The 72,089-nt window shown below is 44.8% G+C and overlaps 1 long non-coding RNA gene across 1 annotated transcript; it reads left to right on the forward strand.

The window, feature by feature from the left end:
• The first annotated feature begins 4,316 nt into the window (after positions 1-4,316).
• Positions 4,317-56,761, forward strand: LOC115080856. The gene is made up of 3 exons (XR_003853686.1): positions 4,317-4,439; positions 54,512-54,646; positions 56,654-56,761. It is a non-coding gene; the product is annotated as an uncharacterized LOC115080856 (long non-coding RNA).
• Positions 56,762-72,089: the final 15,328 nt, after the last annotated feature.

Raw genomic sequence — 72,089 nt, forward strand, 5'->3', positions numbered from 1 at the left:
TGAGAGGCTGATGGGTTTGAGGATCTCTTGTGAACCTGCCTGCCTAGTAAAAAGGTAGCAGACCTCAAGCATCATCTAAATAAGATTTTAGAGAGTATTGGAGAGGAGCTGGATGTTGTGGTACATATGAGTATCAAAGATATAAGAAAGTTCAGTAAGCAGTTTATGGAGACTAAATGTAGGCTTTTAGGTAGGAAATTATAATACAGAACCTTCAGGTTTTCATTCTTAGAAATGTTTCTGATTCAATGCACAGAACCCCAGAGGCAGGCTGAGCTCCTGGGTCTGAATATGAAAATAAGAAAATGGTATAGTGAAGAGGGTATTCAATTTTTTATGAACTGTGGAACTTTCTGAGGAAAGGGTTGAACCTGGTTGCTGGTGCTAATATTGAAAAAAGAGATATATCAGTTTTAAATGATCATGGGTTAAATCCAAGTCACTAAAATGCACATGGTTCAGAGAAAGGTATTTTCCAAAGACATTTGCAAAACAGGAATATCCCAGTAGAGGGCCTACCTTGAGGTACCAACAGAGAATAAAAACTTAAGAGGATGACTATAAGACCATCAAATATCTAAACGGTTGAGAGGGAAAGGGAAGGATCGGTTGTTTGGGGAAGATTGCTGATTGGACTAAAAAGTTATTTGAAATCTACAACTGTATGATATGTAACAGAACACATTATGTATCATATGTCAACTTTGTGATTGGTCGTTGAAAAACTGAATAAAAAATAATTAACATTAAAAAAAAAATTCCAGTAGAGAGATTGTGATTAAGGTTGAGTATCCCAGATAGATGTACATAAATGGCCCGATTTTAAAAGGCCTATGTGTGCCTATACCGAGAGATACGTGCGTAGCAGGCTGAATGTGCACCACAGGCATTTTCAAAGGCCCACGACCATGTGTGTATCTCCTGGTATGCCCCAAGGAACAGCAAAAAAGGGGCGGATCGGGGGCAGGGTCTGACCTGGTCATGGGCGGGGTATGTGAAAGCTAGGACAGTGCCTTTAGGCGTTGTCCCACTGAAGTGGCACCGGGATTGGACTGACATGCGCAAACCTGCTGCTGCACGGCAGAGCAGCTAAGCTGTGAATCAAAAAAATGTAGCTTAGTTGGGGGGGGGGGGGGGTTAAGGGTCAGAGTTAGTAGGGGGAAAGGCAGGTAGGGTAGGTAGGAGGTTTAGGAAGTTTAGGGACCTGGAAATAGGGCCTATCATGTTGCCGTGCACATATTATAAAATCCCCCTATTACGCACACAATTTGGTACTGGCACGCACATGCGTGTGCCGATATAAAATCTGTGCATCCATATGCACATGCCGGGAACCGCGCGCCCATGGACACTTGCACACGGGTATTAAAATGTATCTTAAAAAGCACATAGATTTGAATGGCTATATGCTGAATGTAACATTTCCAATAAGCAAATTGTGAATACAAATTGAAAAAAAGTACAAATAAAAAACATACGTTAAAATTCCTTTATGGGAATGCAAGAAGTCTGAATATTAAAATTGAACAGTTAGGGGAGAATTTTAAATGCTCTATGAGCTCCAAAGCCAGGAGATATACTCAGCAGTTGGGCCGATGTGTGCCGTGCAGCTTTTAAACAGTGTGTGAGTACACACAGATATCCCGGTACATGTTCAAAAATGTTTTGGCAAAAAATGGGTGGGGCGGGGCATGAGCATTCCTTGAGTTCTCAATAAAATCTGTGTGTCAGTATTTACGCACACAAGCGCATGCCGGAGTCACCTACCACGTAACTTTACTTCTGCTATGGATATGTATAAGTCCATGAACAAAAAAAAATAGGCTAGTCAGCGGGTTTTTATGGGTAGGGGCTAACAGGGTAAAAAGGAGGCTAATTAACTAGGGGGGTTAGGAAGATCTTTCCTTTACCTGGGCAAACTGGGAATAAACTGTGGAACTGGCAATTGCATCATTGCGTGTGTCTACTAAAGCTCTCTTGCTTATGCAGTACAGGCGGCATTTACTTGCACATGCGCACATCCATATAAAATTGTGTGCTCATGTATGTGCGTACAGCCTACTTTATACCATGCCATGCATGCATATATGCATGCATATATATGCATGCATATATCCACCTTCTCTCCACCTTCTCCCCCGGTACTCCTCCCTCCCTTTTCACCCCCAGCTTCCCGTTAAATAATCTATATCCTAGTGAACACCGTCGCCCAACTAACATGGCCGGTTTTCCAACTCCACCGTAGTACTACTTTAGTTAATAGTACCTGTACATTTTTCTACTGTACATAGTCTCCCTCTAATCTATGTTATCTTTTGGCTTTTATGTTATACTTCATCTAGATATGCCTTTTCCCCTCTCGCACCCCATCCCCCTCCCATTCCCCCTACTCCTACCCTCCCTCCCTCCCCTTGACCCGCCCTCCCCTACCTCCCCATCCTCCCTCCTTCCCCTCTTCTATTATTCCTCTTTTGTTATTGCTCCTTTTTTGGTTCATTTTGTACTCTGAATTTTGATTCTGTTATTAATGTTATATTGTTATATTGTTATATTGTTTTATTGTATTTTCCGCCTGAGTTCTTTGTAAACTGGTATGATGTGTTTCACGAATGTCGGTAAATAAAAGTTAATAAATAAATAAATAAATAAATATATATATATATATGGCCTCACCCTGTAATACCAGGTTATAAATTAGATTGATGTGACAGGGCAGGTCGAACAGGCACATGGGTGGTACTGTGTCAAGGATGGCATAAAGTCAAGTATGATAAAAATCCTGCAGAAAATAAAATGCACTGTGGAATTTTTTATGGATAGAAATTATTTGAGGTAGGAGTATAGCAGTAAGTACATGCTATTATCTTTCTGGCCAAGATGAAGAAAGACTGTGAAATGCTAGCTGAAATTAAAAAGGCAAATAAAAATGTCAACATACTAATAAAAATAGGATTTTTCAGTTTCCTAGTATTTATTGGGTCAATGTCTCATTGGGACATGCTAGAAAGGTTAAGTTTTTAGTTGCCATGGAGCAACTGCACCTAGAACTGATGATAGGGCAGCTACTTTAGATCTAGTCCTCAGTGGAATGCATGCCCTAGTGCAAGGTGCTACTGTGGTGGCACTGCTAAGCAATAATGATCATAATGCAATCAAATTTGACAATATCTGAAGAGAAGAAAAACTATATCAATAGCATATAATAAAGAGAGAGACTATGAAAGAATGAAGAAATTAGAAAAAGCTAAAAGGAGCGGTTGCATAGGTTAAAAGCATGAGCATGGACATTTTAAAAAATACAGTTTTGAAAGCTCCGATAAAATGTATTCATAGAAACATAGAAACATAGAAATGACGGCAGAAGAAGACCGAATGGCCCATCCAGTCTGCCCAGCAAGCCTCACACATTTTTTCTCTCATTCTTATCTGTTACTCTTAGCTCCTTGTTCTATTCCCCTTCCACCCCCACCATTAATGTAGAGAGCAGTGATGGAGCTGCATGCAAGTGAAATATCTAGCTTGATTAGTTAGGGGTAGTAGGGGCAGTAACCGCTGCGATAAGCAAGCTACACTTGCTTCCATTATATTAAGCAAGCTACACTTGCTTCCATTATATTAAAAGGCTGAAGGAAGATAAGTGACTGCCAGCACGGTTTATCGGAAAGGTCAAAGACGCAGAAAAAGCCAAAAGGTCATTGTTCCAAAAATGGAAAGGAGATCTAAATGAAGAAAATAGGCAAGAGCATAATTAAGAACTGCAAAGTTCGATGTTAAACAGATGAACATAAGAACATAAGAAATTGCCATGCTGGATCAGACTACTGTGATGATAAAACTTAAAATCCCATCATGGATGAAATGGATGAAAAAATGCTTCAACAATTATTGGCTGTTACTATGCCTTACGTGTAACAATGCCCTTATGCCTATCTTTTCTAATCTAGACTTTGAGCATCCAATATCATTGTGTCTGGTGAAAAAAAACTGACAAGGGGAAGAAAAACATTGAAATGAAAGCTATTCTATTAAGAAAATCAAATGTTTATTTATAGGCTGTAGAATAGCTTTTTCCTCTCCTCTATTGTGATTTTCCTATCTTCCAAACCGGGATGAGATTATCTTGTCTTCACCTACCTCTAGTCTTCACCTCTTCTGTTCTCTGCTTAGTTGACAAGAAATATTCCAAATGTGCTATGTGTATCAAGCCCTGGCTAATCACTTGCAAACAGGTTGTGAAGGGGTATAAAGGATAAGATAGGTGAACACTTTAAGGACTGACTTCAGAAATCTGGCCTGGTCCACCTTAAACCCTATAACAGCAGGGTGCTTCCCTAGGGAAGGTGAATAACTAAACAGACCTCAGGGAAGAGAAGGAGTCCTGGGAAGGCCAGTACTGATGAGCTGTGAACTGCATTGCTGTGATTTTGACAACTGCTAAGGTGAGCAGAGCTGCTTCTGTTTGTTTTCTTGTAATTATTACAAGTTTATGAAAGATGTGACAGAGTCTAGCTTGAATCTATTCTCTGGCCAGCCACGGACTGCTTAAGGTGCCACATATGGTGTCAATTTGGGGATTATTGCACTAAGGTTGGCACAGGCAGAGAGCCATGTCAAAAAAAAGAGGTGGAAATCTTTTCTTTCCTTTTCCTGAGGCCAGGCTGCTGCAGCAGCAAAGAGTTTGATTCATAGCAGGTTAAGAATGATATATATATATATATAGAGAGAGAGAGAGAGAGTAATATATATATATATATATATATATATATATATAAAGGCAGGGGAAGACATATGTATGTATATATATATATATATATATATATATATATATATATATACATACATATGTCTTCCCCTGCCTTTATCTTAAATGAAACAAGAGACAAGGGGCTTGTCTGTGTCATTGAGTCTTGCATTACCTGGGGCCATTTGTATTAGTGTGGTTTGTTGCTGGTTCAGTACACCTAGATACTGGTCAAACTAAGTAGGGTTTAAATCCATCTCTGGAGTTGCTGCTACCTTTCAGTAAGGACCTGTATTACTCGCACCATGTTACCTTACTGGCTCCAGTAGCATAAAAGTTTCTTTACAGGGCTTTGACTTGTTCTGGAATACCCAGACAACATTTCCTTTATCCTCAGAAAAAGAAAAAACTGCTGGATGTATTCTTCAGAAATTTTGAAAGAACCACCTGCATGACTGGCTGGCCAAAAGTCACCTGAACCATGTACCTGGCAAATCTACTTACCAGCAAGAGTCAATCGGCCTTTCAAGCTGCCAATCCTGATGGGCGATCTAGCTATTCTGATGTTAAAATTGCCATCCTAGAAAGAACGGATTATACAAAGGAGTCTTACTGGTAGCAGTTCCAAAGGAGTAGACTTCAAGCCACAGAAACCCCACAAATCCTTTTTCATTGGCTAAAAGATGCTAGTTGGAAATGGCTACAGCCCAAGGTAAAGCCAGGCCGTGAGGTAGCCAATAAGGTCCTCCTGAAGCAGTTCCTAGACAGGCTGGATCAGTCCATGCAGAACTGGGTGTGTTCACACCCAGGGCTCACCTTGAAGAAAGCCTTAGACACCTTCCACCAGGCTCAGTTGATGCCAGTTTATGCAGAAGCTGGAAAAACAACCCACACACATTTGCTGTCATGGCAGTGGAAGTGCAGGATGCCAGCAATGGTCCTTGGAGCAGGATAGCTCTGGTTTCATACTCAGATCATAGCCGTCAGGCTCCCCAGCTTGTTTCAACTGTGGAAGGAGAGGTCATTTGGCCAGAGATTGTTGATACCATGGAAAAGAAGCCTATTCCATTTGGTGGCTCGTGGGATGGTCCCGTGACTTGCCTCACTCACCACCGATGCTGGCAGCTCAGTGCCGTTGAGAGGACACCACCTCGGAGGTCACAAGCTGCCAGTGTAGGCCTTGTCAGTTTGCCTATGAAACTGCATCAACTACGTTTATTTATTTATTTATTTAAAATCTTTTCTATACCGTCGTTAAGCGGGTGCCATCACAACGGTTCACAATAAGGCACAAAAACTATGCTTGGTGCTATGTTGCAGCACCAAGGGCTCACACCTATGCTCCCTTGTACAAAGCCATGAATGTCAAGCTGTTAGCTAGGCAGGATTTTACACTGACAAAGGAGGACCGTCGAAGCAGGGACAACCATGGAGTCGGAGGGGAAATGAAGACCCGGGGATACCTGCACAGTCAAGTAGAAAATCTTTTCCTTTTGCTCACTTTATGCAGGAAATAAACATGAGGAGGACTTTTGCTCTTATGCAAAAGAAGAGAACAACAAGTCCTTTGTGGAAAATGTATACGCTAAAGTGGAACAAGTCCCGCAGGCGTGCTCCCATTGTAGAGGGAAAGAGCATGGTGTCAAAGAGTACTTCTGGCTCAAGGCTGAAAAGTGGGAGTACAAATTTATGACACCTTGCATTTGTAACTATATTGATTCCATATTCATGGATTATTAAAGTTTGTGATCCCAGTTAAGCTCAATGACTTCCTACATGTGCTTTGGTAGATTCGGCAAGACACTCATTAGCAAGGAGACACCTAAGAGATTATGTGAACTATAAGAAGAAAGTGACCCTCACTTGTACACATGGAGATCAGCAATAGTACTCTACATGTCAGGTAGTACTGACATTTACGACATGTCAAACCAGTATAGAGCTAGGAGTGCTTCCCAAGCTCACCTACCCAGATGTTCTGGGGCATGATTATTCCCAGTTTGAGATGCTATGAGTCCAGCTTAATGCTGCGTTCACCAATTGAATGGAAGACCCATTTCAAGAGATGTAACTGTGAGGGAACCCAGAACTAAATGGGAAGAATTTCAAGACACACAAAAAAAAAAAAAACCAGACAGCAGTGCCACCAGAGAAAGTTGGGGAATTCCAGGTATCTGAAGTCAAAGTAGGGCACTTACTTCAACAAAGGAGGAACAGCAGGAAACCCACAAACCCTTGATTTGTTCCCTAGAATGGGTAGGTAAGAGAAAACCTAGAAGGGTTAGATAGCCACAGCATAACATGTGGAAGGAAAATAGGAATGCCTGCTTTCTCAGGAGGATATCATTAGTAAGGGCAAGTGCTCAACCTGAAAAGTTTGATCTGAGGGGAAGGGTATGTGAAGGGGTATACAGGAGAAAACCCCAGAACATCTTAAAAGACTATCTCCAAAGATTTATTTATTTATTTATTTATTTATTTATTTAATTTTATATACCGGCAACCGTTTGCACATCGTGCCGGTTTACAGATAACTTACAACAATGGATATATAGGCAAAGCCTTTACAAGGAACAGTGTCTAACATGCGCTCAGAAACAGAGCAAGTAACTAGCAAACTTGTGGAGGGAGGGGTAGGGGTGGTCGAGACGGGGGAGGGGGGGCGGGGGGAGGGTGAGCACAAGTACAAAAGGAGTAATATGTACAAGGGTCGAGAGATTATTGATATATACATAGGTTATATTATTGACAAATACATAGGTTATATACTAAATTGTATAAGCATGTAGTAAATCAGTATTTGAGGTGAGAAGATGGGTACGGTAGAGCTATGTGTCGTATGTTATGTGCTAGAGGTTAGGTGTGGGTTTGTAAGTCCTTATAGGGTGTGGGAGTAGGTCCAGTGGAGGGGGTGTTAGTACGGGAAGGTGGTAGGGTTAAGGTGTTAGTAGGTAAAGATGATGATTGGGGGTAAGCTTGGAGGAAGAGCCAGGTTTTGAGTTTCTTTTTGAAGGTGGGTGTGGAGGTTTCAATGCGTAGGTCAAGAGGCATGGAGTTCCAGAGGGAAGGGCCTGCGAGGGAGAGGGCTCTGTTGGTGGTGGAGATGAGTCTGGTGGATTTTGTGGAGGGAGGGATAAGGGTTCCACGGAGAGAGGAGCGGGTAGGTCTTGAGGAGGTACGAAGGGTGAAGGGTGGGTTTAGCCAGTTGTAGTGTTCGTTAATTATACTTTTGTGGATGAGGGTAAGTGTTTTGTATAAAATTCGTGAGTGGATAGGAAGCCAGTGGAGGTTAAAGAGGGTGGGAGTGATGTGGTCTTTCTTTTTGGCATTGGTGAGGATGCGTGCAGTAGCGTTTTGAAGGAGTTGTAGAGGCTTGATGTAGGTAGCAGGGAGTCCCAGTAGGAGTGCATTACAGTAATCAATTTTTGAGAAAATTATAGATTGGAGTACTGTGCGGAAGTCAGAGAAGTAGAGGAGGGGTTTGAGTTTTTTGAGGGTTTGTAGTTTAAAGTAGCAGCTGCTAAGGATGGATTTGATATATGGTTTGAAGGTTAGTTGGTTGTCAAGTATGACACCTAGGTTTCTTGTATCGGAGAGAAAGTTAGAGGGTTGGAGGGTGGAGGGGGAGGGTGTGGGGGCATGTCTAGAGGAGATGAGGAGGAGCTCAGTTTTTTGCGGGTTGAGGGCTAGGTGCATGTCGGTGAGGAGTTGGTTTATGGAGGCGAGAATAGTGTTCCATTTTTGGAGAGCAGTGAGAGCAGAATTAGTGAAAGGAATGAGGATCTGCACATCATCTGCGTAGATGAAGTGTGTAATCCCAAGGTTGGAGAGGAGGTTTGTAAGGGGGAGCATGTATATGTTGAACAGGGTGGAAGAGAGGGAGGATCCTTGGGGGACGCCACAGTTGAGATTAATAGGGGGGGAGGTGAAGTTGTCGGTGAGGACTGTGTAGGTGCGGTTTTGGAGGAAGGATTTTATCCAGGAGAGAGCAGTATCTGAAATGCCTATACCGATGAGTGTGTTGATGAGGATGTTGTGATCTACAGTGTCAAAGGCGGCGGATATATCTAGCATAGCGATGAGATAGGAGTTGCCAGCATCCAATCCTTTGATGATTGTGTCGGTAAGGGAGAGGAGTAGGGATTCAGTGCTGAGGAGCTTTCGGAAGCCATATTGTGTGGGTGGGAGTATGTTGGATTGTTCTAGGTAGTCGGAGAGACGGGAGTTTACTAGTTTTTCAATGATTTTGGAGAGGAAGGGGAGGTTGGAGATGGGACGGAGATTGGAAAGGTTGGAGGGGTCAAGGGAGGGTTTTTTTAAGATGGGTTTGACCACGGCTTGTTTCAGGGAGATAGGTACTAGGCCGTGTTCCAGGGAGCAGTTAACGATTTTGGAGAGTGAAGAGGCTATAGTTTTGGGAATAGTGAGGAGGAGTTTAGTGGGGATGGTTTCTGAAGGGTGGGAGGAGGGTCTCATCTTCTTTAGAATGTTTTCTATTTCTAGAGATGAGGAGGGTTCAAAAGAGAAGAGGGTGGTGGGTGTGGGTGTGAGAGGGTTGGGGGGGGTGATGTAACTGGTGAGGAGGGAGTTTTTGGTGTTAGGGGTAAATTTAGCGGTGATGTTGGAAATTTTGTCCTTAAAGAACATGGCAATTTCGTTGCATCGAGTTTGTGTGGAGGGGACTTGGGCTGTGGACACATTGGGTTTGGTAAGATTTGAAACTAGAGTGAATAATGCTTTAGGGTTGAATTGGAGGTGGTGAATTTTCTTGGCATAGTATTCTTTTTTTGTTGTTTGAATGGCGTTTCTATAAGTATGCATGAGTTGGTAATAGATGGTTTTTGTGGCGGTAGTGGGATATTTGCGCCAGTGTCTTTCTGCTGCTCTAAGCTGGATTTTTTGGGTTTTGAGTGTCTGGGTGTACCAAGGTTTTTTGGATGATTTGGTTTGTGTGATTGTTTTGTGAATGATTGGGCATAGATTGTTGGCGATTTTCTGTGTTGTTTCTGTCCAGGAGGATATAGCCCGGTCTGCTGTCTCCAGGTCAAGTTGATTTGGGATGTTGGAGCAGGCGGTAGTGAGGGTATCTATCGAGCAGGTTTTACGGTATTGGAAGGATTTAGGCTGGGAAGGAGAGGAGGTCGGTGAGGTTTGTAGAGAGAGGGTAGTGTTAATGATGGAGTGGTCAGACCAGGGGACAGGGAGGCATGTGGGGGAGCGGATGACGTTGATGAGTGCGTTGGTGAAAATGAGGTCAAGGGTATGACCTGCTTTGTGGGTAGGGGAGTGGATAAGTTGGGTAAAGCCCATGGCGTCTAACGATGAAATGAAAGCTTCGCATGATGGGGATTGTGGGGTGGAGTCGACATGCAGGTTAAAGTCGCCAAGGAGAATCGTGGGGATGTCGGGAGAGAGGGAGATGGTGAGGAATTCAATAAGGGGGGAGGGGTCTTTTTCTAGTAGACCAGGTGGGGTATATATAAGGCAGATTTGTAGTGATTGCGACTTGAAAAGGCCTACTTCGTATTGGTTGGGAATATTGCAGGTATGTGAGGTGAGCTTGAGTTCTTTTTTTGCTAGGAGGAGTAAGCCCCCTCCTCTTTTCTTTTTTCGTGGGATGGAGAAAATGTCGTAGGTTTCAGAGGGTAGTTGGTTGATGAGGGGGGTGTCGCAGGGTTTGAACCAGGTTTCAGTTACTGCAAAGATTTCTGGTTTGGAGTCAGTTAGAATATCATGGAAAAGGTGTGTTTTTTGTTTTAGGGATTGGGCGTTAATGAGTAGCAGAGAAATGAGAGAAATGGTGAGGGCTTGCGAGGTGGGAGATATGGGAATAGAGGTCAGCCGCCTTTTTTGAGGGTTATGATGGTTGTAGGGGGGGAAGATTAGTTTAAGGGGGTGTCCGGGCGGGTAATTGGGGGGACAGCAGTAAGTGTGTGGGGGCATTATTGTACGGGGGGCTAGTGGAGGTGTATTAGGGAGAGTGACAGGTTGTGAGATGCAGGCACCGTAGTGCGGTTAGACAGATTAAAGCAATGGTAGCAGATCAATGTAGGAGCATGCACTGTGAGTACAGATGAACAGATTAATGTGGTTTAACAAGGTAAGAATTTGACCGGATTAATGCAATTTGAACAGATGAAAAGCAACATCACATTTCAAAGCAATCGATTGGAGTAATGCAGTGTAACAAAGTACTTACAGTTAGACATAGTAGGCAGGCATTGGGATGCGGTAGGTTAGGAAATGCAGATACTGTACATTAAGTTGCCATATAGTCCAGACGGGGACACATTTACATCTGATAAGCTTGCTGTGAAAGGTCTTTGGTCTGTCTTTGGTGAAGGTGTTCACTTGGAACAGATTGTTGTCTCCAGGTGATAGGCGGCGGCTTCTGTCAGGGAGTTCTTGGCTGTGGTGAGACTTCTGGGCACAAATTGGGAGCAGAAGTGGGGTGGAGCTCGGGCTTAGCACAGGGCGACACGAAGGGGCAAAACAAAGGGGCAGGCCCCTTTGTCGCGCTCCTTCGTGCGCGCGACGCCCGGCGCGCGACGCCAGGGAGCGTGTCGATTTAACAAACCGGGCCGGTCGCACCTCTGACGTCACCGACGCGACGTATTCTGTGGGCGGTTTGGGGCCTGCTGGCAGCGAGGACTCGTGGATCGGGTCGGGGCCGGCGAGAGGCGAGGGTTCGCAGGTCCAATCGAGGCCGGCTGGAGGCGGAGGATCGTGGCCTTTCAGGTAGGTCGGCAGTTGGAGAGAAGGCCGGCGATCCGCGAGGGAGCCCGATCGGGGTGAGCGGAACAAGAGGCCTTACCCCGGCGGGCTTCAGCGCCGATTGCGCAGGCCAAGTTCACCGCTGGAGCCTCGTGGAATGAAGAGGAGGATGAAGAGCAGAGCGGCGATTTAAAAACCGCGCCGGTCGCACCTCTGACGTCACCGCCGCGACGTATTCTGTGGGCGGTTCGGGGCCTGCTGGCAGCGAGGACTCGTGGATCGGGTCGGGGCCGGCGAGAGGCGAGGGTTCGCAGGTCCAATCGAGGCCGGCTGGAGGCGGAGGATCGTGGCCTTTCAGGTAGGTCGGCAGTTGGAGAGAAGGCCGGCGATCGGCGAGGGAGCCCGATCGGGGTGAGCGGAACAAGAGGCCTCCTGATCCACCTTAAACCCTATAGCAGAAGGGAATTCTAGTCCTAGGGCATTTCCCTAGGGAAGAGGAATAACTAGCTGGGCCCAGGAGGGAAGAAAGAGTCCTAGGGAAGAAAAAGAGCCTAGGGAAGTCCAATACTGATGAGCTATGAACTGCATTGCTGGGTTTTTTTTTAGAACTGATAAGGTTTGTTTTCTTGAAATTAATAAAAGTTTATGAAAGACCTGCCAGAGATAGCTTAAATCTATTCACTGGCCAGCTTCAGACTGCTCAAGGTGCCACATAGGCCTTATAAAAATGCCTCTGTCTAAACTCTAGTTTCTAGTTTATTCAGAATTAGAGGAAAACTTGTTTCTGCTAATACTGGTGAAAATCTCTTACTAATTTCAAGTTTTCAAATAACATGAGTCTTATACAAAGCCATCTCACAAAAGACCAGGGATGTGCAGAGCAAAATTTTATGTTCATATTTCTTATGTCCGAAAGGGGGTCCCACTTGCGGCCAATATGGACATAAAAAAAATCCAATGAGTTGGGTATATGTACATATGTGCAAAAAAAAAATTTAAACCCCCTCACCCTCCTTAATCCCCCCCCCCCAGACTTACCACAACTCCCTGGTGATCGAGCGAGGAGTGAGGACGTCATTTCTGCAATCCTTGGCGAGAAGCATGTGACGTCGGCGGCACGTCGAGTGACGCCGGCGTCACGTGATTCCCGGCGAGTTCGCGCCGGACGGCTCGTTCGGCCCAAAAAGAACTTTTGGCCAGCTTGGGGGGGTCAGGAGGCCCCCCCAAGCTGGCCAAAAAGAACTTTTGGCCAGCTTGGGGGGGTCAGTTTGGCCAAGCTGGCCAAAAAGAACTTTTGGCCAGCTTGGGGGGGGTCAGGAGGCCCCCCCAAGCTGGCCAAAAGTTCTTTTTGGGCCGAACGAGCCGTCCGGCGCGAACTCGCCGGGAATCACGTGACGCCGGCGTCACTCGACGTGCCGCCGACGTCACATGCTTCTCGCCAAGGATTGCAGAAATGGCGTCCTCGCTCCATCACCAGGGAGTTGTGGTAAGTCGGGGGGGGGGGGGGGGATTAAGGAGGGTGAGGGGGTTTATATTTTTATTTTGGCTCAACAATCGCGATTTCCCACATATCCAACATATCTATGTTGGATATGTGGGAAATCCGATCGTTTATGTCGAATCAATTTTTTAAGTTAAAAAAAAATATGAGTAGCGTTTTACTAATGCGGTCAATCCGAATGCACACCCCTACAAAAGACTGTGGCTCAATATGTTTCAAATTCTCAATTTGGAATTTAGAGAAGCATTCTAGAAACACTGAGATTTTCTGGCTGAGATTTAGTTGACTTTAGTCTGATGGTTTTCAACACAATCTCTGCCAGTCTGATTTTCAGGATGTTCACAATGAATATGCAAGAGATATTTTTGCATAAGATGGAGGCAATGCATGCAAATTGAATGTGAGGGCAAATAATTATCATTTTCTTTTTTTGTTTTGTTGTATTGCCTTTTTTTTAGTTTGTTTTTTGGTTTATTAAATGCTTATTTCAGTTTAATTCATTTGTCAAACTGAAATAAGCATAAAAAAAAAAGAATGTGAAATGGGCCCAAACTGGTCCTGCAGCACGCTGCTGATTCAGGTCCCAAGGGCATTGCCACATGCACTCTCAATAAGCCATGATTTCCCCAGACTCCCTCACATGCCAATAAGCCGGGGCCTACCCGGCTGGGCTAAACCATGCAGCCAGGGCTTCCCCGAGCCCCTTTGACGCCACTACCCCCTGCAAAAAAGTTGGGGCTGAGAACCTCCTTGGCCACAACTTACCCCTTCGTGGGGGTCTTCAGCAAAGAAAGATTCATGAGCAAGGTAGTTTCCCAGTATGTTGCTAGTTGTCTATGGAGTTGGTTTTATGAGGTTAAGCGATGTTGTCCATGAGGCAGCCATGTCAGTGAGTGATGAGTGGCTTCCAGTTTTGTTGTTGTTGTTGTTTTCTTAACTGATTATTATGAATGCTTTTATGGCACCCAGTCGAGCCGTGGAGAGTGGGAAAATGAATCATGAAATATTTTAAATAAATAAATACTTATATAAATTATGGACATCCTGAACAGCAGACTGATTAGTAGGTACTCCAGGAGCAGCTTGAGAAGCACTGCATTAGACAATCTCTGAAGAAGGTGGCCCACTTAGCCAGAGGTTCCTAACTTTGGCCATAAGGATTGAAAGAAAGAGGAACTAAGGGCAAAAATATGTTTATGCGTCTGGACCACTATTTCCAGCCTCATAGTATGCTAACCCTACTTTTATATGAAAGAAAAAAATCCTGGTCCTCTTACAGTGCAGTCACTAGAAGTATTACATCATATGCTAATCAAACAGGAATAAAACACATTTTTTATTTCATTACTGAACAGTACCTGAGACCCAGTACTGATGTATACCTCTACAAAATGACAGAAAAATCCACCAAATGTCAGAAGTGAAATATGATTGAAATCTAATGTGTACTATTGCTCAGATAATCCCAAATCTTTTTTTTTTCTGGAAAGACTTATCAAAGGGTAGAGTGTGCTCCAAATGTAAGACTGATGCTTTAGCACAAAAGAAATAAAGAAAATGATTCTATTAAAGGATGTTGCCAAGTAGAGATGTGAATTGTGTGCCAGATCGTCTTAACGATCAGATTCGGCTGGGGGAGGGGGGGAAATCTGATCGTTAAGATATGTGAATTGGAATCGTTTCCGATTCCAATTCACATCGCTAATTTTTTTTTTTAGGGAGGCCCGCGCCGCTAAAAAAAAAAACCCACCCGACCCTTTAAATCGACCCCCCCTCCCGACCCCCCCCCCAAAACCTTTTAAAATTACCTGGTGGTCCAGGGGGGCCTCGGGGGGCCTCAGGGAGAGATCCATGGGGGCCTCGGGGAAAGATTTCCCGTTCCCAGGCATCAGCTGTTCTAAAAAAAAAATGGCCATCCAGTGCTCCTACCATGTGACAGGGGCCGGCCAATGGCACGGATACCCTGTCACATGGTAAGGGCAAAGGGGCATCGGTGCCATTTTTTTTTTAGAACAGCTGATGCCTGGGAACGGGAAATCTTTCCCCGAGGCCCCCCTGGATCTCTCCTCTCACCCCGAGGCCCCCCTGGATCTCTCCCCGAGGCCCCCCGAGGCCCCCCTGGACCACCAGGTAATTTTAAAAGGTTTTGGGGGGGTTGGGAGGGGGGGGTCAATTTAAAGGGTCGGGTGGGTTGGTTTTTTTTTAGCGGCGCTAGCCTCCCTAAAAAAAAAGGGTCGGGAGGGTGGGGGAGGCTAAGGGGGGTCAATTTAAAGGGTCGGGTGGGTTTTTTTTTTTATCGGGCCATCGGCGCCATTTTAATTAGTGGCAGCCAAAATGGCGCCGATGGCCCGAGAGCGGGAGATCGTGGCGGGACCCCCCCCCCCCACTGGACCACCAGGTAACTTAACATTTTGGGGGGGTTTGGGAGGGTGGGGGAGGGTAAGGAATTGGTTTTAAAGGGTCGGGGTGGGTTTAGGGGTTGTTTTGGTGTGCCGGTTTTCCCGCCCTCCCCCAAATAATTCCCGTGCCCTATTTAACGATACAATACAAATGCCCCTGACGATAAATCGGGGGCATTTGTATTGTATCATGCACTCTAACGATTTAGAACGATTTTAAAATTATCTGACGATAATTTTAATCGGTTAAAAACGATTCACATCCCTATTGCCAAGAACTGAATATGTAATTATGAAGAACAAAATAGTGAGTTTATGACCTACTTGTTGTCATAGAGCTACATAGAGAAAGATGTTTATAATTCTTTCTGGATTAAGAAATATTCAATTATTTTAATAATATATTGGGTCACAATTGTATTTCATAAACAAATCATTTCTCCTCAATAGTCATTTTCAATGTCCCTGATTTTTTTCATGCAACCTTTTCCATGCCCTTATAAGCCTGACATTTCAAGTATATAAAATAGAGAGTGTTTTATATAATATTAATTTAACTCTTGGTGACATCTGTAAAAGGGATGTGTGTGGTTCCTAAATTTCCTTATGTAACATCATGGGGTAACTTTTAAGTTAGTCTAATGTGGCATTATGACCTATAAATACTTTGATTTAATTTAATTTTTGATAATTCAATTTTTTCATTGGCCAACAAAACAACTTGAACTCTGTACTAATTAATATTGGGAAATTTAGTTAAATTCATAATCATCACTGAACAACTTTCCCTAGGGGCTAATTTACTGTCATACCCCCAGAGATAATATTTGCAAAACAAGGTTTAAGATTCTAACCTGAGATAGTAAGCAAAAGTTTTCACTGCAAACAGGGATGTACATAAGGAAAAAATTATTTCATTTAGACCATTCATTTCATGGGAACCTAAATTCATTTAATTAGTTTCAAAATGAAAAAAAAAATATGTGTTCATTTTATTTGTTTTTTCGTTTGTCATAAAGTCAATGGAGGAAGCATTGTAGCTTATTTTGGGCTCCAAAATTGGGGTTTTCGTATGAATTTTCATGGAACTTGTAAGAAATCATCAGAAGGGGGGTGAGAGAGTCTATAGGAAATGGCCTCAAACAACCTTAAAGGAGTGGGCCAACTTTCTCATCCTGTCCTCCTTAAGATCCAGACCCACAAGGAATCCTGGGTGAAGGAAGGAGCCCCTCACCAGAGTTTAAGAATTCAGGGACTAGTACGGTTAGATAGGCCCTGGGGTACAGGCAGGAACCCAGCTTCTGCCAAGACATGCTATATCTGATGTCTGTGAGCTACCTAAACTTAAGGTGAGCTGCAACATTTGTTTGATTTTTGCTTTTCACTGTAAATAAATTGCACATATGGAATAAAACAGAGTCTGCACGTTATTCCTTCTGGCTATATCCCAAGCCACTATTGTTCACCTTACCACAGGGGGAAGGAATTCAAAGTGGGGGTGGCAACTTTTAAACAGCCATGTGGGTGCACATGTAAGTGCATAGATTGGCTCGTGCCAATGGATGCATCCATTTTATACCATACGCGTGTGTATTCATGCATGTTATAACATCAGCAGTATGCATGTAAATGTGCATGCAATTTTATAAGGATGTGCACTATGCACAGAATTGCCGCCTCTACTGCATAAGTGGGGGGATTTTGCTAGTCATGCGCCAACTGTTACGATTCCTGCCCGCGGAGCTACTCTCCATGAGCAGGCCTCTCAACTCTGATGCCGCTGGGATGCCGCCGACTTTGTTCTCTGCGGCCCAGAGGCCGCGACCATCTCCTGCCCTGCGCGGCTGGGCTGTCCCCGCCGGGAGCTGTTCTTCGCGGCTATTGCTGCCGCTGCTGCCACGCCATGGCAGCCTGGGTGGCTACACCCGATGCCATCTTCCTCACAGCCTGTACCACTGCCGAAACACTGTCCTCGCGGCAGGGAGCCGCCACCACGGATCCTCTTCGAGCGGCAGGGGGAAGCCGCTGCCGCTCTGACCTCGTCATCCGGCCTGGAGGCTGCTCCGAAGCCTGCCTGCTCCTTGTTCTGCTCCTGTGCACAGCTTACTGCTGTCCATGGTCCTGCTTCCTCCAGGGCTCTGCTCTTAGGCGCTGGCGCGCACCTCTTCACAGTATTTAAAGGGCCAGTAGCAGGAAGTGCTCCTGGTTCCACCTGCTTCAGCCCTGTAAAGAGGCCTCTCTTCAGTTACTCCGGTCCTTCGGATCGGGTTCCACAGTTGTCTGTGTCTTCTGACCAGTCCAGGTCTTCCGTGGTCTTCTTCTGCTTTGACGGCTTTGTCTTCATGTTCCTGATGTCCTTTGTCCATGCCTTCAGTTATCTTCATGTTCCTGATGTCCTTCGTCCATGTCTTCAGTCGTCTTCAGGTTCCTGATGTTCTTCGTCTGTGTCTTCAGATGTCTTCCTGTTCCTGGTGTCCTTTGCTTGCACGTTCTGATGTCCGATGTCCTTCGCAATGTCTTTGTCTTCACCTCTGCCTCCTTGCCTTGGTTCCTTGATGTCCACTTTCCTGGCGTGCAATTGTCGTGGTCCACGACCAGTCCCATGGGTGGGCTGTGTAGGGTGCCTCACAGTACAAAGGCCATCTTCATCTCCACAGTGCAACCCTCCGGAAGACTTCTACTTCAGTCCTAAGTTTTACTCCTTGAGAATTGAATCCTGTCCCGGTCTTCGGAGCCTATTGCAAACTGCGTCTGTTCATGTCAAGACTCTGTTTGAACCTGCTCCACCCCAGCGTGGTCCGCAACCAGTCCCGTGGGTGGACTGTGTAGGGTGCGCCCTGGTGCAGGCTTCTTCAGTATCTTCATCATGTTCCAGTATGAGCTTCCATTATTCCTCCTGGAGTCTGCTTCAAGCCCAGCGTGATCCGTGACCAGTCCCGCGGGTGGACTGTGTAGGGCGTACTGCGTCGCAGTCTTGACCCAGCACTTTAGACCCATGCCTTGAGCCTTCGTCTACAGTGTCCTCGCTTCAGTCTTCATCTACAGTCTCCCTGCCTGAGTCTTCGTCCCAAGTCTTCTGCATCTGCCCTCATCCTCTGTCTGGCCTGCTGCCTCTTACCGTACCCAGCAGCAGGACTGAAAGGGCTTGGAATGGTCAAAGGACTGTTCATTGATCAACATTGCGTTGTTGGTCGCCTGGGGTGTGCAGGTCCGGTAGAGGGTCAGACCTTGTATCCTTGTCTTTGCTTCAGCCTTGCCCTGCTCCTCGTACCCTTGCTCGTACCATCTCACCTCCTGTGGTGTGTCCTGGGGCTCCTCCCTGAGTCATGCCGTGGCCCAAGGGCTCACAACACTCGCTTCAGAAACGACCATGCCTCCATGCTTGTAATAGTAGCCAAAGGTCCCAAACCCTCGGTTTGTAACAGCTTCTGGAGGTCGTGCTCGTAACACCAATGCAAATACCGATTTCCCCAGTTCATTCCCAGTTCACCCCAGTAAAGGAAAGGACTTCCTAACCCACCTAGCTAGATAGCCTCCCTTTTACTCTAATAACCCCAACCCTTCAAACAACATTGACTAGCCCTGATTTTTTTTATTTTAAAACTTACATGACATCCATAGCAGAAGTAAAGTTGCATAATAGGGGATCTCGGTGCACGCTTGTGAGAATAAATGATTGCGTGCACATTTCAAGTGATCTTCTTAGAATGCCCATGTCCAGCCCATGCTCTGCCCAGAGCATGCCCTTTCCCTTTTTTAACTTTTTCATTTGTGTTCGTACCGGGAGATATGCGCATACTCAGGCATTTCTTAAAATATCCATGATGCATGCTGAGCCGAGACACACGCATATATCTCGGCTTTGGCACACATAGGGCTTTTAAAATTCACCTTTAACTAATCTGTGGCAAAGTGGCACCAAAAGTGTCATGAATAGCTGAAGGATCTGAAAAGGAGCAAAGGAATACAAGCACTGGTAGGAGCTCTTTAAGGCATCATCAAAAGAGCAAAGAAGAAACCAGTGTGGGAAGAAAACACCAAGGCTTCAAAAGAGGGCACTAGCAACAGTGGCATGAACCCTTGATGCCAGTATTAGAGGCAAACTCACACCCAAGGTGGCATCAGCATCCTAAGGCACCAAAAAGGGGGAACAAAGTAGAAAAGGTGGGAGGGAAAAGCACCAAGGCACCAATAAAAGGACAAAAGTATGGAATCAAGATACCAAAGCAGCATGAGAGGTGCAAAGCAGCTCCTCAGAAAGGCAGGAACACCTCAAGGTGTAAGGTCTGGGGTTTGGCAGCAAGACATAGTGGCAGAAAGAACTCCAAAGTGCAAAGTTTGGACATGGCAGCAAAGCTGCATGGCACAAAGACCCCCATAGTGCACCATGAGGGGGTAAAGCAGCAAGGCAGATTGGCATGGGAGACTGTTGAAGTACACTTGCCAATTGTCAGATTCAGCACAAGAAAATGAACTATGATAAGTATCATTTTCTTGACATAAAACTTTACTGCATTCCCTCTTTGAACTTGATCTAGCTGCTGGGTGGAATTTTGATTTTACATACTCAGAATATGTAATGGTTGTCCAGTGAGTGTGGTTTGTTTCTGGCAGTTTGAGAGGGTTGCTTTATTTAGAAAGATTTTTCCATATTCTTTAGCTAAACTCTGACTGATCCATTCCCGATTTTCTGATTTGCATGAGTTCTGTCTCTTCCTTTCTGATACTTTTGCCACACTCAGAACATATTAATGGTTTCTCTCCTGTATGATTTCTGTTCTGCCTGTATTTATTACTTCAAACTGAGGGCTTTTGGAGACAAATCATCCCAGTATAATTAACCAATAAATAGGGTGGTAGAACCAGTCTGGGACTGAGAAGGGTTGAAGTAAAAAAGAACTATAGAAGAGCTGCTGTGGTAGTAGAAACCTGTATCTTTTACCTTTTTTAACAATTATGTTCTAGGGACAAAATAACCCAGTATAACAAACCAAGAAGAAAATGTGGGAAGAAAACCTCAAGGCTCCAAAGGAGGACACAAACAACAGTTTTCTGATATGGCAGCTAGGCATGAGGCAGTAAGTCCCCTATGGTGGTATTAGGAATATGGCACCTTGGGTTTGAGGCACCAAGTTCATGGTAGAAGAATCTTGTTTATTTTGGGGTTTTTCTTTCATTTTTGTTCCAGAGACCAAATAGACCAGTGCAACCAACAAACAAAGAGGTGGAAGAACCAGACTAGGATCATTGTAGAGGGATTAGAACAAAACATAAACCAAAAATAGATGGAAAAGCGGAAAAATGTTTTAATGTTTCACTTATTTTTATGGGAAAAACAAACACCCAAGTATAACCAAGAAACAAACAACAGCAAACATCACAGGTGCACCAAAACTCCCATGCTCATTCACAATAGACAGAGCAGTAGCACCAAGACCTCTGTGGTAGTATAAGGGACAGAGCAGGCAGACAGAGCAGTAACAGTCAGACCTCTTTGGTGGTACAAAGGGCATGATAGACAGGCAGAATGGTAACAGTCATGCCCCTGAGATGTTATAAGAGGTAGCAGGCAGGAAAAGTAGCAGCAAGGCCTTCAAGGCCTTTTCATTCTTCTTGCTATTCACATGGAAAAACTAGAAACCTATGCAAAGGTAGGTTGATTTTCAGAAAGACCAGCTTTTCCATCAAGTCTGGCACCAACCGTGAGCAATAAGGGCTCACAGTATCTCCTGTCATTGAAAATACATGCTCACTGAGCTTATTAGTTGGTGGGCAGGAAAGATAGAACTGTGCCACTTTGACTATGTCTAACCAAATGGTGGACTTATGTGCCCAATATGCCAGCACATCTGTGTTCATGTCATCAATGGGCTCAGTGAGATAGTGTGCCATCAACTATGGGGTGAGCTCTCTTTTGCCTGAGTGGACCAAGAGTCTTTCTTATTGCCAGCTGCTTTCACTCTAGTCACTGTCAGGAAATATACTTCTTTGTGGCTAATGTGGGGGAGTAAGGGCTAACTCTCAGGGTGCTGCTCCTTCTTGTATTACTCTCTGAGGTGGCTAGTGTTTCCTCCTTTGCTACTACATTCCCACTATGCCCATGCCTCTGATACTCTACTTCACAGACCTTATGTTCCAGCAAGTCCTTCATGTGTTTGAGACACTGGAACTGGGAGGATGAGATTCCCTTTTACCAGGAATCAAATAGTGAAGAAAGTTTATATATAAACTTTCCAGACAGAGGTTTCAATCTTGCTTGCACCTGCTGCTGCAAGGATTCCAAAAACTGCAACTCCTCTGCTTCCATTCTTTCATCCTGATGGAAGCTCTCCAACTTTTCTTCCTGAAAATGTACTATAGGGATGACATCGACCAAGGTGGCACTTCTGTAACTCAGCTCCACTGTGGCATCCTTGAAGGGCTTCAGGATTTTTACCACATGCTTCATGACTGCCCAATCATGGTGCCCCAGGGGGCAATTCACACTTATCCCTATTTTTTGAGACAGATTATGAAGGGGTTTCTGTTTCTCCACTAATCTCTGCATTATCAGGTAGATGGAATTCAAGCAGGTGCTTCTGAGGCATCTCAATTTCCTTTCTTCTCCCAGAGAAGCTGCCCCACCTTCACATTTCTATGGAAGTACTTTGCTATTTTTCTGAACTTTTCTATAAACTCAATTAGGTATTCATTCTTATGGTTTTTGATGCAAGCCTCAGGACATTCTTCACTACAAGGTGTAGAATGTGTGTAAAACATCAGATACCTTGAAAGCCCCCATCTTGTATTTTCTTTACTATATTTGTGCCATTGCCTACAACAAAGAAACCTGCACTTAAACTCCCCACTCTCCTGTCTAGTTGCCAACCCTCCAGCATCTCTCTTAGGCTGATAGAATATTGGACAAGGTATGGGACTTATCCATTCACTGGGTGTGCAGCAGAGTCCACCTGCACTATGATGCTCTGAACCTGCTAGAAATGCTGCCTGCCCCTGCCTCCACCAGGTCCCACCAGTGTGCTGTCTGGTATATGGGCAAACTAATATGGAGACTATTGCTCAGACTTTGGTTCACTCAGCTTACCCAGAAGCCTTCATTGACTTGGCCTACCTGCAACTCTGGCCATAGAAAAAATCTTTAACTGACCTTAGATTCAAGACTTTGGAAGACATCTGGAATGCATTTAGGCTCTTCAAAGCCTATGCTAGAAGGTCATGAGGTTACAGATGACAAATGGCTGAGGCCACATTCTCAGGCTACCGTCTCCAATTGAGGGGCCAACTGAAATCAGAGTTTCCCAATGCCCCATGAGGATGGAAAACAGATTAAAAAGATTGACAGATCGACAGGACAAAGGAATCATCAGGAGATGCTGCTCACATCTGGCAAAAGCAAGGCTGGTCTTTAAGGGGGGCCTTAACTTGGGTGGAGAGGTTTCAGGTTAAAGTAGTTGTAGTTTATCTTATTTCACTATGTCATACTGCGTGAGTGATTATCATCATAGGCTCATAGGCATCTCTGTATTGTTTAAACCTATACAACGCAGCTCTCACGATATACTAGGAGAGAGACAGGTGTTAATGCTCTACCTGTGTTGTAGGTCTGGCTATCTGTATCTCCCAAGGATATGCAATAATAAATTTATATTTGCTCCTACTAAATTCTGTGTCATATCCTTGTGTCCTATATATGCAGAGAAGCGTCTTTACAAAGTGAGGTAATTTCTACATGTCAGAGAGAGATAAGAATGTGTAGTGTCCATAGAGGTCCAGATCTAGCTTGTGAAATGCACGCTACTCCACTCTCCCTTAGACAAGGAGGCTAAGGCACTGGGTAGGGATGACCTTCTACTAAGGTAGCTCAAGAGGGTACTTTGCAATTTGGTGCTAACACCTGCAGCAGACACTTAAAGCCCACATTCTCCACTACCTGCAGGGTTAGACATCAAGGGCAATCATTTCCCCAATGCTCTTTGCTACAGATTTTGATGCTGCCTGCTTCCTATCTCAGGATAGCCCTCCATGGTGGGTTGTCACTTCTGACACATGAGAGGGAGTTGCTGGCTTGTTGCCTGACTGCTGGATGGGGCTGAGGATGTGGGATTAGCTTGGGAAATAATGTTCCCTTTTCAACCACTTTCCTTGGACTGGAAGAAGGGGATCCCCTGAGCCAGTACGTCCACCCACTCCAGATGTTAATGCTAATGCTAATGCTGAGAGGGGATATGATAGAGGTGTTTAAAATCATGAGAGGTCTAGAATGGGTAGATGTGAATCAGTTTTTTACTCTTATGGATAATAGAAAGACTAGGGGGCACTCCATGAAGTTAGTATGTGGCACATTTAAAACTAATTGGAGAAAGTTCTTTTTCACTCAACGCACAATTAAACTCTGGAATTTGTTGCCAGATGATGTGGTTAGTGCAGTTAGTATAGCTGTGTTTAAAAAAAGATTGGATAAATTCTTGGAGGAGAAGTCCATTACCTGCTATTAATTAAGTTGACTTAGATAATAACCACTGCTATTACTAGCAACGGTAACATGGAATAGACTTAGTTTTGGGGTATTTGCCAGGTTCTTATGGCCTGGATTGGTCACTGTTGGAAACAGGATGCTGAGCTTTATGGACCCTTACCCAGTATGGCATGTTCTTATGTTCTTATGTGATGTGAATGAAGTGAAGAGGAATGGGGGCGGCTTGCGGAATTACGGCTACTACCTGGAGATTAATTTCCTAATTAAATAAATATACACACGGTTAATGCGACTCCAACATTGCTCTATGCTTCAATGGCAAGAGGAAATAGAAAGAAAAAAAAAAAGGATTTCCTAGCGTGTAGCAGATGGACTCAGGACCAATGGGTATAGTGTACTCCTGTTAGCAGTTGGAGATGGATCAGATTTCAATCTGACGTCAGCCCCTAGTACATATACCCCTGCAGGAAGTGCAGTGCTTCAGTATTTTCTGTCTCCATAGCAGTTAGGGACTATCTGCACGCTCGCAGAGCGTTAGACCAAAATTAAAGAACAAAACCCGAAATTTAAAGAAGAGACCTACCTGAAGACGAGCCCCGCACTCCTGCGGTGATACCCTCGGGTCCCTCCCCCAGTTGAGTTTCCCAAGGTGATTTCCGTGGTCCCTCAGAGGTGAGCCTCGGTCTGGTGGAGTAGCTTGCTTGATACGGTGGTTACTATCCCAAACCAAATTAGCCTGATACTTCACTCTCAATGATATCCAGCATAGTTCTCTGCTTCAATGGCAGGGGAAATGATGAATAGATCTCTGCTTCAATGGCAGGGGGAATGGAGTAAAGATGATTTATATTTGGACAACAACCAACAAGGACTGAGTTGCACAGGCTGATAAACATGAGTGGGAGTAGCTTGCTATGACGGCGGTTACTACCCCTAAACAATTAGCTAGATACTTCAATTAGATGCAGCTCCAGCACTGATAATTCACTTAGATGCAGCTCCAGTGCTGCTAACTACATCGATGGCGGGGGTGGAAGGGAAATGGATCGATATTGGGGGTGGAAGGGATGGCGGGGTGGAAGGGAAATAGAACAAAATGTCACTTACAAGGGACAAGAGAAACAGATACGTTTGGGGGAGAAAAAAAGAAAAAAAAGTGAAAGCTTGCTGGGCAGACTGGATGGACCTTTTGGTCTTCTTCTGCCATCATTTATATGTTTCTATGTTTCTATGTTACCTCTGCAGGTGATACTGCATACCAGTGTTTGTCAGAAGCCCCACTTGTTTCCCTTGACTGATGTTCTTTGTGCAGTGAATACAGTGAGCAAAACATGGATCCTCTCTAACTTTGAAGTGCCTCCAGATCACTTATTTCTCCCATGATCTCTTCCTTACCTCCTTGAGGGTGGATGCTGACACTGGAGATGAGGTAGAGGGTGAACCCTGAGGAACAATGCCAGAAGCATCAGTCATGCTCTCTACCTATGCTGCCTGCTCTTTATCAGCATCATCATTTTGCTCTATCTCTCCATCAATGAACTGCATGCTAAGATACTACTCTATATTCCTTCAATATCTTCTGATTCAGACAAGTTAAGAAAAAATTCTTTATCTGGATAGGTGGCTGAAAATATTTTATTCTCAGCATAATTTATTTTATGTATTTATTTAGAAACTTTTTTATACCGATATTAGTGGTTACATCATATCGGTTTACATCAAACTGCAGGTAGAAAGTACATAGAACAGGGAGGGGGAGGGGGACTGCAATTAAACCAGAAGTCAAGGGAAAGAAAAGGAGAGAGGAACTGGAGAATTTAACTGGAGAGAAACATGTTAACTTAAAGAATGTAACAATTAATGATTTAGAGGCAGTAATGAAGCAATGGAGATGATGGATTTGAAAACATGTGAGAACATGCTGCTGGATTTGGGCATTTCTATTCTCCTACCCCTTCTGCCTTACTACGCTCTGCCTTTGAAACAGAAGGCAATGAAACGTGCTCATCTGCAGTCTACAGTGCTGCATGATCTCCTATTTTCAGTTTCTAGGTAGAGCTGCCTTCTGCCATTTAAAGCTTGAAGAAGCCTTACTTCAACTTAGGTGCAAGACTGCTTCTTTTGTTGTTGCTGCTAACCTTACCAACATTGCCTTTACCTCCTCTGCCTGTCCATATCCCTGACATGATGGATTTTGTCATTAGGGGATTGGATCTTAAAATGATTTTTTTTTTATTTCTTAGTGGTAGTGTAACTGATTGTACACCCACTGACTGTACCATACTAAAGTATGTGTGTGAAGAACTGTCACAGACATAGAGACATTGCTGTACTGAGTGTCATACTGTGAGCAGTGAGCACTAGTTTTGACTCTGACTACTGAGCTGCCAGGCTCTACAAAACAGTCTGGCATACTTCCCTCTCTGCACTGCTCACCTAATGCCTATGCTGCCCACTGCCCAGGCAGACAGAGACAAAATCAGTAGCAGCATAGCAGCTCTCCCCACCCACACCCAAATCCTCCACCCTCCCCCAAGGATGATAAAAGACTGAAACACAGAGCTACTGCCTGTCTTACTCTGCTGACTGGTACAGTGGGTGAGACCAGCAGTGAACCATGGACTAAAATGGACAGCAGCCAAAAAATTGTTTTGCAAAGGTTCAAATTTAAGAAGACCGTGAGAACTCTGAAACAGTGCCCTCCTATGACAATGTCTACAGAAGGAATGAATTCTTTCCACAGTAAATCTCAGACATGCTCAGTCTTGAAATTCAGTGTCACTGGATCTGGAGAGCCATAATAGGTTGCATTAGAAAAATGTGATACATTGTCTCTGTTGTCTTCTTGACAACATGTCCTACCCAGGGTCTGCTAAAGCAGTGAGGTCACACATGACTCACTGGGAAGGACTGGCTGGCTGCTATACTAAGTAACAACATCAGGCCAGACTGCCGATCCCTTCTCCTAAACTAACTAAACTTGCATCCACTAAAGAACGTTTGCTCATCGTTGCAGGAACCAAAATGTGGAACAGTATGCCCGCGGAACTGCGCCTAGAACCCTGCCACCGAAAATTTAAACATAACCTAAAAACATGGCTGTTTAGAAAAGCCTTCCATTGAAGGATGGGACTCATGCAAATTACATACTTCGCTGCTCAACCTACTCCTGATTCCTCCAATCTACCTTCCCTTTCCCTTCCCCCCCGAACTCCCTTCCCCCTCTGACATTGGTGGGGGGGGGGGGGGGGGTAAGGGATTCGGACCAGCGGGGTGGGTCTTGCTCCCTTCCCACCTCTATGATTCCCCCTTTCCCTACCTGCTTTATTCCCTAGAAATATCTCCATTCAAGACAGACTTTAGTTAACATTGTTACACATATGTATTTGATATGTATACTCCTAGTTTTTCTGTTAAATAAGCATCTTGCTTTTTCCACTTATGTTCATTGTAAAGCCTATGGCTGAATTACTGTTTGCTGTAAACCGAGGTGATGTGCATTACGTGCCGCGGTATATAAAAATCTATAAATAAATAAATAAATAAATAAACAAACAAACAAACAAGTCCTAATTGCACCTCTTCTCCCATTGATTTCTATGCCCTGTAGGCTTCAAAGGCCCATAGAAATGAATGGGGGAGAAAATGAATGGAACAAATATGATTTGTTTAATTTGTGGGACTCCCTCCATTTTTTTCAGGGACCCCAAAACAAAACAAATAGGGTCCTATTTGTTTTGGGATGCCCAATCTTTTTAAATAAATGCACACTGTTACCTGAAAATGACCATGCTGTATCAGCTCTGTACATAAATATGGAACATTGCTTTTCCATTCAGTTAATCTGGCATCTTTTTCCTGAGCTAAAATTTCATAGCAAAACTTGTATTCTTAGAGCCCAAGTTTCAAAACTGACCATGATACACAATTAGCATACTTAAGTGGAAGCCTGGAGAATGCACAGTATTCTATAAACTGTGGCAGGTACTGTATAGTTTATAGAATACTGCGCATTTCTGCCCTGTATGTATGTGCATATGTTTTAGTAAATGCAAATATTTCCAATATTAGAAACACTAACTTTTGTTATCTATTTTATAAATATGCACATGTATATTTTAAGCATGTAAAAATAAAGTGACCATGTAATAACCCTGATTTAAACATGGAAGCAAGTATATTATAAAGTATACCTATGTAACCCCACCCCGGTGGGCATCTCCTGCATGGGTGGGACCATAAAACCTTTTCTAAGCTTTTCAGGGCAGGAACCATGACTAGCTCTTTTTGGTGCCCCTTTCCCCAGGGTATGGATCCTTTGGCTGTGGGAGAAAGGATTCCTTTGGGGTCCCAGGGCAGGGGTGGCTGGCATCATTCTAGGTATCCCTGGGAGAGGAGTAATCTCTGTTCACTGTGTGCTGAGTGCCCAAGTAAACACACTGGAATCACTGGATGAGTGTCCAAATTTAAAGACTGTACTGTAAACACTGACTGAATAATGGCACAATAAATCTGTTCAAGCAGTACAGTCTTCCTGGCTCTTTTTCAACACTAACAGGAGAAATGCAGTTATGCTGATAATTTAGAAGCAGCTGAGGAAAAAGGGTCAGAGTCAGGAGAAGAGCGATCCACCCAGAATGTTTTACCTAACCTCTTTCAGTGGGAAAAGTGGGGTGACCTGGGGAGCTTCAGGAAGGCCCAGAGAGAGGATGAGTCCTTTAAGTGGGCCCAGGAGCACATTCAGAGGGTGGATGGAAAGCTTGTCTCTGGAGCACAGGTTACAGAACTGATTCCACTTTATTTTGTGATGAAAGTGGACGTAATTTACCAGTCACTAAAGGAAGTGTGGAGGGGAAAAATGATAGAAAAACTGCTTGTTCCCAAACCATTCCACTAGAAGTTCATGCAACTAGCCTATAGCCACCTTCTAGGGGGTCACCTGGGAGAGGAAAATACCTGAGAGAAAATATTGTCACACTTCTATTGGCCAGGCCTACATAAACAGGTCCAGTTGTATTGTCAGTCCTGCCCTACCTGCCAGCTCACAAAGCCTGCTGGCGTATGGGTGGCACTTCTCAAACTCATGTATATAATTGAAATCCCTTTTGAAAGGGTGGGCATGGACCTTATGGGGCCATTAGAGAGAAATAATCGAAGAAATAAGTACATCCTTGTTATTCTGGACTATGCTACAAGATATCTGGAGGCAGTGCCACTATGGAATATGAAGTCCCCGACAGTGGCAACTGCCCTAATGGACATTTTTTCATGACTTGGGCTGCTCATGGAGATCCTGATGGATCAATGAACCCTGTTCATGTCCAACATAATTAAACAACTCTGCACCTTGTTCAAGTTAAAAACTCTGTGTACCTCAGCGTATCACTCACAGACCTATGGCCTTCTTAAGCACTTCAATCAGACACTCAGACAAATGTTGGGGAAACTTTTGGATGAAGATGGCAATAACTGGGATGCATATGTACTGTTTGCAATCCACAGAGTTCCATAGAGCTTGATCGGATTTTTCCCTTTCGAGTTACTATGAAAGGAGACCAAGAGGAATCTTGGACATAGCTTGTAAGACATGGGAAGATGAAGGGAGCCCCATGCAGAACCTCACTGACTACATTCTCCAAGTGCAGGATCACCTAAAAAAGGCTGAGGAGGTAACATATTAGGGATGTGCAGCAGGGACAGATTCGTCTCATTTGGTATTTGGATTCGTAGGGGCCCAAATCTGTTGCATCCGTTCTCAGGGGCCCCTGATCCATTCATATGTCAAAAATACATTTGTTCCCCCCCCCCCCCCAAGACTTGCCAAAAGTACCTGGTGGTCCAGCGGGGTTCCTGGAGAGATCTCTCCTGCACTCGGGCTGTCGGCTGCCGGTATTCAAAATGGCACCAATAGCCTTTTCCCTTACTATGTCACAGGGGCTATCGGCGCCATTTTGAATACCGGCAGCCGGCAGCCGACAGACCGAGTGCAGGAGATCGCTCCAGGAACCCCGCTGGACCACCAGGTACTTTTGGCAAGTCTTGGGGGGGGGGGGGGGGGTCAGGAGGGGGGGGGGCCTATTCGTTGGTGATCCGTTGTATTCGTGGGGGTTTGCCATAGGTTTCGGAACCCCCACGAATACAACAAATATGGCATATAAGTTGTGGATTCACAATACGTTGAAAACAAATGCACACCCCTACAACATATCTATGTCTAGAAAAGGCTCACAATACCAAAGCCCAAGCTTACAATCACCCCATGGTCCAAAGAGTATTCCAGCTGGGGGATCGCATCCTTGACCTCCTCACATCTTCAGAAAGCAAGTTTATAGCCCACTGGCAAGGACCCTGTGAAGTTTTGGAGAAAACAGGGCCCATGATTTACAGCCAGCTAAACAAAAAACCCTCAATTTTACCAGGTAAAACTTCTGAAGAAGTGGGTTGTACAGGAATGTGGAGTGGTACAAGAAGGAAAGTTTGGTCCAGAGGACAGAATTGAAGTGAACCAGGCCCAGGTTCCTTTCAGAGAGCAGTTGTCCAGTGCACAGACAACTGACTTAAAGCAGCTGGTAGAGCAAAACAAAAGGATCTTCTCAATCTTGCTAGCTCATACCCATTTTGTGCAGCATGACATCGTTACACTTCCTGGAATTGAGTTATGGCAATGATCCTCTCAGATTCTCAAGGCCAAGCACCGCATCATTGAGACTGTAGTGAAGGACTTGCTCCAGCTCGGAGTTGTAGAGCAGTCTAAAAATGATTGGTCCTCACTCTTATGTTCCCATCTGGTACCAAAGCAAGAAGTCCAGTATCTTGGCTACACCGTGGGAAGGGCAGGGTCCATCAACAGATCAGGAAAATTGAGGCACTTATCTGAGTGCCAGTCCCACAAACAAAAGCAAAAGTAGAGTATTCATAGGCCTCACGTGCTACTACAGAAGATTTATTCCCAATTACTCAGAAAAGGTGAAGCCGCTCAAGGCTGTTGTTGAAGAAGGCACCAGAGAAGATCCAGTGGTCAGCTGATACAGAGAAGGCTTTCTGGGTACTGAAAGAGGTGATATGCTCTGAACCAGTCCTGATAAACTAGGACTTCACTGAACCCATCACGGTGCAGACAAATGCCTCAGAAGTAGGCTTAGGAGTCTTCTTTTGAGGATGGTCAAGAACATCCTGTGTCATACATTAGTCTGAAGCTGATTTCTCGGGAAAGATGTTACTCAACAGTTGAGAAAGAGGCCTTGCATTCAAATGGGCCTCAGAGGCTGGGATGGCAGTTCATGCTCATAATGGACCACCATCTGTTCCTATGGATAAATTAAAATAAGGAGTCTAATGGGAGGATGATGAGTTGGTTCCTGGCCCAACAGCCATTCAACTGTAAAATATAACATTGGGTAGGAAATAAAAATGCCAATTCGGATTTTCTGTACAGAGAAGTGTCCCTAATATAGGCAGGCACTCATCCCAACAAGTCTGAGTTGAGGGGGAAGGTATATGAGGGAGTCTGTAGAAAACCCTCTCAGACTACCTTATGGAATCAGGTACAGCTTTCCCACCTGGTCTTCTTAAGATCAAGACCTACAAGAAATTTGGGGTGAAGGGAGGAGTCCCTCACCAGAGTATAAGAACTCTGGACCTAGAAGGATTAAACAGGCCCTGGAAAGTAGGCAGAGGCCCAGCCTATGCTAATACCTGCTATGTTTAAAGACTGTGGGGTAGATTTTTTAAAAAAGCGCGTTCGTGTACTTTTGTTTGCGCACCAGGCGCAAACAAAAGTACACGAACGCTGGATTTTATAAGATACGGGCGTAGCCGCGCATATCTTCTAAAATCCTGGATCGGCGCGCGCAAGGCTGCCGATTTTGGGCAGCCGGTGCGCGCTGAGCCGCGCAGCCTGTCACCGTTCCCTCCGAGGCCGCTCTGAAATCGGAGCGGCCTCGGAGGGAACTCTCTTTCACTCTCCCTTCCTCTACCTAACCCACCCCCCCCGGCCCTATCTAAACCCCCCCCCCCCCCTTACCTTTGTCCGTAGATTTACGCCTGCGAGAAGCAGACGTAAATCTACACGCGCCAGCGGACTGCTGGCACGCCGTGCTCCGACCCGGGGGCTGGTCCGAAGGCCTGGATGCGCTATTTGATTTTGGTTTTCTCCATGTAAATAAACTACACCTAAGGAACAGTCAGAATCTGCCAACTTATATCTCTTCGCTGTTTCCTAAGCCACGGTTGGCCATATTCATTGCTGCTTGGGCTCCCTTACTCCACCATAAAACCCTTACAAATCCTCCAGAATGCAGTCGCCAGGGTCATCACTAATACACGGAAAGCTGCACACATCACCCCCATACGCAAAGACCTCCACTGGCTTCCCATCCCCTCTCGCATCCTCTTCAAAACTCTTTCTATAATTCACAAATCCATCTATTGCCACAACTCCAATTGGCTAGGTGAACCCTTCCACCTCACACATGCAAACAGGCCTACCAAGGCCTGCAATAAAGGAACCCTCCAGGTACCCTCCCTCAAAAAGGATCATCTCTCTTCCACAAGGGATCGTGCTATTTCCATTGCAGGTCTCAAACATTGGAACTCCCTACCTACAGCGCTCCACCTTGAACCCTGCACCTCAAAATTCAGAAAAAAACTAAAGGCCTGGCTTTTTAGGCAAGCCTTCCCCGACTAATTAACACACTCCGCGCAATGACCTACCTCCCTTTCTTCTATAACCCCAACCTCCTCCCTCCATTCCCCTAGACTCACCACCGCACCCCCTTCCATAGAGTATACCCCTGTATTCATTTAATTTCTTCCCATTAGGTTGTATATATTCTACTTACCATTATTTATGAATAAGTTATAACTTTTTAAGTTGATAGTTGTTGCTTTCCTTCCTACTACTATCTCTGTTATGCTGACACTTTTGTTGCATTTTAAAAATCCCCGCCCCCTACCCCTGTTATTTGTATTTTCCACCTGTCAATTCAATTGTAAACCGGTATGATGTTGTATACTAATGTCGGTATATAAAAGTTTTAAATAAATAAATAAATATTACCACAGACTGATAGAATATTGCATGAGGTATGGGGGCTATATATCAATTAGGTATGCAGCAAAGCCCACCTGCACCCTAATGTTCCATCCCCACTAGAGTTGATGCATGCCCTATCTTAGCCAGGTCCCACCAGTGTGCCCTCAGGGAGAGGTAAGCATTAGTAGCATTTGTGCTGGTCCATATATTGATGTTGAAATGCACACTACTCCCCTCTGCTTTAGCCAGTTGCCCCTGCATGCGACTGTGGTATTGGTTGTACAGACTGAAGACGGCCTTCCTATTAAATGTAGTCATAGAGGGCATTTTATAATTGGGGCTAACACAAACAACAGATATTTAAAATGTATATTACTCTCTATCTGCAGGGAATGGTCATCAAGAGCAATCATTTCCTTGATGCTTCTTGTTACTACTTTTGATGTCTTTTTCTTGGCCCCAGGCAATGCTATGGAACACCACCCCATTTCCTCAATGATTGGTTTCTGCATCAGACACATGGCAAGGGGCTGTTGGCCTGCCACCTGACTAGGGGAAGGGGCTGTGGGATAAGAAGCAGTCCCCAAGTTACTATTGCCACCCTCCCCTGATGCCATTGCTAGTGGATGCTGCTTCTCCAGATGAAGCTTTATTCTAGTATTTGTGAGATGGCCCATTTGCTTTCCTCAACTGATATCCTTTATAAATTGAATACATTGACGAAAACACAGGTCCTCATAAGGAGCAGCAGTAAAGGAGCACGCACTGCGGTTTCTGGTTTTAAAATACAGATTTATGCATGTTGTTACGCACGCCGGCCGCAGCAGACCTGAGGCTCGGCCCCCTCACCTCTCTCAAAGTGATCCAGCATCTGATCCCTTGACTCTGGCGGCTGCTGGCTGCCGGCTCCATCCTCAGGCCACCCCTGGCGCCTCTGGTTCTGCTATAGTTCATGATGCTCTGTGTCGTGCCTCTCCGCGTGGCCCGTGGAGAGATGCCGTCCCAACTAACGCCGCACACCTCCATAGGCGCGCATGCACACCCAGCTGATCCTTTAATAGGGCCCACAGCAGGAACCTGACCGCGGCCCTGGATGATGACGTCTGCTAAGCTCTGGTATATAAGGCCGGGCTCCACTCTCTCAAATTGCCTTTGCAACAGGTCCCCTCACTAGTTGCGTGCTCGTTGCTTCTTCTGTTCCTGGTTCCTGATCCTGATTGCCTTCATTCCTGTTTCCTTGTTCCTGAGTTCCTGTTCATTCGTCTCTCCTTTGGATTGCTAACCTGGTTTGACCTCTGCATCGCCTGATTTCTCCGTTACCTCTCTCCAGCCCCAGACCTCTGCATTGTCTGACTACTCCGTTGCTTCTCTCCAACCCCGGACCTCTGCATTGCCTGACTACTCTGTTGCCTCTCTCCAGCTCCGGCCCACTGCATCGCCTGACCATGCCGTTGCTTCTCTCCAGCCCTGGACTTCTGCTTTGTCTGACCATCCTTTGACTCTCTCCTCTTCCAGACCTCAGCCTTGCTTGCAACTGCTTCCAGCCTGCTGCCAGTCCTGAACCAAGCTTGCTTAAAGATGCCTCTTCAGCCTTTATCCTGGACGAGGTTTATTCAGGCTTCGGCCTGCTCTTGCTTGGGCGCTCTCTGTCAGACTGTGTTCCTATTGGCGCCCAGGTCTCCAGGACTCCATTTTGTCTAGTAATGACTGTTACCTACACTGGTTGCTGCCTCTGGGCGGACCTCGATCCACCCATCAACGACCACTGATGGAGGCCACCTAAGTCCAGCTGGCCCCGGAACCCAAAGGCTCAACCCGCTGGGAATGAGGGTTGGTATTGGTGAAGCACTAGCTGGCCTCCGTCTGTCAGCCCTCTCTGCCTGCTGATGGTGGGGACCAGTAGCATCCCTCCTATGGGTAGCATCAACCCCACCTCGGCCCAAAGGTCCACATCCGGCGCAACAGATTGCAAAGGCCTTGGACTCAGCAGAGCCGCATTCCCTCCAGGCTATTTCTAGCCTGGCCCTAAAGGTACAAGAACAGCAACAGATTCTCGAGGCTCTGGCCTCTTTCCTAGAGCGTCTGCATACACGGCTAGATGCCATGTCCAGCAACTCAGTTCCAGCGACGGCTTTCTCTCTGCCACAGTCATCTATTTCCTCCTCCAGAGCCCTACTGGCCTTGCCAGCCCTGCCTCGTTTCAACAGTGACTCCAAGCTGTGTAGAGGGTTTATTATCCAGTGCTATATGTAGTTTACTTATTTATTTATTTTATTTAGGTTTTTTTATATACCGGCATTCATGATAAAATCACATCATGCCGGTTTACATTTGAACAAGGGGTGCAGGATAACATAAAACTGAAACTCGTGTATAGGAAATGAAGTTACAATGAACAAGGGTAATGGAACTAGGAGAAGAGAGAGAAAGGTTAGGTTAACATCATAGTTAATTATTTACAGTGCCGGAGTGGAACACTCTTAGAGTAGAAGAGATGAGATTTAAGATTGTTCTGGGAAAGCTTGTTTGCTCTTCAACCCTCAATTTTTCAATGGAGGTTTGCTCTTCAACCCTCCATTTTTCAAGATGAATTAACCAAGGTCACCTTCATCTTGTCTCGCCTAGAAGGGAAGGTGCTGGCATGGGCTTCTCCCTTGTGGGAGCGATCGGACTCACTCCTACGGGAACTGTCTTAGTTTGTGACCGTGTTTCGGCGGACCTTTGATAATCCTGTATGGCATGTCTTGGCAAGTACTAGTCTACTACATCTGCGACAAGGCCAAAGAAGCCTTTTTGACTACACCATTAAATTTCAGACTTTAGTATCTGAACTCGCTTGGCAGGAGGACTGCCAGAGAGCTATCTACCTGGACGGGCTCTCCCAGCAACTAAAGGGCGAATTGGCATCTTGAGAGCTCCCTTCTTCTCTCGAGGATCTTATCGATCTGACAGGCCAAATTGACCACTGTCTCCAAGAGCATCACCGGGAGAATTGTATGCCCATGAAATCCTCTAGGGTCCTTTCCCATTCGCCACCTGTTATCAACCCTACTACCGGTAGGAATTCTGCTGTGACTGAGACCGACGATCCCATGCAATTGGGTCATGGGCACCTGTTCCCAGAAGAGCGTCTCTGGTGGAGACAAACAGGCCTGTGTCTGTATTGTGGAGCACCTGGCCATCATCTACAGACTTGCCCAGTCCATCCGGGAAACTTCCCGGTCTAAGTTTAGTTGGGGTCTTGAACTTGGGAGCAATGTCCCCGGCCCTTCAACTATCCATGCCTGTTATTATTGTCTGGGACACTCGATCATTTCCTGTCCTTGCTCTGGTGGACTCCAGAGCATGTGGTAATTTTATCCTTAGAGGCCTGAATCAACTCTTAGGTATCAAAACCTGTCTTCTCGAGACGTCCTTGTGCATTGCTTCAATCTATGGAGAACCGTTACCCGGTCGAGCCTCCTTAACCACAGAGCCAGTTTGACTTCTTACATCCATTCACCCGGTAGTTCTGGTACTACCTTGGCTCCAAGGTAGTACCAAGGTCACTCTCCCCAATTCGATTGGGAGTCTCTCCAGCTGACAGAATGGGGCTCCGCCTGTCATCAGTCTTGTCTTCAGAAAGTGGCACCTCCACCAGTGGTTTCTCTGGTGACCACTTTCTCAGGCATACCTGCTCCCTATGCAGACTTCGAAGACATGTTCTCGAAGCAGAAGGCGGACCTCCTACCTCCTCTTCAGAATTGTGACTGTCCCATCGATCTTCTGCCTGGAACCACGCCTCCCCCCCCCCCCCCCCCCCCCGAGGGTGTACCTATCCGCTGTCGCTTCCTGAGACCAAGGCCATATGGAATACATCCAGGACAGTCTTGCAAAGGGGTTCATTCACCCCTCTACCTCCCCTGTTGGCACAGTATTCTCTTTCTTTATAAAGAAAGATGGATCTTTAAGACCGTGTATCGACTACTGCGGTCTGAATGCGATCACTCTCAAGGACAAGTACCCTCTGCCCTTGATATATAAATTGTTTGATCGGCTAAACAGAGCCTCTATCTTCACCAAGTTAGATTTACCCGGGACCAATAACTTGGTGTGTATCTGCCCTGATGACATCTGGAAGACGGCTTTCAACACCAGAGATGGATATTACACATATTTAGTGATGCCCTTCGGCCTTTGTAACGTACCTGCAATTTTCCAGCAAGTGATTAATGAAATCTTCAGGGATCTCTTGTACATCAAAGTTGTGGCGTACTTAGATGACATTCTTATCTTCTCCAAGGACCTGGCCACATACCATACCAATGTTCGTACTGTATTTCAACGTCTTCGGAAGAACCATCTGTTCACGAAATTGGACAAGTGCCTGTTTGAAAAATCCACCAAGGTAAACAAATACTAAGGGCACAAAAAATAGAAACAGGTTCTCTAATATTCAATATAACCCAACATCTACTGAGAACCCAAAAATCATCAAATCCCACAATTATATATAAACATGAAAAGTGTTTCAGTCATTAGTTTTAAATGATTTGAATAAATTAGATGAAACGAAAGAAGTTCCTGTATATAATTTATTGAAGGAGGAATGGCTAGCTGTGAGGGAGCTACGTAATGATTCTTCTATCAAAATTGTATCAGCTGATAAGGGCGGAGGGATTGTGGTATTGGATGAGGTGAATTATGATCGGGAAATTTTGAGACAGTTAGAGGATTCCCAATTCTATACAGAATTGGATGTTGATCCCACTCCTGATATTCATTCTAAGGTTAATAATATTTTACATGATGCATTTAAGGATAAAATTATTTCCAGCAAGGACTTTAACTATCTTACAGTGACAAGTCCTTCCATTCCTCAATTTTTTATTTTACCAAAAATTCACAAGTCACTTACATTGCCTCCTGGTAGACCCATAGTATCGGGAGTGGGTTCTATTTTTGAACCCTTAGCTAAATATTTGGATAAAATACTGCAACCCAGGGCATTTCTTACCCGTCATATATCAGGGATTCCATTGATTTTTTGAATCAATTAAAATTGTTGCCTCGGGTGGAACAGGATTGGTGTCTGGCTACTGCTGATATCACCGCTCTTTATACTAACGTTCCACAGTCCTCTGTCCTTGATATTATTAAAGTAGAATTTAAATCTATGAAGTTTTCTGATAAAAAATATCATTTTCTTATTTCTGTGGCTGAAATTACTCTTATGAGCAGCTATTTCTCTTACAAAACCCGATATTTTTTGCAAACCAAGGGTATTCCCATGGGTTCGCCCATAGCGCCCACTTTAGCATGCCTTTATGTGGCTTCTTTTGAAAAACAGATTGTTTATTCCTCAACATGGTTCACACAGGTACTTTGGTGGGGTAGGTACATTGATGACATATTTTTAGTTTGGAGAGGTGAAGTTGAACATTTGGAAGAATTTTTTCATGAAATTAATAGAGGAGATCCCAATTTGAAATTTACAGTTTCCATTGATAAACATACTGTTTCATTTTTGGATGTGAAAGTTACTCTATTTAATTCCAATATTTTTACCACGTATACAGGAAACCTACGGACAAAAACACATTGTTACACTATCAGAGTTTCCACCCTTTACAATTGAAAAATAATATACCAGTGGGGCAGTTCCTCAGATACAGGCGGTTATGCACTACAATGGATGAGTTTAAATTGCAAGCCCAAGGTTTGAGTGATAGATTTAGGAACCGGGGCTACTCTCGACCGGTTGTTAGGAGGGCATACAAATGTGCCTTATTTTCTAACAGGGAAAATTTATTAATGAAATCTCAGCGTGAGTTACCATCTAGAATGATTTACACTATTCCGTATTCTACCAAATGTTTCCAAATTAAAGAGATCATTAAGAAATATTGGCATATGCTTAACCCTTTAAATATTTTTATTGATGAACCAATTTTTGCGTTAAAAAAATGAAAAAGTGTATGGAACAATTTGAAACAGCAAGGTAAACAATGTGATTTGGTCAATATTGAACAGGGGCAGGTAGCTTGCGGATCTTGCACTGTTTGTTCTCATGTTTTGATCTTGAAGGTGTTCCATCATCCAAATTTAACTAATCCGTATACTCTTCCGGGTTTGTTTACATGTTCCTCTAGTGGGGTGATTTATGCGATCGTTTGCCCATGCCGACTTATTTATATTGGACAGACTGTGAGGGCTGTTAAATTATGTATTGGAGAACACAGAAGTAGAATTCGCTCTCACGTGGAGAATGCACCATTGGTGCAGCATTGGGCTGATTTACACCATTCATTGGATGATTTGAAATTTTTCGTCATTAAAAAGATTTCATTAGATTCTGGAGGGGATTTATCTTCAATTTTCAGGCGAGTAGAACAGTGCTTTATTTTTAATTGGAATACTGTGAGTCCCTATGGCCTTAATGGCCCCATAGAATGGTCGGCTTTTATCAAATGATAGCTTAGTTTCTGGTTTTTGGATAATTTAATGTCATTTATGTTTGACTGCAGGTGTCCTTATAATATAATTGGTATTCAATTGAGCAATCAAGTTTTTTGGTGGGTATATAAGGAGTGGACCATTTGCGTGGTAACACAAGCAGGTAGTTTGTGTGGTAACACAGGAAGTAAGTTTGATCGCCTTTTCCGGTGGTTGGAGGTATGTGATGTTGGCGTCTGTTCAGGTATGTTGTTATCTTCTTTTTCTTTATAGAGCTTTGATATATGATAAGATTAATTCTGGTTGCAGTTTCGCGACCGGTTGATGAATGATTATGAGTACTGATGACAAAAGACATTTCTTGAAGTTTGGAGAAGTCATTTGGAACACAGCATTGGTGGCGTTGTAAGACTACGTTTTGTCTGGTAAGAAAGATACTTATATGCGGTCAGTGTGTTTGTTGCAATAGTGTTGAGATTAGTATATTGTTTTTTAATTTTAGGTGGTGAATAGTTTCCCCTGAGGAAGCCCGCTAGACGGGTGAAACGGAAATTTTCGTTGGGATCGTGTTTTGTCTGGGGATTGATCTTCAGTAAATAACATTGTGGCGGCGGATGACAGAAAAGGATGCAGCATTGGAAGATCCTTGAATTGTGACAGTGGTTAAAGGAGAATGGTTTGGTGGAGAAGAGTTGTTTAAAATACTGCAGATATGCTATTTATTGAATACATAGGAAATATTGCGAGTGCAATATATTTAAAACTGAGTGCAATATATTTGAAGTGATAGATCAGATGTTATAATCATTTCTGAGGATAGGTACCACATGTTAATGATATATGTATATTGTCTGTAATCATGCCCATATGTTATTTACATTGTTGAGTTTTTAATGTGTGAATGAGGGTGAATGATTGGTTAGATAGTGATATGTGTTAGTTAGGATGTTATATTCCTTAAAAAACACTTTTCATGTTTATATATAATTGTGGGATTTGATGATTTTTGGTAGAGATGTGAATCGTGTCCTCGATCGTCTTAACGATCGATTTTGGCTGGGAGGGGGAGGGAATCATATTGTTGCCGTTTGGGTGTTTAAAGTATCTTGAAAATCGTTAAAATCATGAGCCGGCACACTAAAACACCCTAAAACCCACCCCGACCCTTTAAATTAAATCCCCCACCCTCCCGAACACCCCCCAAAATGCCTTAAATTACCTGGGGGTCCAGCGGGGGTCCGGAACGGCCTCCTTAAATCGAATCGTGTTGTTTTCAGCCGGCGCCATTTTGCACCGCCATTTTGCAAAATGGCGGCGCAAAATGGCGCCGGCCATAGACCAACACGATTCGACTGCAGGAGGTCATTCCAGACCCCCGCTGGACTTTTGGCAAGTCTTGTGGGGGTCAGGAGGCCCCCCCAAGCTGGCCAAAAGTCCCTGGGGGTCCAGCGGGGGTCCGGGAGCGATCTCCTGCCGCGAATCGTTTTTCCGTACGGAAAATGGCGCCGGCAAGAGATCGACTGCAGGAGGTCATTCCGGACCCCCGCTGGACTTTTGGCAAGTCTTGTGGGGGTCAGGAGCCCCCTCCCCAAGCTGGCCAAAAGTCCCTGGGGGTCCGGGAGCGATCTGCTGCCGCCAATCGATTTTTGCGATTCGCGGCAGCAGATCGCTCCCGGACCCAATTTGACATCTTTCAGGGAGGCCAAAAATGATCGGGATTTTCCCGTTTTTCCGCAAAAATTCATTTTTACGATTAGTGCGCACTAATAGGAGTCAGAGCGCGCTAACTCCCCGTTAGTGCGCGTTAACTCCCATTAGCCTGCACTAACAAAAACTAACAATATCTAACGGCTTTTGTTAGTGTGCACTAACGGGGAGTTAGTGCGCATGAACGGGTAGTTAGTGCGCACTAACCAAAAATCGATTTTATCGCGAAAAAAAGGACCGGAACCAAAAAAACCCGACATTTTCCATGGCAGTCGAAAAACAAAGAACGACACGAACACAAAAAACGATGCACATCTCTACAATTCATTGCCAGATATTGGTGCACCCTTTGTAAAAAATTTGGCATAAACATCAGTTTAAGAACAGCATATCAACCTCAAGCCATTGGAGAAACCGAACGTACAAACTGCTCCTTGAAGTCCTTCCTCAGTGTATATATAAATGATCGTCAGTGTGGAGTTCTCCCACAACTCCCACATTGCCGCTGCCACAGGTATGTCGCCCTTTTCCATCGTTTATGGGAAATAACCATGACCACCGCTACCCATACCATTGTCAGTGCCTTCTCCTGCTGTGCAAGCCACTTTCGATGCCCTCAAGGCACTCTGGAACCAGATGATTCTTTGCTACGCCAGGCCACTTCCAGGGTCAAGAGATTTGCTGACAGCCACCGACGCTCGGCTCCTGAGTTCCTTCCTGGCCAGAAAGTTTGGTTAAGCACCCGTTATATTCAACTCAAGATACCTTCTCAGAGGTTTGCACCAAGGTATATTGGACCTTTTCCAATCATTCCTAATGTAGGCTGCTGCCTACATTGGGAATCCACAATACAATTCACGTATCACTCCTAAAACCGGTGGTCCTATCCTGGCCTTCACAAAAGGCTCCTGCACCTCCTCCACTGGTCGCGGAGACCGACACCACTTACAAGATCCTCGAAGTCCTTGATGTTCACCATAGGGGTCGCCAGTGGGAATACCTCCTTTCCTGGGAGGGTTACGGCCCTGAATAAAATTCATGGGAGCCAGTCTGTAACATCCTGGATAAGAAACTCCTCCTCCAGTTTCATCGTGCCCATCCGGGCAAACCCAGACTTCCAAGGGGGGAACATAGAGGGGGGTTACTGTTACGCACGCCAGCTGCAGCAGATCCATGGCTCAGCCCCCTCACCTCTCTCAAAGTGATCCAGCACCTGGTCCCTCATCTCTGGTGGCTGCTGGCCGCTGGCTTCGTCCTCGGTCTGCCCCTGGGGTCTCTGGCTCTGCTATAGTTCCTGATGCTCCACGTTGGGCCTCTCCACGTGGCCTGCAGAGAGATGCCATCCCGACCAACGCCGTACCCCTCCCTAGGTGTGGGCACGTGCACAGCTGGTCCTTTAATAGGGCCCACAGCGGGAACCTGGCCACGGCCTCAAATGATGACATTGGCTAAGCTCCAGTATATAAGGCCGGCTTCCGCTCTCTCACATTGCCTTTGCAACAGGTCCCCTCGCTAGTCGAGTGCTCATTGCTTCTTCTGTTCCTGGTTCCTGATCCTGATTGCCTTCGTTCCTGTTTCCTTGTTCCTGAGTTTCTGTTCCTTTGTCACTCCTTCGGATTGCTAACCTGGTTTGACCTCTGCATCGCCTGACTACTCCGTTGCCTCTCTCCAACCCTGGACCTCTGCATTGCCTGCTTCTCTCCAGTCCTGGACTTCTGCTTTGTCTGACCATCCTTTGACTCTCTCCTCATCCAGACATCAGCCTTGCTTGCCACTTCTTCCAGCCTGCCACCAGTTCTGAACCCAGCTTGCTTAAAGACACCTCTTCAACCTTTGTCCTGGACATGGGTCATTCAGGCTTTGGCCTGCTCTTTCTCGGGTGTCCTCTGTCAAACTGTTTTCCTATTGGCGCCCGGGTCTCCGGGACTCCGCCTCATCCAGTACAGACTGTTATCTACACTGGTTGCTCCCTCTGGGCTGACCTCGATCCACCCATCGACGACCTCTGACTTAGGCTACCTAAGTCCAGCCAGCCCCGGCACCCAAAGGCTCAACCTGTGGGGAACGAGGGCTGCTATTGGTGAAGCACCAGCCGGCCTCTGTCCATCAGCCCTGTCTGCCTGCCGACAGTGGGGACCCATATAATCCCTCCTATGGGTAGCGTCAACCCTATCTCGGCCCAATGGTCCACCTCCGGCGCAACACATGTAAGTATGGTCCCGCCCAGAATGTCCAAGCATCTCCCCTTTTCCATCCCTTTATATTTCTCATGTGCAAGGGTACATATGCAAGTAATTTGCAGCTTTTTAAAATCCATGTTATTGCACATAGCCCACATACGTGCATATGTGGGCATTTTTGCACAAGTAACGCTTTTAAAATCAACCTCTCCAAAAGAAATTTCTCCTAGCATGTCCTTCTCTGACCAAAGTAAAGAGGAATTACAGACTGTTTCTTGCACATGCTCAGACTTTACAGTGGGAATGAGGTCAGCCTCACTCAATCAAGGTAACAGCAATAGGCTAGATAGAATAATGCTTCACTGTGATTTTTCTTGTGTGTCATTTCCTTGCCAAGATGCCCTGACTCAGCTCTAACAAGGCAGAGAGATCACATGGGGAAGGGCTGGTTGCTAGGGTTGCCTACACCTGTTTATTATGGACATAGCACATCCATAGACTTTAATGGGCCATAGAAATAAATGAGAAACATAAACTCATGGGACGAATAATATTTGTTTCATTTGTGGGACCCCTCCATTTGTTTCCAGGATCCATAAATGAAATGAATAGGGTCTCATTTGTTATGTTTTACGCATTCATTTCAAACAAATGCACATCCCTGGCAGACAGGATGAAACCACAGTGGTGATAGGCTTAGCAATATGGCATCTTCCAGTAGTTATGAGTGTTTATACTGAGATTTCCTTCCTTAAATTGGAATTAGCAGATGTCTCTTGGCTATTGCAATCCTGTTTTAAAGGATAAATCTGACTTAATAAATTAGGAATTAGAGTAACAGAAAGCGGTACCCATTCTTATCTAACCTTCTATAAACAGCTTTCTACAAAATACTGAATCAAATCTACAAGAATCCCAAAACACTCAAATCTTTAACTAAACTTTCTGAAAAATATATACTCACCAAATATTCAGTCTTGCACAAAAACAGCCAAGGGAAACATGAGTTTTCCTTAGAATTCCCTTTTCTACTATACTATTTGCTTGCTCCTCTCATTACACTGTAGTCTTTGTTATATTTATATTATAGTAATTATAAAAATCATCTTAGTTTGAACTCATGTTTTATTTGTTATCAGTACTACACTACACATCAGAAGAGAAACAGAACTATTGCATTGTTTCCTTTACTCATCTGATCACATTTTCAGGACTTCAACACAGATATAATTTGTTTTATATACTCTTTATGTAATCCTCCTTTGTCTCTTGGAGTCTCTCCAAGTCTTGGTTATATTCCTCTATTTTTATTGCTGCATTTATGACTCTAAGCTTTATTACTTATCAAAGTATAAAACAGCAGTTTTATGAGTACTGGCCATACCTGAAAAAGTTAACATTTGCATAATATTATTCTCTGTCAAGCCACATTAGTCAGCGATAAAACCCTCACTTTTCTTCTTAAATACCGGCCAGTTCCTGTGAACCACCATCCCAGAGCAGATAGATTTCCTTATAAAATACTGTTGTAGCAGTCTTCCATTCACAATGGGTATCTAAATTAAAAGGTCTACCACAAAGAACACAGAGATCTGAAGCTTGGAATAGATAGCAAATTAATAACTTTAATTGCTATTAATTGGCTCACTCATGGGGAAAACTTCTACTACAAATACAATGTTCATGCAGAATATTTATTGAATCAATTTAGCATAAGTTTAAAGGACTATACTTTTTTTTTTAATTTAGACATCTTCTTTAAGATACTAGGATACTATGTACTAAGGAGTGAATGTCCAAAGGAATTACAAGCATAAAAATAGTATACATCTTAGCAATTTTCAAAAGCCCTTATGTACACATAAAACCTTTTGAAATTAACCCCATGGCATGAATTTTAAAAGGAGTTTTGTGCAATAAAGTAGTAATTTTCAAAAGCCCATTTATAGTATATCCATAAAGTCCATTTATGTACATAAAACCCAGCTTTATATGCATAAAACCTTTTGAAAATTATCTAAGCATTTTTCCTGTAGACACACAATGGGGCAAACCCTTTAGTACATCTGGCTGCTAATGCATGTTTTAGTAAACGTTTTACTATATTTATGAAACTTGCATGGATGTATATGTATCCCCTCTTCTAGTGGTTGCTATGAAGGTAGGGGGTACATTCAGTACCAGGGCTTAGTCTTTGCAAAGTCCCACTAATTCCTGGCATAGATTCTCTGAAAGAGAGGGAGGATGGAGCTCCAGTGCTCAATGCTTAGTGTACTTGTTCTTTCTGTAAGAGTATGCTCAAAATCTTAGACTCTACTAGAGATGGTCAATAATCAGGCTGGACACATGAGTAGAGCATTCCAAAATTTAAAAAAAAAAATCTTGTTCAAGGGTAATTAATTTGTATTAGATACATTTTCTTCTTGTTACATCCATAATTATTTCAATATATAAAATTCAAATTGATCTGTAGCTGTGGTCCCTTAGTCTCTTCATACATAGTCTTCTTTCTTCCTGTTTGAAATATTAGATGGCCCAAGGTACAATGGAATGGGTTCTCCTTTCTTTCTTGGATTCCCCATTTCAAATACCTGTGGTCTGCTACTGGATTCTGAAATCTCCAACCTCCTTTCTTGATTCTCATTGGTAGAAACTCCTGTGGGGAGCCTCAGGTTTCTCCTATTTCCTCAAGATAGTGTCTTTCCATTCTTCCAACATCCTCTTAAAAGTTATCTGGATCTGTTGGTCTCAATGATCAAAAAATTCTGAAAAAAGGAAAAATTATTATTTTTCCCCATTTCTCTCTTTAGGGCAGGAAGGGTAGACAAAATATGTCTTCCCAAACAAAAATCACCAAAGAGCAAAACATCGATATAAACTTCCTTACCACTGGAAAATGGAGTTTTCTCACTACATAACCTATTCAGCACAAGATTTTAGACAATAATAGGGATGTGCATTCAATTAAAATGAGTATGGACAGGGCAAGACAATGAGAAGATTAGACAAGGTCTGGTCAAGTCAGGACTAGACAAGAATTGGACAAGGACAAGACTATACAAGGACTGGTCAAAGACAGGACTAGACAAGAAAGTTCAAACATGACACAAGGAAGGCAAGGCTAACCTAAAGGCCTGAAAGTTGCAAGGTTGAGCAGGAAAGCCCAAGAGGGCATAGAGCATGGTAGGTGGGTCTGAAAGGTTTCAGAGCAAGGCCAGGAAGCAAGGCAGCTGGTCAAAATAGCCTTCAAGGCAAGGCAGGGGGGCCGGTGTAGGGCACCAGGCAAGGTAGAAAGCCAAGGAAGGATACAAGGCAAGGTAGAAGGCCTGGGTAGGCTGTACATTCAGGCAGAAGGCTTGGATAAGTAACAAGGCAATGCAGAAGGCCAAGATAGGCTGCAAGGCAAGGCAGAATGTCTGGATAGGCCACAAGGCAAGGTACAAGACCTGGGTAGGCCACAAAGCAAGGCAGAGGCCCAGATAGGCCACAAGGAAAGGCAAAAGACCTGGGTAGGTCACAAGGCAAAGCAGAAGGCCTAGCTGGCTACAAGGCAAGGAAGAAGGCCCAGGTAGACTACAATGCAAGGTAGAGGGCTTAAGTAGGCCACAAGGTAAGGCAGAAGGCCTGGGTAAGCCTTAAGGAAAGGTAGAAAGCCCAGCTAGCTGACAAGGCATGGTAGAAGGCCTGAGTAGGCCACATGGCAGAAGATGAAAGAAGAAATGGCCAGATCAAGGGGCTGAGGTGACTCAATGAAGAGGTGCCAAGGGACTGGACAGGATGGGTTAAGTAGGCCTGGAGCTGAGGCATCAGGTGATCAATGAGGAGCAAGGCCCTCTGAGGATTCTTGGTGGAGGGGAGGTTGCACCACAGGGCTACCGGTGCCATTGGTCAGCCCATCACATGGTAGGAGCACAAGATGGCGCCGGTCGTCCATTGCTCCTACCATGTGACAGGGGCCGACCAATGGCACCGGTAGCCCCTGCGACATAGTAAGTGCAAAGGCTATCGGTGCCATTTTGAATACCAGCAGCCGACGGCCCAAGTGCAGGAGATCTCTCCAGGACCCCCGCTGGACCACCAGAGACTTTTGGCAAGTCTTTGGGGGGGAAGGGGGGGGTCAGGAGGGTGGGGGGTTGTAGTTAATTAAGTTTAAAGGGTTGGGATGGTTTTTTTTTTTAATTTAATGGGAAACGAATCCCATATGTAACTAATGGATGAATCGGGGTCCCCCGAAAATGGATGTAACGGATTTGGGTCCTGACGAATACGAATACCGAATCGAATGTATCTGACCCTGCTGCACATCCCTAATAAGATCTATGGGAAATCATCTAGTAAGGACAGTTCACATGTCCAAACTTGCTCCAGACCAATACATCATTTGAGAATCATAATTTTGAAATGTTTACAAATATTGGAAGCACTGTGACCTCATGAACTTAAATTGTGAATAAAGGCAATCAACTGTGGTGGTTGCAAGGACTGTTTTAAGTCTAAGGAGGAGACTTGGAAGAAGGAAAGTAATTGAGTCCAGTAATATTGTCAGATGAGGGCAACAAAAACTTTGCTTGAAGTTATGCAAAGGATAAAAAGTGGCCTTTCGTAAGTAAATGAGATGGAGACCAGATACCAGTGCACTGCCATATAGGCCAATTAATTTGTTTATGGCCAATGAAAAAAGAAAAATTCAGCCATATTATAGTTAGAGTAGATGATGTCCAGGGAACTGTTAAGTTTGAAATAGTACCCTCTAAGTGCAGAACACCGTATATGTTGTCAAGAATATAGGATTAGTGCGAAATCGAGACATCGAAGAGAGACTGGGAATGGAACAAAAAGCAACAGGTTGAGAAAGTGCATGTTCTAAGGAAAGCCAGACAGGAAGATTGCAAAAATCATTATCGGCAATCCAAGCATGGCCTTGCTATAAAATAAACGCCAGATGATACATTCGAAAATCAGGAAGGTTCACCCCTCCCAGTTGTCTGGGCAATTTCGATTTATGCAAGGTAATGTGTGGAAGTTTATTGTTCCATAAAAAGTGAGAGAGGAAGGAATCCACCCTGCAATAAAATATAAGGGAGAAAAACATTGGGAGCATACGAGAATCTAATTAATGTGCAGTGCAAGAGCTATTTTTATCGTGGCTACACATCCCCACTGCTGCGCGCCCCGGCCTCGCTAGGGCTGCGACCGGCCCTGCTCACCTTCCAGACCCAGCCTCCACTGCTCCCCCGGTCTCTCCTGCAGTCGTAGCTAGCTGTCTGCGCCCTCGGGCTGCTAGCTCCTCGGCCTCCTCAACTCTGGACCCGGTTTCCTCCTGCTCCGGTGCTCCGCATCACCTCGCCTTCCTGCAGTTGGCCCCTAGGCACGCACGTTCGCACAGGGCTGACCATTAAAAGCGCCATGGCAGAAAACAACTCTGTGGCGCCCAGCGATGACGTCACCTGAGCCCCGCATAAAAGGCAGGGCTCAGCCCTCCATTCCTTGCCTTAGCAAACGGGACGTCACATTGTGTGAGCTAGTTGCCGTCCTCGTTCCTGAATTCCTGTGCTTGGTCCAGTGTTACCGCATCAATTCCTGAGTTCCTGTGCTTGTTCCAGTATTCCCGCATCTGTTCCTGTCTTCCTGTTCTCGTTCCAGTGTTCCTGCATTGTTCCTGTGTTCCAGCGCCTGTTCCTGTATTCCTTCATTCATGAGTTTGTTCCATGTTCTGCAACTTAGGCTGTACGTTCTCAGACTGATACTCAGTACTGACCTCAGCTTGTCTCTGACCATGCTTGGACCAATACCTAGAACTGACCTCTGCTTGCCTCTGACCATGCTTGGACCAATACCTGGAACTTACCTCTGGATGCCTCTTACCACGCTCAGACTGATACCTGGAACTTACCTCTGCTTGCCTCTTACCATGCTCAGACTGATACCTGGAACTGACCTCTGCTTGCCCTGAATCAGCAGATGACGCTGCGCCCCCCAATGCTGACGCATTACCTGACCTAGTTCTCCCAAGGGTGGACACGTTCCCCCCGATCGCCCCGTTGCCAGTGTCCCCCATTACATCCATTCCCGCCCCAGTTGCGAGGTCTCAAGTCACTGCGTTCCTGGGTGCGGGGTCACAAGTCACTGCGCTCCTTTTTTTTAAATTTTCTTTTTATGCAATTTAACAAAAAAACTTATTACAAGAATTTCTCTTGAAAAATGAAATACAGAGATGTTACATATATCCAATTACAATTGAAACCTTTAAATAGAAATCTAACATCTTCCACAACACTGCAGTAAAGTCTACCAATAGTGGGGGGCAGGATTTACTCAACTTAAAGAAATTTAAGATAATCTTATTTCAACGTATTGGTTAGATAGATACAAAGAGTTATTCATTTATTAAGGACAAGCTGATTCAATGTTGGCACTTGCTGGGCTAACAGTTTTCCCTATTAAAAATTGAGTCAACTGTGGGGGATCATAAAAAATATAAGTATTACAATTTGCAAGGGAATTTCAAAAAGAATGACCCCCCAATCAGCAAAACTTGCGGTTTTAACAGTAGAAAGGCTTTTCTCCTCTTTTGTGTCTCACGAGAGACATCTGGAAAAACTCTGATATTATAACCAAGAAATACTTCGTTTCTATATCATAAACATAACCGCAAAAGCCAATCTTTATCATGATCCAATGCTAAGCAGACTATTAATGTTGCTGGTATAGCCAAGTCAGTGTCTGAACTTTCCAAAATATTAGAAATATCCATTATTTGATTTTGTCCAGGGTCTACAGATCTTCTTCCTTGAATTTGCTCCTCAGGTATTCTTACTTTAGGTGCATAAAACAACTTTGAAATAGGAGGCATTGCTGCCTCTTCTATTTTTAGTATTTCCAACAAATAACGTTTAAACAAGTCCCTTGGAGATATCAATGGTACCTGAGGAAAGTTTATAAATCTCAGGTTTCTATATTTACTCAAATTCTCCAAGTTTTCTAATTTCCTCGCAGTGCTGTTTCTAGCGTTAATAAACGTTTCCTGTGTTGCCTTAATTTCCAATATCTTCTGTCTATTAGTCACTCCTTGGTTTTCCAACTCCACGGCAGCATGTTTTAGCACTTTCACTTCCTCTTCAAACTGAGCAATTTTTACTGTTAATGGCTGAACAAGCTGTATAATAGAAGCACGCATCTCTATAATTGTTTCCCATAAAGTTTCCATTGAAAAATGAGAAGGTCTTACCACCTCAGGAATACTTTGAACCGGGACCGCTCTTATTCTCCCAGCTCTGTCCAACAAAGAATAACCTGCGTTCATGTCGTTTACTCCCTCGATGAAACTTGGGTTTACTGGCGGCGCGTTTCAACCCCTCTGTTCTCTGCCAGGATACACCCTTTGGCTCTTTGGTCGTTTGGCGTGCCTGTTCGGACTGGGGTATCTCTCTCACCTGCTGGATTCTCCGGCGGTGTCCTCGTCATGGGGCTCAAAGGTGACATCGAGCCTGGGAGAGAGGGGAGCTCAACTTCTCCTCCCCGAGTCTCCAGCGGCTGGCATTTCCTGTATTTACCTCTCTGCACAAGATGTGGGCATCAATTGGCCCCGAAGTTGGCATCGACGATGAGGGAATTGCAGGGTAAGATTCCCCTCGTGGTTTTCGCTTCCTTCCCATTAGAGATAATTCTTTAGCAAGTAAAGTTTTCAGGCAACACAGGAGCTCAAAATCGTGCAACTCTATCGAGCAGCCATCTTGGGTCCCGCCCCCATTATGAAGTCACTGCGCTCTTGATTGCAGGAGTCACAAGTCACGGCCCTCCTGGTTGCGGGGTCCCAAGTCACAGCGCCCCCGGTTGCGGAAGAAGTCTTGTACGGTGTGACTTTTTTGGCGCACAGCGTCCCTCTGCCAACAAAAAATAAAATATGGAATCACGAGTTCATCAACATATTTTTCCTACTAGGCGCTGAGCCTGAAAAAGGGGGGTCGGGCAAAGTAAAAGATAAGTGACCCAAAATCGCCAAGAATATCCACAATTGGATCAAGGCGTTCCACATTTTTATGAGCGTCATTGTAGAGCATTAGCCCGAGAAGTCCCTTTTCTCATTAGATATATTGACACCATAATGAAGCCCAGAAGCGAGGCGGATGGGCCTGGTTAAATTATGACATCAGGTTCAGGAAAGGTATGGCGCAGGATCGCTCAATTTCTTGGAAACATAGATTATTAGACCTATGGTTGGATGAAATGACGTTGCACAAGTCCACTTGGCAGGATAGATCCCTTACCGGCACTGCTCAAGATAAGTATACTTTCCAATGTAGTGGGAGGCATGACGTGTGCCGGCAGTTCAACGCTGACCTCTGCACATGGGCAAACTGCAAATTCAAACACTTGTGTGCCACCTGTGGTCTCGGGTCTCACCCCTCTAATCAATGCCGGAATGCTAAATAACGCAGACCGATCAGGCTGGAAGCTGGACCACCAGTGGTGGCAGTAGTGAGTTGATGTGTCCGGCAGGGCTGATGTCCTTCTGATACTGGAATATAATCTCTAGGTTGCTGAGCTGTAGAGAGAGACTAGTAGTGAGTAGACATGGTATACTGGATACAAGATGGTACACTCACAATAGTAGATGTCTGCAATGGTCTCTATGCCACAGAGAGTCTTCAGTACATTCAGGAACAGGAGCCGTAGGCGAGCACTGGTTCCAAAAATAGTCTGTAATAAGAACTCACAATAGCTGTATATGATATGGCTTCTAGAGTAGAAGAGAGTCTGTAAAGGATTCTAGGAACATAGGCCCTCGTGGAGCGAGTACCGGTTCCTATCTGCAATCTTGCCAATATAACTCTCGATCTCCGTACCTGCGATAACATCTTGGACGGAAGGGAGTCTTCAGAGCTATAGGAATGTAGGCCCTCATGGAGCGAGTACCGATTCTTATCTACAATAGAACTCTCTGTTTCACGTCTGCGATCGCTTCCAGGCAATGAGGAGTCTTCTGAGTATTTAGGGACGTAGGCCCTCGAGGAGCGAGTACCGGATCCCGTCTTGGCAATCTGAAATCAAGAAGAGAGAGCGGAGCCCCCGTGGAGCGGGTACTCCTGGTAAGTTTGAAAAGGCCAAGCAGTGGAGAAGGATTCCCCTCGCTGACTCGGATCGTTGTTGCAAGTATCGTGGACTGCCGAAGCAAGTCCTGTGGAGTTCCTTGCTAACTCGTTAGAGGTTAGCAAACAAAGACCTTTTAAAGTGAAAATGGATGACGTCACTACGGGGGGACGCCCCCGAGGTCCGCGCCCTTGCTGGTACAAAGTCTGGAGCGCGCATGCGCGTGCGCCCTTACGTCATCAGTAACATGGCGGATCCGAAGCATCAAGCCAGCCCGGGGACACCGGGACCAAGAGGCAGGGAGAAGCCGTGGCTGCATCTGTCCATCAGAGCTGAAGGGAATCGCTCCCAAGGTAGAGAGGGTGGAGCGAGGGCGAGAAGAAGCACAAACGCAACAGAGATGTTGCTGATTGTAACAGCTTGCTAGTCACAACAAATGCGGTCGCAAGTCACTTTGGTGTCCCATTAGAAGAGAAAACCAAAGGGCCAGCTAGGAAAATTACATTCCTAGGATAGAGTTAGATACGGAGGCGCAGATCTCTAGACTCCCCACGAATAAAGTAGGCAAGCTACGCGATGTTATTAGTGAAATGCACTGTTTAAAAAAGGCCACCTTACGTCAATTTCAGTCCCTTATTGGTTTGCTCTGTTTTGCATCCAGAGTCATATCGATGGGCGGGAGCCTTCCTCCGTAGGCTTTCCTTGGCAACCGCTGGTGTGCGCAAGAAACAGCATCGCATACGAGTTACTAACGCAATAAAGAAGGATTTAATTGTTTGGGAAATATTCTTGAAAGATTTTAACAGTGTCACGTTTTGGCAGGATCCACCTAGACAGAATAGTGAGCTAGAGCTATTTACGGATGCAGCAGGAGGCATTGGCTTCGGCATCTGATTCCAAGGGGCTTTGTGCAGTGAACGCTGGCCGCACCATTGGTCACAACACAAAATCACCAAGGACCTAACCTTCCTTGAGTTGTTTCCAATCATAGTCGCACTCAAGATCTGGGGACAGTCATTAGGCAGGTCTCATATTGTTTTTAGATCAGACAATTTGGCTGTCATTCAAGTTATTAATGCCTTGTCCGCTTGCACTTTTGAGTCCAACGCACTCATAAGGCAATTAGTTCTCACCTGCCTGTGTTTTAATATTACCTGCCGCGCTGCGCACATCCCCGGTGTACATAATTACAATGCAGATTCTCTTTCCCGATTCCAGTTGACAGCGCTCTGATGCCACACCCTAACAGCAGATCATCCACCTACCCCCATACTCGAAGAGGTCTGGCAGTTTGGCCCCACGAATTTTGGGACTTAATGTTGGGATCCTTATCCGAAAATACACGTCAGAGTTATAGACAAGCATTGCTAGACTTCCACAGCTCCCTGGGAATTGACTCTGACGACATCGACATGTGGCCAATCCTGGTGACCTCCCTATTGAGTTACATATTACATTGCTAGGCGGCTGTAGCAAGCCGCCTAGCTGGCCTTTCATTCTTTTCTAGAATATTAGGATTCCCCAGCTGCGCCTCACTATTCCAGATAAAAAGAGTAGGTTGGGTTGGCATAGGGAGGTGGCTAACACAAAAGATACTAGGAGGCCCATAACTTTGGACATTCTGAGACAGATCTTTGGGTTCTTGGAAGTCATCTGCTCGGATACCTTTGAGTGTAATTTATTTAAATGCGCATTTTCCCTGTCTTTTTATACGGCCCTGTGCGTTAACGAGCTTACCACGCACTCTGCAAATTGGCCTTCCTCCGCATGTTTAGAGAGGGAAGACACGGTACTCGAATATAAAAAAACTTACCATATGCATCCGCAGGTCAAAGACCGACCAATTGGGCTTTGGTTCCAATATCATCCTCCGTGAATGGGCAGGGGAGGCCACTTGCCCAGTGCGATGTACCAAGATCTACTTAATTCATCTCCTGTCAGGTGGAGGCCAATTGTTGGTACATGTGGGGGGTGGCTCACTAACCTGATACCAGTTTATTCGGGTTCTCCACAAGGCTCTGCAGTCAGCTGGAGTCAGAGTAGCGGGTTACTCGTCTCACTCCTTCCGTATAGAGGCCGCAACCATGGCGGCAAGCTTAGGATTGAAGGACAAGGAGATAATGGCTATAGGCAGATGGCACTCGGGAAGGTTTAGCTGTTACGTAAGACCGCTCGAGTATTTTACCAACTGTATATAGCATAACTCATTCTACCTGCCTTTTATCTGTCGACAGATCAGGGACCGCGAATGCACGTTGCATGGATTATGGGGCACTATTATGTGCTATGAGCACATAGGAGGGCCCTCGAATGGCCAGAAGGAGAACACCTTGGCATGGCGGCGCACCGGGTATCGTTGCTGTGGAAAGGTATCTCTGGGATGAGTATTAAAAATTGACTCTAAACTTTTGTGCCAGATTTGGTGCAGGCTTTATTACATTAGCTGCTTTGAGACCAATGTACTACTAATCCATGGTATTTCTCACAATTAGTAGCCTTCTTAGTAGATACATGCAAATAAGTTGGGTAGAAAGCTTGCATGCAAAGCTGAGGTCTTGGAATGACTGAAAAAAGATAATTATACTTCATTGTGGTATTTCTGTTTTGCAAAAAAAACAACCTGCAAAGATGTCTCTGCGTGCTGGTTTTCATTTGATTCTGAGTTAATGAGCTGCTTTGCATTAACAGTAGAAAACTCTCAAGCCTTGTGCATTATTTGCAAATGTTTACTACTTGTGAAGGGAGTAATTTGCAAATTTGTATGCAAACAGGCCCTACATGTATAATAACAAACAAACGCCCAAAGCTTCAGCATTTTTATGCATTTCAGGTGGTTTTGAACATTTTTACATACATAAGCTTTCATCTGCAAAACATTTACAGCTTAGTGCAACCATCTCTTAAGGCTTGATTTACCCTTACTCAAGACTTAACAAAATGGCAAGCAATATTTGCTTGGGCAAATACATTTTATTGTATCCAGAGTTTAACAACAGGCAAGTAAGAGGCCCTGAGTAGCTGAGAAATTCTGAATAAACAACCTTTACATTGGTTTGCTAGCAGAGAAGCCACCTTAGTCACATCTAAGTCACACCTCTTTTTTTCCCTCTCCCAGTTAAGGCTACCTTGTTAGAATGTAACTTTCATGCTCCTTTCAAATTGTCACTTGTTATATGGTTGGTTATAGTTCTACTTTGTTCAATGTAAACAGAGTTGATTTGATCTGTATCAAGAAAGTCGGTATAGAAAAGCCTTAAATAAATAAATAAATAAATAAATAAATAAATAAAATTAATAAAATTAATCTACAGAAATGAGATCTCTCCAGCATGGAAGAAATACAAAATGGGTATGTGAACTGTCTGGAGCTGAGCAAGCGCTCACACATCCTCCCTGATCTTTCCCTTAGCTTTGTACTACATGGTGGCACAATGAGATTTTGATTGAGGTTATAGCTGATAAGCTCATGTTTTTATGTTAAGTTCTGTTTTTTGATTTCTTATGTTGGTCTAAATGTATTGGTATTATTTTGAATACTGGCCTTATATGTTTAATATATATATATATTTTTTTACTCTACCTTGCGAAACTGTTTGGCTAGGAAAATGGTCTAGAAATGTTGTAAATAAATGAAAATTACAGGGGATCCTGATGCCTTTCCACAGGGGAACCCCTAGCACAATCCCCACAATCCTACGCCTTCCTAAGGTTACTTGGAAATTTGAGCAAATCCTGTTCTGTCATTGTTTCGCTCAGAGCTGAAGGGCCTAGAACAGAAAGGAAAACAAACAATTGTATCATAGCTGTAAGTGATTCGTATCAGACATTATTTATTTATTTATTTATTTATTTATTTAGATTTTTTTTCTATACCGGCATTCGTGAAAATATCACATCAAGCCGGTTTACAATAAACAGTGGGGTGATAACCGGAACAGAGAACGAGATAATATGTACTAAACATACAATAGATGCAGTTATAAACAGACATAAAAGTGTAGCAATGTTTTGGTAATAATAAAACCATTTAAGAAACAACTCTCATTTTATTTATTGTTCCTGTTAGAATGTTGTCCCAAATGACATTAGAAGAAGCAAATATGAGAATTTACAGTAATGAATTATTTCAAATAAAGAGAACTCACTAAATTAGGGAAAGGCAACCAAAACCTGGAATGCCCCAATGGAGGCAGTGCATGCAAATATTCCTCATGCATACTCATTACAGATATCCTGAAAACCAGTCTCGTTTGTGGTACTCCAGGACTGGAGTTACCTCCACCGGCACTAAAGTTTCAGACTCAGCAGCGGAACACAGTTAATTTAAACCACTACTTATCAATACCACAATCAGCTTTTCCTTTTTTTTTTTCCAGTTATCTGTATGGCACATGGAAGAAGAAGACAACACCACAGAAAGGTCCTTGGCATGCTTTAATTCTCATTTCTCTTTAGTGATGAAAGGACAATTGCTTTTTTTTTTTTTATATAGGTACACGGACATCACTCATCAGTATCAGATCAGAATCCCACATTTAATAGCTTTCCCCATGTGGTTGTATGCTAGTCACATTCCTAACTGTGATCACAATTATTTTCCTGAAATCTTTTTATCTCATTATGTCTTTCAGGATTCGTGGAAGTATATGAGATTAAATAAATGCCTTTAAATTTAAAAATCAAAATGTACCTGATGTAAACTGATCAGTTTGGTCAAAGCTCTATTATTTTTACTAGACGTTAGATTGAATTCTGATCCACATTTTCTGTTGTGTGCGTGGCATGTGTGAAGGATGTGTGCTCATAGTTTCTTTCCCTAAATATCCAGCTGCAGGCTGGCATGTGTTGCACAGTGTAGAATCTGTCATGAAGTGCTGCTCCCCCATGGGAGCCTTTCTCAGACGTCTTGACTCTAGGGATGTGAATCGTTTTTCAACGATTAAAATTATCGTCCGATAATGTTTATATCGTCTTAAATCGTTATAGAACACGATACAATAGAAATTCTAACGATTTATCGTTAAAAATCGTTAAATCGTGTTAGTGCGCACTAACTCGAGTTAGTGCGCACTAACTCCCCGTTAGTGCGCACTAACTCGAGTTAGTGCGCACTAACTCCCCGTTAGTGCGCACTAACTCGATTTAGTGCGCACTAACTGAAAATGATACAAATAAACACTTTCCAGGTCACTGAAGGTCAGTTAGGAATGAATATGTGTTCCTATTGGCTGGCTGCCCTCTTATCTATTGATATTACCAAGGTTACCACTGAGGTGATGGTTGGGGGGATGGGAAATGGAACTGGAAACTAACGAACACCAACAGAAAATGAAACAAAGTGTTCACACTTCCCAGGTCAGTAAAGGTCACTTAGGAATGAATATGTATGTATGTATTCCTATTGGCTGGCTGTGCTCTTATCTATTGATGTTACCAATATGGTTGGGGGGATGTGAAATGGAAACAGTTGGAAGCTTGACAAAAAAAGTAATGTAATGATCAGCACTCACGTGACTAGAACTTGTTTGTTTATTATTTTTGTTAGCAGGCACCTGAAATGCTAGTGCATGTTGAATTTGCCAATCACTGTGCATTTTAGAAAGGTGGTCCTGGCTTGAACTGTACACAGTTCAAATATATGTAATTGATTGTTGGTAAGTGTATTTTTTAAGTAGCCACACTGGCACCAGTATGTTTACTTTTCCTCCTACTTAACTCACTAGCTCAGCTTTGTAAGAAGGGCTTCTCTGCTTGTGTGTTGTTTTTGTTTGGTGTGAGGAGAGCAGAAACATCAGATCTTTATTCAATCTACTACAGTCATCTCTTACAGTGCCCTATCCCTATTAATACCAGGAGTGTTGTGATCTTCCTGCACACAGTGCCCTAACCCTGATACCAGTCTGAGACAGCTCCCTCCCTGCATTACTAGTGAGAGGCTGGCTTCACAGACAGGGGGGAGCTGCCTGACCCTCACTCCTGACTTCCCCCATGTCCCAGCTAGTGAATGGTGTGTGGGTGAGGGGGGGGGAGGATGGTGAAGTCTGAGACAGCTCCCTCCCTGCATTACTAGTGAGAGGCTGGCTTCGCAGACAGGGGGGAGCTGCCTGACCCTCACTCCTGACTTCCCCCATGTCCCAGCTAGTGAATGGTGTGTGGGTGAGGGGGGGGGGGAGGATGGTGAAGTCTGAGACAGCTCCCTCCCTGCATTACTAGTGAGAGGCTGGCTTCACAGACAGGGGGGAGCTGCCTGACCCTCACTCCTGACTTCCCCCATGTCCCAGCTAGTGAATGGTGTGTGGGTGAGGGGGGGGGGAGGATGGTGAAGTCTGAGACAGCTCCCTCCCTGCATTACTAGTGAGAGGCTGGCTTCACAGACAGGGGGGAGCTGCCTGTCCCTCACTCCTGACTTCCCCCATGTCCCAGCTAGTGAATGGTGTGTGGGTGAGGGGGGGGGGGTGGATGGTGAAGTCTGAGACGGCTCCCTCCCTGCATTACTAGTGAGAGGCTGGCTTCACAGACAGGGGGGAGCTGCCTGACCCTCAATCCTGACTTCCCCCATGTCCCAGCTAGTGAATGGTGTGTGGGTGAGGGGGGGGGGAGGATGGTGAAGTCTGAGACAGCTCCCTCCCTGCATTACTAGTGAGAGGCTGGCTTCGCAGACAGGGGGGGGCTGCCTGACCCTCACTCCTGACTTCCCCCATGTCCCAGCTAGTGAATGGTGTGTGGGTGAGGGGGGGGGGGAGGATGGTGAAGTCTGAGACAGCTCCCTCCCTGCATTACTAGTGAGAGGCTGGCTTCACAGACAGGGGGGAGCTGCCTGACCCTCACTCCTGACTTCCCCCATGTCCCAGCTAGTGAATGGTGTGTGGGTGAGGGGGGGGGGAGGATGATGAAGTCTGAGACAGCTCCCTCCCTGCATTACTAGTGAGAGGCTGGCTTCACAGACAGGGGGGAGCTGCATGTCCCTCACTCCTGACTTCCCCCATGTCCCAGCTAGTGAATGGTGTGTGGGTGAGGGGGGGGGGGTGGATGGTGAAGTCTGAGACAGCTCCCTCCCTGTATTACTAGTGAGAGGCTGGCTTCACAGACAGGGGGGAGCTGCCTGACCCTCACTCCTGACTTCCCCCATGTCCCAGCTAGTGAATGGTGTGTGGGTAAGGGGGGGGGGGGAGGATGGTGAAGTCTGAGACAGCTCCCTCCCTGCATTACTAGTGAGAGGCTGGCTTCACAGACAGGGGGGAGCTGCCTGACCCTCACTCCTCCGGGGTATTGTGATCTTCCTGCACACAGTGCCCTATCCCTGATACCAGGGGTGTTGTGATCTTCCTGCATGCAGTGCCCTATCCCTATTAATACCAGGAGTGTTGTGATCTTCCTGCAGGCAGTGCCCTATCCCTGATATCGGGATGTGTGCAAGAAGATCACAACACCCCCGGTATCAGGAATAGGGCACTGTGTGCAGGAAGATCACAACACCCCCCAGTATCAGGAATAGGGCACTGTGTGCAGGAAGATCACAACACCCCTGGTATTAGGGATAGGGCACTGTGTGCAGGAAGATCACAACACTCCTGGTATTAATAGGGATAGGGCACTGTGTGCAGGAAGATCACAATACCCCTGGTATCAGGGTTAGGGCACAAGTTCTAGTCACATTGACTGATCACATTACTTGTTTTGTCAAGCTACCAACTGTTTCCATTTCCCATCCCCCATATACTGTCAGTAGGAAACTTGGTAACATGAATAAATAAGAGGGCAGCCAATAGGAATACATATTCATTCCTAAACTGACCTTAACTGACCTGAAAAGTGTCAAATTGTATCATTTTCAGTTAGTGCGCACTAACTCCCAGTTAGTGCGCACTAACTCCCGTTAGTGCGCACTAACTCGAGTTAGTGCGCACTAATCGGAAAAAACGATTTTTAACGATTTTTTAACTAAAAAATCGTGCCTAAGACGATTTTCTTGCCCTGCCACACGATTTCTATCGTTAAGACGATATGGAAAACGATTCACATCCCTACTTGACTCTCATTCAGAACCTGTCTCCCTGACTGTAAAGATCAGAAAAAGAAAACTGGCTACACTGACACCTAAACAAAATATTCTGCAGCCTTGTGTCAAAGTGTTCTCTCACCTCTCTGTAATACCTTAATGAATCTGTGGTGAACTAGCTATAACAAAATACCTTATAAAATGTGTGTATCTGGCTTAGACTATTGTAAATGTGGACCTTTGAGCCACAGCGAGAGGTGTTGACCGCCGAGGAAACCCCTCAGTGTGACTCGTCTCCGGGAGGTGGTGAAGGCGAGCAGAAGATTTACAAGACTTGGTTCCGAAGAATCAAGCAGGATGGCCCTCCGAGGATCGGATAGCCTATGAACATAGAAGAGCCCCTGAGGATCGGGTATTCGGAGCGTTCACCCAGCAAGATAGGAACCAATCTCTTGAAGAGACAGCGTAGTCCAGGCAGAAAGTCTGTGGCAAATAGCGAAGAGACAAAGTGACGGTCACAGGAACATGGAGACACTAGAGGCATGAAGACACAGGAGACGCTGGAGGGACAATAACACAGGAGACACTGGAGGCACAGCACCGAAGTACAGGGAACGCAGCCTAGGAGCAACAGAGGAAGTCTGTTGCAAAGACCAAGAAAGAAAGCAGCTGCAGGGTTTAAAATCTCTACTGTGGTGATGTCATAATCAGACATCATAATCCAGAGCTGGCTTAGCTTTCCAGCTGCAGTCCCCTTAAAGGGACCTAATAGTACCCCCCCTCTTACACCCCCGATTAGAAGGGCCAGGCTTGTCCGGGGGTGTACGATGGAAGTGTTGAAGCAAGGATTTGTCCAAGATGTTCGAGGAGGGTTCCCACGAATTCTCCTCATCACCGAATCCCTCCCAGGCAATTAGATACTCCCAACATCTATGATGTCGTCGGATATCCAGGACCTCCCGGACTTGGTAGATTGGGTCATCATCTGAAGCTATTTCTGGAGGGTTAGATGATGCAGTATGGTAAGACGACAACACCAACCGAGTTAACAAAGATACGTGGAAGGAATTGTGTATTCGGAGGCTAGAGGGTAAACTTAGGTGATAGGTCACTGGACCCAAGCGTTCAGAAATCGAAAAAGGACCAATGTAATTTGGTGCTAGCCACATAGATGGAACTCGAAGGTGGATGTGATGGGTGCTGAGCCAAACCCGGTCTCCTGAGTTAAAGAGAGGAGCTGGCCATAGATGTTTATCAGATGTGCACTTGGCGGTAGCAGCAGCTTTAATCAAGTTGGCATTGATGGTCTCCCAAAGTTTATGCATCTGTTCAGCCATAAGTTGGATTGCAGGAGAGGGCACCAACAGAGGTAGTGGAAGTGGAGGTTTCGGATGCTTTCCATAAACCACCTGAAATGGAGATGACCCTGTAGCAGAATGAATGGAGGAGTTGTGGGAAAACTCTGCCCAAGGCAAGAAGGAAGACCAATCATCTTGGCGACTTCCTACAAAAGAATGAAGGAAGGTCTTCAATTCCCAGTTAATTTGCTCGGCTTGCCCATTACCCTGTGGGTGGAAGGCCGTGGTAAAATCTAATTGCACTCCAAACTTCTTGCAGAGGGCCTGCCAGAACTTGGCCGTAAACTGGGGACCACGATCAAAGGCGATATGTAAGGGAAGACCATGCAATAGAAATATGTGTGTCATAAAGAGTTGTGCCAACTCTGGAGCTGAAGGTAATTTTGGTAAGGGAATAAAGTGCGCCATTTTGGAAAATCTGTTGATAACAACCCAGATTATGTGACTACCAGAGGAGAAATGTAGATCGACCACAAAATCCGAAGAGATGTGCGTCCAGGGCTGCCGAGGAACTGGGAGAGGCTGGAGTAAACCCCATGGCTGACCAGAAAAAGGCTTTTGCTGTGCACACGTTAGGCACGAATCCACATAGACTCGTACATCTTGAGCCATCCGGGGCCACCAATAATATCGGGATAGGAGCTTCAAGGTTCAGGCTCTGCCCGGGTGACCAGCAGTAAGGGAGTCGTGCGCCCATGCCAATACTTTAGGTTATTGATGAAGGGAAACCACCGTTTTCCCCTGTGGTATCGTATTGGTACTCGCTAATTGGATTTTGGCAGGATTCAAGATGTAATGGATAGTTTCTGGTATATCTTCAGCCTCATATAGCCTGGAAAGTGCGTCCGCCCGTATATTCTTATCCGCAGGATGGTAGCGTAGTACAAAGTCGAATCGACTGAAGAAGAGCGACCATCAGGCCTGGTGCGGATTTAGTCATTGAGCCCTACTGATGTGCCCCCCTCAAGCCATTGTCTCCATTCTTCGAAAGCCATCTTTATGGCTAACAACTCCTTGTCTCCAATTCCATAGTTTTTCTCAGCGGAGGAAAACTTGCGGGAGAAGAAAGAGCAGGGCAGGAGAGTCCATTGAGGGAGCATTGGCTGTACCGCTCCTACAGCAAGGTCTGAAGCATCTACCTCTACGATGAATGGACGAGCTGGATCGGGGTGATGAAGACATGGTTGTTGTAGGAATGCCTCCTTCAATTCGTGGAAAGCTTGGATGGCTACCTCCGGCCACTGTTTAGAATTGGCCCCCTTCTTGGTTAATGCCGTTAGGGGTGCAACTATGCATGAATAGTGAGGGATGAAATTTCTATAGAAATTGGCAAAGCCAAGAAACCTTTGCAATGCACAGAGTCCCACCGGCTGGGGCCACTCTTGAATGCTGGTTAACTTGTCTGGGTCTATACAAAACCCTGCGGTAGATACAATGAACCCCAAAAATGGCAAGGACTCCCATTCAAAGAGGCATTTTTTCAGTTTAGCAAATAGTCAATGTTCTCTTAGACGTTGGAGAACCTGACGAATGTCCATGCGATGAGTCTTCAAGTCTTTGGAATAAATTAGAATGTCATCAAGGTAGATGATCACCCCCTTGTGTAACATGTCCAGGAATATCTCATTCATTAAATTTTGAAACACTGCAGGTGCATTGCATAGTCCAAAGGGCATTGCAAGATATTTGTAATGGCCGTCCCACGTATTAAACGCCATCTTCCACTCATCTCCCGGTTTTATTCAGACAAGATTGTAAGCCCTTCGGAGGTCCAATTTGGTAAAGACCTTGGCTCCATGGAGACTGTCCAGTAATTCAGGAATCAGGGGAAGCGGATAACGATCCTTTCGAGTGATTGCATTGAGCCCTCTGAAATCAATACAGGGTTTTAATGAACCGTCCTTCTTGGCTACAAAGAAAAAGCCTGCCCCTGCTGGAGAGGAAGAGGGGCGAATAAAACCCCGGTTGAGATTCTCTTTTATGTATTTGGACATCGCCTGCATCTCAGGCAGGGACAAAGGATATACCCATCCACGGGGCGGAACTGTACCGGGTAATAAGTCGATGGCACAGTCGAAGGATCGATGCTCCAGAAGGGTCTCTGCCTCCTTCTTGGAGAACACATCGGCGAAGCTACTATACTGAGGCGGTAACGATAGGGAGGTGCTGGCCAGCACCAACTGTGGTTGTGGTCTTAGTCAAAGGCAGGTGGAAAAACAGTCTTTTCCCCAGGCTGTAATTTGCAGGGTTCTCCAGTCAATGGTGGTTGAATGCTTTTGTAACCAAGGAAGCCCTAATACCACAGGATGAATGGACCTCTCGAGAATCAAGAAAGACACTTCCTCTTGGTGAAGAATCCCGGTCTGCAGTGTTACCGGGGCAGTGCAGGAATTTACCCTTCCTGGGAGAGGGTCTCCTTGGATGGAGGAAATCCACGGTGTATGGGGTATCACAGGTAATTGCAATTGATGGACTAGCTCAGATAGAATGACGTTTCCGCCAAAACCTTAATCGACAAGAGCGAGTGTCGTAAAGAAAGCCCCAGAAAATTGTAATGTAATGGGAATCATGCATGGAGGAGCAGGATTGATACAGCCTGGGGTCAGCCCTCCTGTGACACCTAGGCCCGGGCATTTCCCGGACATTCAGGACATTGGGCTAACAGGAGTCCTTTACCTCCGCAGAAGAGGCATAAGCCAAACCTCCGTTGACGCTGTTTCTCTTCGGTTGTCAGGTGGCTGTTTCTCTTCGGTTGTCAGGTGGCTATGACCTAGCTGCATAGGCTCCTCCTGGCATTCCAGCGAAGCTCCAGACGTTGTGGGTGCAACTACTGGACGAGAAAAAGTTGGATCCAGGGAAATTAATCCAGTGACGACCTGGATTAATTTCTTTAGCTCGTTGCTGTAATCGGCGATCGATCCAACCTGCCAGTTCAATGAGTGTCTCAAAGTCATCCGGGAGCTCCCGTGCGGCCAACTCATCCTTTATTCAAGGGGACAAGCCTTCCAGGAAGATGCCATGCAGGCTATCTTCACGCCACCCTAGTTCGGATGCCAAGGTGCGAAATTCTACTGCAAAGTCAGCCAGAGTGCGTGAACCCTGGCGAAGGTTAAGCAGTTCAGAAGTGGCAGTAGACTGGTGGCATGGTTCATCGAATACTTGACGAAAGCTCCGAACAAACCAAGGTAAATCTCCCAAAATGGAATCTCCATGCTCCCAAAGCAGAGATGCCCAGGCCAGGGCTTTACCATCCAGTAAGGAGAGGATGAAATATGTCTTCACTCGATCTGTCGGAAACTGCTGTTCCTGCAGGGAGAACCTTATGAAGCAGTGATTCAGGAATCCTCGGCACTGCTTGGATTTCCAGCAAATTGAGGTGGAGCAGGCATGTGAGTCATGGAAGTCGGAACTGCTGGAACTGCTGGAGGCAAGGAGGCAGACCCGGGTCCAAAGGTGGAATCCAGGCGAATTGCCAAGCGCTCTACAGTGGCATACAAAGTCTCTAGGCACTGTTGTTGCTGCTGCTGCTGCTGCTGTTGCTGCTGCCGAATTTGTTGAGCCAAGCCCGGAATACCTTGGAGACCAGATAAGTCCACCGGGTCCATGATCTTTGCAAACTATTGTAAATGTGGACCCTTGAGCTGGAGCGAGAGGTGATGACGGCCGAGGAAACCCCTCAGTGTGACTCGTCTCCAGGAGGTGGCGAAGGCGAGCAGAAGATTTACAAGACCTGGTTCCGAAGAATCAAACAGGACGGCCCTCCGAGGAGCGGATAGCCTATGAATGCGGAAGAGCCCCCGAGGAGTGGGTACTCAGAGTGTTCACCCAGCAAGATAGGAACCAATCTCTTGAAGAGATAGCGTAGGCCAGGCAGAAGGTCTGTGGCCGATAGCGAAGAGACGAAGTGACGGTCACACAAACATGAAGACGCTGGAGGCATGAAGACACAGGAGACGCTGGAGGCATGGCACCGAAGTACAGGGAACGCAGCCTAGGAGCAACAGAGGAAGTCTGTTGCAAAGATCAAGAAAGAAAGCAGTTGCAGGGTTTAAAACCTTTACTGTGATGATGTCATAATCAGACAACATAATACTGAGCTGGCTTAGCTCTCCAGCTGCAGTCCCCTTAAAGGGACCTAACATAGACCTCAAAGAAGAAGAACTGAGGATTCTCTCTCTCTTTCAGGGATGGAGGGATTTATTCATATACCAAGGCTCATTATCAACTCTCAAATTGGACGATGCAAAAAAAGCACAGAAAGCGGGCGCTGAAAAGTCAGCACCTGCTTTCTTAATGTGTGCATGGTGCCCGCAAGGGGGTCGCCATGCTATATTATAATTAGGGGGTCGCTGGCAGTCTGACTGTTATGAACACTGATGCTGATAAACTCAGTGTCGGTTTTCATAACTGCAGTTCTCCTGTTATGAAAACCGCAGCCGATCATATCAGTGTCGGTCTTCAATGCGGCCATCTGAGTTTTTTTTTTTTTAACTTTTAAAAGAAGTACAAAAAAGCAGTTGTTTCTGCTTTTCTGTACTTCTTTTCAATGCGCTCAGCTATTAACGCCTGCTCCAGGCGATAAAGTGCGTCAAGAGCAGAAGTAAGCATGTGCAGCTCACAGCTGCTGCTCACTGCAGCCGCCAGATTTAAAATACAGATTTACACAAGTAATTTTAGACCCCACCCCCTTTTATTTTTACTCACGCATGTGTATATATTTATTTATTTTATTTTGTGATTTTTGTATACCGGCATTCATGTTGATACTTATCACGTCGGTTTACAACATAAATCAAATGTTAGTTACTACATTTGCGTATAAAGGAAGGGTAATGTTTAAAACGGTTCATCTAAAATATAAAATCTGTCTCAACATAAGCTAAAATACAATAACAATAGATCCAAGTACATCTTAAAAATACAAATAAAACTATAGATCAAAACACATCTTAAAATACAAAATGTAACATTAAAAGCATATCACTAAAAATTATAAATAAAAGAAATCAATCCTTGTTGTTAAAGGCTTGGTTAAAAAGCCAGGTTTTGACTCCTTTTTTAAAAAGTCTGATATCTGTTTCCATCCTCAGCTATGCACATAATTTATGGCTTTTAAAATACTAATTCTCACGCACACCCCGTATACTTGCGTATATGGGCCTTTTAACGCGAGCAGCGCTTTAAAAATGCACCCCATAGTGTTTAGGATGTCTTGCGATTTCAACTGTAAGTCAGTTTTCCTTCACCTAAATGCAGTTTGGACTGTTCACTTTCTCTTTCCCTTTTTCCCCACAGATTTTCAGCAGATTTCCTGGGGATTTCTCATATTCAGTCTATCATTTTCCTTTTCAACACTAAACAGCACTCACCAAGTTCTCCCACAAACTCCCTCTCACTGGTTCTCAGCAATGAGTTCTCTCTCTCTCTAGTCTCTCTCACTTCAATCTTGGTGGTAGCAGCATTTCTGCTTTGGCTCAGGATCCCAAAAGCCACCTTCCTGCATCTCCATTTCACTCTGCCTTTCTCTTTGTGTTCCTCCGCAAAGAGCTCTCTTTGAGGGCTTTTACCTTTTTTTCACATGAACTTATTTTCTTTTTTCAAGGTTTTGTCATAGAAGTAATAATCCTCCCATGCAACACCCAGAGAGGAACCAACTGTGCTTGCTGACATTTCCTACCGGGCCCCTTTAAGGGTTGCACTGGCTCCACATGCAGTAGCCTAGCTCTAGTGGACTTGCTGACAGTCTGCAGTTCCCCCATCCCATCCCACCTCCACATGAAAGAGCAGCAGCAGCAGGAATAAGTACAAATGCTCCTTCTGCATTCTCTGTTTTTGTGGCCCTGCCAAGTGATTGCACAATCCTCCTGCTTTTGTCTGAATGAAGCTGAGCCATCTCAGCTGTTTTCCTGACAGCAAAACCTCCCTCCCTGAACAATAGGCTGCTTTTGATGCAGCCTCCGATCTGCTGCAACATTCCTGGGCCCCCTTTAAGGTCCATCACACCCCTCTGGCCATTAATGCAGTTAAAGGAATTTAAAAAAAACCCAAACAAATATTTTTTCCTCTACTTACAGTATGTTCCAATGTTTTGATTTACACTGCAGAAAGTTAAACTGGAAACCATTTAGCAGGCCAGTGTAAAATTAGAAAACTTGCTGGTAGAATGGATGTAAGATTTAGAGCTTTTATTTAAGGGAACAGAATCTAAAGTTGCCTGTCAGAAACAATCTGCCAGGGACAAAAATAAAGCTTGTGAAGCTTTGAGGCAACAAGAGGGAACTATTAAGGCTCAAACTTCCTGTCTTGCATGTTATAATATTGTCCTATCAGCTAAAGTGGAGAAGCAGAAATACAGTAGGGGGAATAGCCTTCGCCTGATCAACCTCCTCAAAACTCCACTTATACCTGTCAGGAGAGATATTTAAGAGCTACTTTGAAACACAGGAATATAAAACATGATGGCAGATAAAGACCATGCTGCCCATCCAGTCTGTCCATATGCATTTTCTGCTCAGCTTTATAGTTCCTTCATCTCCCTCAGAGATCCTTGCTGTTCTCATGATTTCTTAATTCTAATACAGTCCTTGTTTTCATCACTTCAACAGGGAGGATGTTCCAGGTGTCCATGATCCTTTCTATAAAGAAATATTTCCTTAAGATTACAGTTTAGTTTATCCCCTTTCACCAATCATTCCTTCCTGGGGTTGCCTGAATTTCCAAAGCCCTGAAAGCACCTTATGGGGTTTAATTATTGTCCTCTAAAGAATTTTAAAAAGTGACAATTTGCTCATTAAGTTCTGACAAATAAACATCCTTAGACTCCAGTGTTCTCCAGTTATCAAATGCACACCTATATGGTGTGCACTAGGGATGTGAATCGTTTTTTGATGATTTAAAATATCGTCCGATATTTTTTAAATCGTCAAAAATCATTAAAGAGTGCGATACAATAGAAATTCCCCTGATTTATCGTGAAAAATCATTAATCGGGTTTGTGTCCACTAACGGGAGTTATTTGGGGGGAGGGCGGGAAAACCGGCACACCAAAACAACCCCTAAACCCACCCCGACCCTTTAAAACTGACCCCTTAGCCTCCCCCACCCTCCCAAACCCCCCAAAACGTTTTAAAATCACCTGGTGGTCCAGTGGAAGCCCCGGGACCGATCGCCCGCTCTCAGGCCGTCGGCTGCCACTAATAAAAATGGTGCCGATGGCCCGATAAAACAAAACCCACCCCGACCCTTTAAAACTGACCCCTTAGCCTCCCCCACCCTCCCAACCCCCCCAAAAACGTTTTAAAATTACCTGGTGGTCCAGTGGGGGCGCCGGGAGCGATCTCCCGCTCTCAGGCCGTCGGCTGCCACTAATAAAAATGGCGCCGATGGCCCTTTGCCCTTACCATGTGACATTGTATCCGTGCCATTGGCCGGCCCCTGTCACATGGTAGGAGCACTGGATGGCCGGTGCCATCTTTAAAGATGGCGCCGGCCATTAGCCCACAAGAGCTAATGAGAAAGAGACACCAGATGCCAATGCCATGGAAGCAGGAGGGCACAAAATGGGTGATGGTGGGACGTGGCTTCATTGGATCGTATATATGCCAAGCTTTCCCATAACATCAACCTGCGAAATATCCCTGCCAATATCCCCTCAGTGGTAACACGCTAGAGAACTATATAGATCTTCTCTAGAAATCACATGATCTTTGGCAGTCTATCATCTTTGGCAGTCTATCATTAAAACCCAGCCTCTAGCCTATATTAGGCACCGCTCATGTTAATTATATTATTACCCCCTTATATCTTAATCCAAGTTAATTCGACCTGTTCATTGTAAGACATTTACTTGTCATTGTTGTTATTGTTTAAAATGTAAACCGAATTGATCAATAATTTTGTTATTGGAAAGTCGGTATAGAAAAATGCTAAATAAATAAATAAATGCCTGGCGGTGACCTAGTGCTTTGGCTTCAGGGCGGGCAGAGGTGGTGGGATTCCATGTTCAAATAAAGTACGCAACTCAATTAGGGTCCAGACTCTGGAGTGGAACATCAGTTCACCTTGCATGTATGTTCTGTTAAAACTGTATTCGGGCTCAGCTTTGTGGAAGAAAGAACAGTACAGCATGATGTGGGTTTGGAGGAGTATTTTTTTTTTAATGGTATCTTGAAAACTGGCTGCAACACTGTCTCTCTTCCTATCTGTGCATCATTAACGAGGCTGTGACTCAAAATACTGTGCTCGGGGCGAATTCCAGTGTTCTTTAAACCAACAATAAGGGATTTGGGCAGATTACTGGAAGGGTACTGTAAACCTGGACGGGGCACATATACCCCTGACACTTTGCAGTCACTGTTGCGCGAACAGCTTCTGCGCTCCCCACCCCCTCCCAAATCAGGAACACCTGTGGGGCCATGGTGGGGTTCATCCCACCACAGCCCGAAGACAACAGGAGGCCAACTGTGTATGCGTGTGAGTCACAGAGCCTATGTCTGCCAGAGAGCCTATGTGTTTGTGCATGTGTGAGAGCCTATGTGTCTGTATGTGTGTGTATGTGTGTGCCTGTGTGAGAGCCTGTGTGTTTGTGTGCCTGCAAGAGCCCATGTCACATATAGACTCTCACAGGCACACACACACACACACACACACACACACACACACACACTGTATCTGTGAGAGAGAGGGAGCCTGTGATTGTTAGACAGAGGGAGTGTGTGAGAGAAATGTGTTATTGTGTATGTGTGTGAAATAGGAGATACAATTTGGGTGCCCCTACTTCCCCCAATCCACAACTTCAGAAGATCACAGGTATGGAGAGCAGGAGATTTTTTTGTAATCCTTATTAATTTAAATTATTGGGTGATAATTCTGCTCTTTCGAAATATTACATTTTTGGGTGGGGGATAGATCATTTTTTAATTATTGGATTTTTTTTTTATTCATCAGATATTTTGAAATATTTCTTGGTGTTTGGGAAAATTTGTATATTCTATTCATTAACTGTTTGAAATATTTAATCTTTTTATGAATATGATTTTACTATTATGATTGTTTTATATTTCTTGATTTTATTATTTACATTTTTTATGAAGAATGGTAATGTTTCTGATTTTCCATTGTTGCTCTGCATGTAGAGGCTGGCTTATTGTTGGTTCCAGTTCAGTTCTCAGCATGTTTCTGGTTATACTTTCTGATCTCTTTATTCTGTATTTGGAGAGGATCTGTCTGTATTCTACATATGTGACTGAGGTGAGGTATTTTGCTAGCATGTAATTTTTGTGTAGAGATCTATAGAGCCTGGTTTCCTAATAAGAGTTTTATTGGTATTCTAGGGCTTGATGTAATATGTGCAGTGTTGCCTTTTCATCGATAAGGTTGTTAGGGTTGTTTTGGAATGGGAAGTTTACTATATTGTAATGGTAATTCTGTTTGTTCATGACTTTCTGAGGGCCAAGCTCACACCCAATATGCATTAAAAACAAGTCTAATTCCATAGGCGCTCCAAGTGTCTTTTTTGTAGAGTTTTCTGGCTGGCACCACAGGAGTGCATGTAAATATAATATGCATATTTGTAAGTGTTAGTTTTGCCTTGACAGACTTTATTTTTGAAGTTCTTTTTCATGTAAAATTTATTATAAATGCATAATTTAATTATGTTTGTCTATAAAGGATGTGGAGGTGAGTGGGATGGCATGTGTACAAGGCTATAAGGTTTGCCTAGGGTACCTAATACCCTTCCCTATCTATGGGTTCTGGGGTGGGGGGGGGGGGGCGTGTCAGTTTTTAAAAATATAGGCCTGGATTCATCATTCATCGCTGAATGATGAATCCAGTGAAAACAGGGGGCGGGGGGCGAAGGGGGAGTGGGCCTGCGAAAGCCTGCAGCCTTCACACCACCGCGGTGTCTTCGCTGCCGGCTTTCGCACCGAATAGCGCCACCAAGAAAGGTGGCGCTATTCGGTGTGTTACTGCCGACGATAATATCAGTAACGTTTTCGCTGGCAGCGAAGACACCGCCGACACCTCCCTCCCCCGCCCCGATTCCTCCCCTCCCCCTAATTAGCATTATATCGCATGCGAAAAGTCCCTTTTCGCGTGCGATCGCTTTTGAAAATGACCCCCTTAAATTGGTACACGTGGGGCATTGCAAGCATACCCATCCCTAGTTGTAAGAGTGACGTGCTAGATGAAGAAGGAGATTATTTATACATTTAGGAAATAATCCCACACATTATTACAAGCAGTTGAAAGCTGCCTGATTCCCTTATATAATGTAAGTACCACTAAAAATAAAGCAGTCAATAGCTCTTATAAGCAGGGATGGTAACTATAAAATGAATGCGCAGGCATACATAAACGGACATTTTAAATTGAGTGTGCACTTGCATGCATATCATTTAAAATACACCAATCGTACATATGTATGCTCCTAATTTTAAGTAGTTAAATGAGCAA

Source organism: Rhinatrema bivittatum, chromosome 1, assembly GCF_901001135.1.
Source record: "Rhinatrema bivittatum chromosome 1, aRhiBiv1.1, whole genome shotgun sequence".
NCBI lineage: Eukaryota > Metazoa > Chordata > Amphibia > Gymnophiona > Rhinatrematidae > Rhinatrema > Rhinatrema bivittatum.